This window comes from Parasteatoda tepidariorum, chromosome 5 (genome assembly GCF_982258835.1).
Source record: "Parasteatoda tepidariorum strain Cologne lab strain chromosome 5, Ptep-v5.0, whole genome shotgun sequence".
Classification (NCBI taxonomy): domain Eukaryota; kingdom Metazoa; phylum Arthropoda; class Arachnida; order Araneae; family Theridiidae; genus Parasteatoda; species Parasteatoda tepidariorum.
The window spans coordinates 50,941,175-51,013,263 of NC_141759.1; positions in this window are offsets into that span (position 1 = coordinate 50,941,175).

Below are 72,089 nucleotides of genomic sequence, written 5' to 3' on the forward strand. Positions count from 1 at the left end.
ATTTGTAATTTGTCTTTTCTTGATATTTTTTGCACTTATCAAAGTTTTGATGACTATTAAACATCAAAAACAGTATTATTACACAGCAAATCTTCCTTCAAAAATAGGTAGAAAATAAAGAAGTCGCTTTATTAGATTAAAGGTACATGGTGCTTGATAATTTTTAGAACCTCCATGAATTCTTCCTCAAAGCATTGGAACAATGAAATGATGCGATTGGTGGTTTTGAGTGAGAAATATAAAACTACACACGTTTCTGAACTTTAAGATTTTATAAAACCTATTATTACAGCTTAAACTGACAAAAACAGAGATGGATGACGCTGAAAAATTCTTTTTGAGTTAATTCGTATAAAAACAAATATAGTTATCAAAACTCTAAAAAACAGACAAGTGACTATTTAACTACCTATTGATTGCCGAATTGTATTGGCGTTGTTTTGTCAGAAAAGATATATCGAGAAAAGTAATTATATCTCAAATTGTGATAGAGTGGTGACCTTGAATTTTACATGCATCAAAAGATATTGCTAAATAGAGTAAATATCCAACGTTAGTTTATTCGTAAAAATTAAATAAAGAGATATGCTATTTAAAGCATATTTAGAATTTTTTCCTCCCCGTCTCCCCACCTCTAACAGCAGAGCTCGGTTGTAAGAGGAATTATTTAAGTAAAAAGAGAAAAAAAAGAATTTTGTTTATTTATTTTAGCAATATTTTTATGGATTAAAAAAAAATACGAATTTAGTAAATTTTTAAAAAAAAAATTAAAAAAAAAAAAAATCTTTACTTTTTTAACAGTACACTCCGAAAAATTGTTCCAACTTTAAACCATCATTTTGGCACCTTGCCCCGTAATATGGTGCAAATTTAGTGGACCCTTTAAATATTGTAAAATTGAACCAAAGTACATTTTATTTTTTATTTTATAACCGTAGTTGAACAGCCGACCAAATTCTTGGGTTAGCGAATACTAATGTTCAAAATTGCAAGGCAACTCCTTAGCCTTGTAATTTTGAACCCAATCCAGAAGACAATTGAACTCCTGGATCAAGTATTGAGAGAAATTTGCCTTCGTGGGGGACTTTTTGATGCAACTAACCCGCATTTGCGTTACTTGGTGAGAAAACCATGAAAAACTTCCACGGTTAGCCTGACGGCAAGGGAAATCTAACCCGTGATCCGTCCACCATTGGGGATATTTTACGTCAGCATTGTTGTCGGGTGCGGAAGTCGAATCCCAGCCATTACTGGGATCGAACCCGGGTCATCTCTCTGCGAGGTGAGCGCTCTATCCCCTGAGCCACCACTACTTGAACCAAAGTATAATCTAATCAAATTAGAAGTGCTATAATATGGTTCGAAATAGCTCCATATTAAGTTTGGACCAGATGTCAGTTATAAAATCGTTTAGCCCATCCCAAAAGTTTTATTATTGTACACTGGATAACGGAAATGTGGAGAAATAAACAGATTTAACGTTTGTAACATTTGCGATGGACAGTAATGTTATGAGCTTTTTTGCAACCATTTCTGGAACGTTAAAGTTGTGTAAAAATAACAAACTTAATTATACGCAAAATTATGTGTAAAATATATCATGAAACAATTTATAAATTGGCGTAAAAATTTATTAATTAGGCAGTGAGGAAAATAGAAAAATTGGACAAAAAATAATTGGGTATAGTTAGATTACAGTATTAGTCATACTTTTCCTTCCACAATAGATCACAACCTGGCACCCATTTTATTCGTTGAATAACTACTTGACTTTCTGATCATAAAAATTATTTGATTTTTAAATGATTTGAATAATTACTGATTTTCAAATGATTTAAACAATTACTGATTTTCAAATGGTTTGAATAATGACTGATTTTTAAATGATTTGAATATTTACATTTTTTCAAATTTTTAGAATAACTACTGATTTTAAATGATTAGAATAATTACTGATTTCTAAATTATTAGAATGATTACTAATTTTCTAATGATTAGAATAATTACTGATTTCTAAATGATTAGAATGATTAATAATTTTGAAATGATTAGAATAATTTCTGATTTCTAAATGATTAGAATGATTACTAATTTTGAAATGATTAGAATAACTACATGATTTTGAAACGGTTAGAATAACTATTTTTTTATTTTGAAATGATTAGAATAGTTACTTGATTTTGAAATGATTAGAATAACTACTTGATTTCGAAGTGATTCGAGCAACTACTCGATTTCCGAGTAATTCGATTAACTACTTGATTTTCAAATGATTTGGAACAACTATTTTATTTTGATTTGAAAAATTACTGATTTCCAAATGATTTGATTAATTTCCAAATGATTAAAACAACTACTTGATTTTCAAATTATTAACTATTTGATTTCTAAATTGTTGGAATAACTACTCGATTTCCGTATGAAAAGAATTGCTGTTTGATTTCAAACGATTTGAATATTTTCTTATATTCTAATAATTTTTAATTCACGCAATATTTCATGAAAGAATAGAAAAATACGTGATATCATTTAATGGAATTACATAGGACAGAATTCTTTTAATAAATTGTTACTGTCGGCATGTTATTTTGTATTTCTTTATTTCTTGTAAAAAATATGATAATTAAAATTAAAAATAAAGCTTATTTAAAGCAATATTTTGTTTTTTAAAGGCGCAAAGAAATTTTTTATAAGAACGAAAAACTCTTTTCTAATTTAGATAAAATACAAATAAAAAAATTCTTTCAATAACTTTAATTGAAATATAACACCATCAGTTCCGAAAAAGTAATTTTTTTTTGTGTGTGTGTGCGGTACCTTTACTTCAAATTTCGGAGGAAACAAAAACATACAAATCCTATTTTTCAAAATAAAAAAAAAACCTAAAATCAAATAATTCCTGGTTTCTTTTTTGAGGCTTCTTTTTTCCCCCCCTTCAACTAAACAAAACTTTTCTTTTCGAAAAAAATAATAAAATAAAAATTGCGCCAAACAGATAGGAGCGTGAAATTTCTTTGCTTGGCGGTGGTGTAATTGTAAGCTTAAATCTTCTCTAATTAAAATCGCCAATGGAATGGTGAAAAATCCGTAATTACAGGAAAAACAAACTATCCTTCCCGGTTATTTTCTTTCAAAAAATTATTCTAATTCTTGTGTTTCCTGTTCGTTTTTCTGTTAAGGAATTATTTTTTTCTCCTCGATTTAGACGACGCCGTTCGCAAAAATAATGCTATGTGAAAAATAGAAACTGTGGAATTATTTCCTTTCATTTTGCTGAAATAAAAAAAAAGGAAAAAGTTGATTTGTAATTTTGAGTTTCGGGTTTTTAATTCAAAGGAAATTCTTAGTAATGAAAGTGTTACAAATTGGTTTCTTCCTTTTTTTCAAAGGTTTTGTTGGTTTTTCTTTTCCTTTCCTTTTGCCAGTAGTTTATTTATGCTAGGAAATAAAAAATTATTTTGAGTAATCTTAAAGATTACTATTTTCAACAAAGTTAATGAAAATTTATTTTGTACAATTTGTCTAAGTATAAACTCTTTTTGTTTTACTTGTAGAATTTACGATTGAATATTACTTGACTAATAAAATTTTTTTAAGCTTGTCAAAAGTAAAATGAAAGTTTTCATGAGTTATGAAAAGTAATTAAATTTGTAAATATATTAATAGTTAATTTATTTCTTTGCTGAGCATTTTGTAATTTATGTAGATGTTACCGGCAAAGTATGAAACGCCGGCATTGTATAGACTGCCTAGGATGCTTTTAGGCAAAATATGAAATGTGAGAATTATTACATACTTTCCTTGGGCATTGTATATATATAATGCCTAGGCATTCCATAGAATGACAAATGCTATTTAGGCAAAGTATGAAATAAACGTCCTGATGAGGTTATTATGTAAATGATGTGCATGTTACTGTGAATGACCGAAATCGGTGGTTGGTGACTTTCACAGGTGAATGTTGACAATCACATAGTCGCTTTGGTGAATGTTCGAATATATACCTGGCAATGGCATTTAACTAGACCTAGTATGACTAGATCTTTGGTAAATGTCCGAAATATATACTAGGTCTAGTTAAGTGCCACTGCCCGGTATACCCTACACTGATGTTTTCTTAAGGTCAAGTGCCATTGCCCGGTATACTCTACACTGATGTTTCTTCTAATCTATCGTCAGTTAGCGTTAAAATATCGAATAAATGTAATTATATCCACGAATAAATTATTATCAAATCGGATGTAATAAATATTTCGGACATTCGCCAAAGCGACTATGTGATTGTCAACATTCACCGGTGAAAGTCAACAACCACCGATTTCGGTCATTCACAGTAACATGCACATCATATACATAACCTCATCAGGACGTTTTTTTCATACTTTGCCGGTTTCTCATTTGGCATTCTATAGAATGCCTAGGCAATGTGTGTATGGCAATATAAATCATTTCATACTTTGCCGGCTAATTTTAGGCATTCTATATAATACCAGATTTCATACTTTGCCGATAACATATACATAAAGTTCAATTTAAAAAAAAAATTATTTAAAAATTAAAGAGAAATTTTCTGTATAAATGCAGTATAAAATCAGTTTATTGAAATTTCTCAGTTCATTTAAATATGAATTAAAATATGATGTATTCTTTGTTGTTCATTAAATTAGTTGTTTAGTTTTTTTTCGTTAGTTTACATTTGCATATAGGAAATGCATAGTGAATTTCAGATAGTACGTGTGTTAAACTTGAACACTAAGGTTTCTGTTAATTTAAATAATACTGGTGTCTTTGGCGACTACTACATTTCACTAGTCACAAAAGAAGCTATCATTTTAATTTCAAATAACTCGTGAATAAAATTAAGTCTTCCTGTCTTTATAATTTGATCACAAAAAATAAACAAAAGCGGTGCAAACCGAAAGTAGAATTAGCATCCATGCCGGGTTTCGAACTTGGGTTACTTTATTAGGAGGCAATCACGCTCTACCGATTGAATATGAAGAAAAATTTTAAACGATTTTTCTCGTAAAAGTCTTACTTACTTACTGAAGTCACATGTAAGTTTAAAAATGTTTAAAACTACAGTGGGCCACAGTTATAAAAATGTCTCGCAATTTAACTTACAGAAAGAAAATTGATATCTAAAGACAGGTAATGACCAGGTGTCAGTTTAACAATAAAATCGAATCGCAATTTTATTTTGCAATAATTGCTGATGTGTGAAAGTAAGTGAAGAAAATAATCATTCAAATGGTTTGAAAAACAAAATAGTTATTTTATGGTAAGCAAAACTGCATGGCAAAAACTAGAATTGGAACTGACAGTTTTAATCCGCTTATAATTTGGGTGAAAAACAGAGAAAAACTGTTTTGTGAAAATCAGACTGTAATTTTTTGCAGTTCGCTGGTAAAGCTTGAAAACATTTTTAAAAAAAATCTGCATTTATCATCAAACAGTATTTTTTTTCCTGTGAAATTTCTTTTCTGTAGAATTTACAGTTACTTATAACAGTGCTTAAAAATACAAATATATTTTACTCCTCGTTTATTACAAAAATACTATATCAGGAATACAATTATTTTTTAAAATTTAGATACCTTTTAAAAACTTAGTTTTTAGCCAAATGAAATTTATATATATAAAAAAAAGAAAAATAGAAATAATACTCTTCAGAAAAATATTTTATATTTTACCAACACATTTTTAAATTTTTCTCATTGTAATATACACCGAAGAGCCATGACATTATGACCACCCTCCATCTATAACAATGTGCTCGCCCAGGTTTTCATGGTTTCTCGCCCAGGAACTATGTTTTTATAGGCCACATTAGGACCCATAATCCTCATAGAACAATCCCTGACTTCTGTAAGCTACTTGAACATAGTTGCAGACCAGGTTCACCCATTCATGGCAACGGTTTTTCCTGCGGGGGATGGTGTTTACTAACAGGAAAATGCACCATGGCATAAGGGTCGAATCGTCATGGATTGGTTCGAGTAACATTCCAGTGACTTTCAAGTCATGTCTTGGCCCCCAAATTCACCTGACCTTAATCCAATAGAGCATTTGTGGTCCTACTTGGAAAACCAAATTCGTGCTGCCACGCTACCCCCTCGCAATGTGAGGGAATGGCAGGACCAGTTGGTGAGCGCTTGATACCAGATACCTCAGACTATCTATCAGCACCTTGTGGAATCAATGCCACGGAGGGTGCTAGCAATTTTGAGGGCTAAAGGTGGTCCTACATGCTATTAGCAGGGTGGTCATAATGTAATGACTCTTCGGTGTATATACCATTAGATTGCCTTGCTTAAAAATAGGAATATATTTTACTCAGCGTTCATTACAAAAATACTATATCAGGAATACAATTATTTTTTGAAATTTAGATACTTTTTAAAAAACTTAGTTTTTAGCCAAAAGAAATTTATATATAAAAAAGAAAAATAGAAATAATACTCTTCTGAAAAATATTTTGTATTTTACCAACACATTTTCAAACTTTTCTCATTGTAATAAATATGCCATTAGATTGTCTTGCTTTGAAATACGAATATATTTTACTTAGCGTTCATTTCAAAAATACTGTATCAGGAATACAATTATTTTTTGAAATTTAGATACTTTTTAAAAACTTAGATTTTAGCCAAAAGAAATTTATATAAAGAAATGTTAAATATGAAAATAGAAATAATAATCTTCTGAAAAAAATATTTTGTATTTTACCAACACATTTTTAAACTTTTCTCATTGTAATAAATATGCCATTAGACCGAGCCTAGAAAAAAATGTATATTTCATACCTGATTATTTTATAATGACATTCAAGTTAGGCCATTTATTAAAAGCCAGTTCTTTTTGTCAACAATATATTTTTTATTTTTTTCCTGATTTCGAAAAGAACGCGAACTTATAAGGTCACTTACATTGATATGCGAAGTTTCTTGAGAACTATCCAATGGCAACGTCGTTAAAAGATCATTTGGGCCGGCACCTGACGATAAATTTCTTTTTATTTATTTTTTTCGAACTGATATTAAGAAAAAAGAAGTATACACTGCAATTTATTGTTTATCCGAAAGTTTTTATTTGGATTTATAAAAGCTTATAAGAATTACAAGAAAATCACGTCACAATTTCTGCTTTTTTTTTAGGTAGTTTAGACAGATTGAGAAAAAAATATGGTCAAAACAAAACTACTAGAAAATAATAAAATTTAGCGTTTTCCTTTTGTTAAAAATTTAACGTTTCGTTTTTCTAAATAGTAAATTTAGCGTTCCGCTTTTTTTTTTTTCTCTATGGGAACTCCAAAATTTTTACCGAAGCGATTTGGTAATGATTTTCGTAAAATTAACAATAAAATATGGTTTTATAATATGTTTCAAAATTTGATATGTGTGGCAAAATTTCATACTTTTATGATAACTTTGAGAATGGCGGCGTAAAAAACATTTATTCGGTTAAATTTACTTTTGAGTTTTGTATTTTTTTACTAAATGTGTAGTAATAAGAATTATAATTTTGTAAATCAGAATTTCCAGGTAAGCCGTAACCATAAGTACGGAAAATTTACCAAACATATGGTTTTATGTATTTTTATATATTTTATTTATATATTTTTGGCTATATATTTTGGTATATTTTTGGCTTTAATAACTAAAATTACGTTTTTTTTTACTGGAAATGTTCTTACTCTACAGTACGATGATTTAGCTAGAATTGTTTCTCCGTCTAGATTACGATAGATACAGATATATTGGACAATAGATACTCGTATAGATATATCGACACATGTACGTTCGTAGATAAATATGTATAGATAGATCGTTACAGATATAAATAGATGGAGGTATATTTAGATTTATATAGTTGCAGATAGATATAGGCTATTCTGCCATACTTTTGTTTTTATTTTTTGTATTTTAGTTTGATTTATATAGATACAGATCAATAGATATGACTAAATATATTGATATAGGTCTATAGATACAGGTAAATTATTTGGTAAATAAGCAGGTAGATAGATATAGGTAGATGAATTGTTAAATACAGATAATTGTAGATAGATACAGGTAAATATAGACAGACATAATAGATGCATATGTATATACAGATATAAATACTGTCGAGCAATTGATGAAACAACGTAATTGCAAAGTTTCGTGAAGTGCTTGCATTGTTTTTCCAATTGCTAGGCAAAATGGCCATAGTTAGATGCATATAGGTACATATATCTACATGCATAAGCTATATGCATGTGTACCTATATGCATAGATAAATAATAGATATATATATAGAGAAGCCGATAGGACAATCTAGGGGTCAGGAACTGGTATTGCATCAGAAAGGTTCTGAGTTCGAATCCCGGACAAGGCATGGATGTTCTTTCATTCTCTGTATTATATGTGCCCCTGAAAGAGCGGCCAACAAATCTACCCAACGCCTGAATTGACGAAGTGTCAACCCAGGTGGGGAAAAAAAGCATAGATACTGACAGATACAGATCAAAATAAGTCGAAGCATATGGATACAGATAATTAGATATAGATAACATTAGAGATAGAATTTTCGCCATTAATGGTCTTTGATGCCATATAATTTTGATATCAGAAATACGTAATAGAACACATAATATCTTACCTTGAGTCAAATAGCGTTTTGCTAGAGTAAATATTTGTCTTTACATTCCATTCAATTCTTTTAAAGTAATTATATGTTTAATTTTCGATCAGAAAAGATCAAAAACGAATTAATTAAGTATAATCTATTTTGTAAAAATGTCACACTTAATAAAAAAGATAAAAATTAAATTTAAGGGCTCAACCGAACAAATTGAAAATTAATTGAAGAATGATAGATTGAATAGCAAAGAAAGAAAAGTATATTGCACAAAAAATCGATTCTGCTAATTCTATAGAAGAGTAATTAAGATCGGGTTAAGATGTTGTATTCCATTAGTTAAATTCATTAATTTTCTATAACAAATGAATACTATTTAAGATATAACGAGACCGAATGTTAGAAGTACTGTATTAGTATATAAAAAAAGAGAAAACATTTAATTTTCGTGTGTAAACATTAAATCATAATTGTTGAATTTAAAGACATTTTGATAAATATTAATGTTGTTAAATTGTATTTTATTTTATTATTGAAAACAAGTGATTAGTTAAATTACTGTTAATGTTACAAAAATTTTTGAGTAATTATTTTTAAAAATTAAGTACGGGACAATTGATAATTAACATTGCATTTTTTAATTTTATTTTTTTGAAAAAGTAAAAACGTAAATTATTTTTTTTAAATCTCAGAAGTTTTCTTCTTGGCAAAAAACGGAGCATTTTTAATATTTTGATAAACTAAATTAATTATTGCTTTTGTTATAAATTTCATTGTCAAATTTTATTAATCTGATAAAACTACACAAAATCAATAAAGGAAATATTAATAAAATGTATCTAACATCGTTTTGTTACGATTTTTAAAGTAATCAGACTCAATTAGGGATTTAGAATGAACAAATTTAATAACTTTAACAAAATTTACTTGAAAAAACTTTGCTGAATTAATAAACTTAGGAGACGTCAGTAAACTATTGTCAAAACTAATAAACTTAATAAATGTTTGGTATTTATCATTTTTTTGTGTAAAAAATAAGGATGTGTTAAACCCAGTATGGTAAATTATCCGTTATGATAGTCCACTTGAAATAGTTACAATAGTTCATTGTAGTACTATATTGCGATTTAGGCAAATTTCATTAATAATTACCAATTCCGTCTTACAAGAATGAAACATCTATACTTTTAATGTCTAAAGCAAATGACAACTCGAATAAAGCTTAAATAAAGTACAGAAATGGACATACTATAGTTTCATACTCTAAACAAGAATCTTCCTCAAAGTCTAAATGCCAAATGACAGCAGAAAAGTAAAGAGATGTGCGAAGTGATTTAACCAATAGGAGCAGAGAAACAAGCTTGAACAAGATACCAAAAAGAAGGGTGATACGAAACAGGTGTTGGCCGAAGGGTTTGGCAGAAACCCTGGGGAGCAAAAGATTAAATTAGAATGTATTTATAAGCACTGAGAAATGGTGGGATACTAAATAGAAAGATTATCAGCAAAATTATTAAAAATTTACAAAAGCATGTAATGATTCGCAGAAGATGAAAAGCAGTGCTATATGATTTTAGCAGAACAAACTGAAACCTATGATTAGAATTACAGCTGCACTGGTGTAAGGAATTAAGAGAATTTGCAGACTTGGTCGATTATCTCTAGAGATACTGGACCGATTTTGATGAAATTTGATATGCACATACATTGATACAATACAAAACAAATAACCATTCGATAATTGTAATACACGTGCATGATCATGCGCAACACTTGTTGGAGTCGGAAGGTATGAACAGCGGTTGCAGAACAACTACACAAAAAATTGGTTAATAGGGGGTATGGTCCCCTGTTACAGACATACAAGCTTTGCAGCGTGATTTCATACTTGAAATAAGGCAGTTTATAATTTCCTGTGGGAATTGGCCTGAATTGTCCTTTGGCAATTTCGTATCTTCCGACTCCAAAAAGTGATACGCACGATCATGAATGAGTATTACAATTGTTGAATGGTTATTTGTTTTGTATTGTATCGATGTATGTGCATATCAAATTTCATCAAAATCGGTCCAGTATCTCTAGAGATAATCGACCAAGTCTGCAAATTCTCTTAATTTCTTACATCAGTGTATTTTGAACTGCTGTACGTCGCTTTTTGTTTTAGACCTTCTTTTTTTCTTTCCTCCAAGCCCTGGGCATGTACCTAGGTTATAAAAAAACCCTTAACCATATAGCCCAGGACTTGGCCATTAATCCAGCTCCATTCCAGCCTATATAACATGATATTTAAAAAGATTTTTTTTTTTACTGAAAGTGTGGAATTTAAGAAGAAATAAGATGATGACATCGTTGACAACATTTGCTGATGACATCGTACTTATTTCATCCAAATGTACAGACCTTCAACTTAAAACAGACAAATTCAACAAATATTCAAATAGTGTAGGTTTATTCATGAACAAGAAGAAAACTAAAGTAATGAGAATAAATCAAAAGAAAAATGACAAAATTAAAATCGAAAATCACGAAATAGATGACATAGAGTCATTTAGCTATTTAGGTTCTATTGTAGATAAAAAAGGTGGAAGTAGCGAAGATATTAGACAGAGAATAATCAAAGCAAGAACATGTTTTAAGGGATTACATAAATTTTGGAGAGAGTCAAATATTGAAATAAAGACAAAAATAGTTGTTTACAAAGCTATTGTTAGAGCAGTACTATTATATGGCGCAGAAACCTGGAAACAGACTAAGATCGAAATACAAAAATTAGAAACCTTTCAAAACAAATGTTTAAGATTTATTTTTAAAATTTTCTGGCCTTACAAAGTATCAAATCAAAATCTATTAAAGAAAGCTAAAATAAAAACAATCGAAGATGAAATTAAAAAACGAAGATGGAGCTGGCTCGGACATATCCTTAGAATGCCCAAAGAAAAAATTTCATCTGTTGCGCTTACATGGGCCCCTGATGGTAAGAGAACAAGAGGAAGACCCAGACTTACCATCCAGCGCATGTTTTTGGGCGAATTAAAAGAATGTGGAATATCTGGCTGGGAGGAAGCAAGATCTATTGCTAAAGACAGGAGGCGTTGGAGGGATATGCTAGAGGCCTTAAGTGCCCAAGGCACGTAGAGGATAAGTAAGTAAGTAAGTAAGACAAAAAAATATATATATACATGTGAAAGGGGAAATTATTAAAAAGAAATGAATAAAATAAATTAATAAGAAAGAAAGAGAAAAAAAATATAGCTTTAAAAAAAAAAACTAATAGAGATGAAAGTATTACTAGATATAGAGAAATCTTAATAAGTAAATATATATATGTCTTTTTAGTAGGGATGTTTATAGACTTGATTGGATTGACGTAACTCTTTTAGTTCGTGCAAGTAAGTTGGGCAGGAAGGTGGGCTCTGTGATTACAGTCCAGATTTAAATTGGAGTCTTGGTTGGATGAGTGACAGTTTATGCAGAATTCTTCTTTTTCTGTGCAATTTTCGATACTATGATCCTTGTATCCGCACTTCTCACAACAACAGTATGACTCAGTACATGTGTTTTGGTGATGACCTATTGTCTGGCATTTTCTGCACCTTAATGAACCAGTCTTTTTTTAATTGTGCAACGTTGTAGACCAGCGTAGAAATAATTAAGATTCAAAAGCTTGATGGAGAGTTTTCTGTTGTTTGTTTTAGACTGCGTAACATTAAGTGCATCATATCTTCCTTTTGGATCTATCACTTTGAAGTGATCTGATAATATTTAGATTACTCGCGATATTTGCCACCATGTGTTCAACTTCTTTTCATTGATTAAGGAGTCTTAGTTAGAATAACTAGTTAGAATAGTTAGTAAAAAGTAAAGAATATAGCTAAACCTTTTTATATATTTTCTCTTCAACCAAAAGTCGTGGACTAGCATTTACTAAATCTATTAATTTTAATTATCATCAGGGTTTGACGTTTGTTTTTCAAGCCTTTTTACTGGTAATCTCTAATGCTTCATTATTGATGGACGGGTGGCTGTCTGGTTTCTCACGTCTGAAACCTTTAAAGGTTACATTCTTTTCCTTTCGAGTTAAAGGTTTCATTTAAAAATGTCCGCGTTGCTATTATTTATTGATATTTTATGCTAATAAGAGATCCGACATGTCTCTTTAAACTTACAGGATTATTTTCAGAACAATTTTTGGATGTCAAAATATTCCGAGGCAATAGTTTGATCTCGGAGAATGATTTAGTTTGTTTTGAATTTATGTTTTTGGGTTAGTTAAAATGGATTATTTTATAGTTTTTAGTCCCCCATCAAAGTTAAAAGTTAAATTCTATTCGGTTCGAGAGAAGGAAGAATGAAACATTTTTCTTAGGGATCAGTCACTTTATTTTAAATTTCTATTTATAAGTTACCGTTAAAATGTATAAATTCAGTTATTTCATAGAATAATTAGATATTGTATGCAATAACTAGACAAGTCAGTTAAAGTATTAATAGATGAAATATTTCAGACTTTACCATAGTTATTCTATGGAATAACTAGTTATTCTATGAAATAATATTTCATAGAATAACTAGATATTTTATGCAATAACTAGACAAGTCAGTTAAAGTATATAATAGATGAAAGATGTCAGACTTTACCATAGTTATTCTATGGAGTAACTAGTTATTCTATGAAATAATATTTCATAGAATAACTAGATATTTTATGCAATAACTAGACAAGTCAAAGTATATAATAGATGAAAGATGTCAGACTTTACCATAGTTATTCCATGGAATAACTAGTTATTCTATGAAATAATACTTCATAGAATAACTAGATATTTTATGCAATAACTAGACAAGTCAAAGTATATAATAGATGAAAGATGTCAGACTTTACCATAGTTATTCTATGGAGTAACTAGTTATTCTATGAAATAATATTTCATAGAATAACTAGATATTTTCTGTAATAACTAGACAAGTCAGTTAAAGTATGTAATAGATTAAAGATTTCAGACTTTACCATAGTTATTCCATGAAATAACTAGTTATTCTATGAAATAACTAATGATAGATCGTTAAAGTGAAAAATAAACTATTTTAAAGTTATTTTATAAATTAACTGATCATAAATAGATAAAATTTCTCGAAAAATATATTTTATCCCTATTGTGGATGATTAATTGATAAATAATAAGGAAAAGCAGATATAATTTATTATTACTCATATTGCTAGCATTAGTTAAACAGAGAGGGAAAAAAAAGAATATGTTGAGGTTATGTTGAAAATATGTGTTGATATGTTGAGAATATGTGAATGACTGGCGGGGTAAAATCGGGTACGCATGAATGCTAGAATTTCCGTGAAAAAGTAGGAGACATTTGTATTTTATATGATAGTTTAAGAAAATTATGCGTGTAATTTAGATGTAATGTAGTCAAGGACATACTGAAGGGGAGGAATAGAAGAGAGGAACAATTGTCCCGAGGCATGGGACGACTGAGGGTACGACTAAAATTCTTTACAAAAATTATACTATAAATAATGTAATTTTATTAATATCTAATTTAAATAACATAATTTTAATTAGTTTTTCGAAGGAAAATGGCAGATAATTTCGTTATATCAATATAAAAACTACGATTTCGTATAAAAAAAAATCTTCAAACATTCTGCAAAATATGAAATTATGACTTTTTGTGTTTTAAGGGTGGGGTTCAGAATAAATTTTGTTCTATGACCCGTAAATTCTCTGTTCAGCCTTGGATGTAGTTATCTTCTTCCTCTGCTGCCCTGCAGCTTCCGTGGGCCAGGCATAGACGCACATCTAGGGAGAAGGGAGGAGCCTTACTGGAAACTACCCGGTTTTACCCCGCGAGTAGAGGTTATCGAAACGAAATAGGACTGTGCTACTTATCGGGCTAATTCTTTTTAGTTTGGTAGTGTATGAATCTTAAGTAAACTCAAATAAGCTGGATTAAAAATAATTTTTGTAACTGTAATGATCATTAAATAAGAATAGCTTAAGAACAAGAGAACATTAGAAGTAAAAAATCTAAATAATTTCTTTTAGTAACTAAAAATTAATGAATTTAGTTTCTTAATTAAATAGAAAAATGCTAAGTTTGTTAAATCAAAAATGCAATACAATAAGTTTTACTACATCTTAAAATATAAAATAAGTCTTTCGGAATGACCCAAAAAGTTGGTAGGTATGAATTGTAACAATTTTTTACAATAAATGAAATTAAAATATCGAATATATTAATTGGTTTCTTAACTAAGTATTATTATTATTACATTAAATGTTTAAAAAAAATCCTTTTAATTTTTAGGTCAAAAATATTGTTTATACGCATTGTTGTAGAAAAAGTTTTAAAACTGTTACAGAAATATTTTTCTTTAAAATTTAACTTCAAAACTTTATTATGAAAAAATAGTCATTTTAAAAAAAATTCAACAATATTTTTGTCTTTATGAAATAATTGTTTTTTGTGCTAACTTGAAAAATGTATAGCAAAGTTTAGTTTCTGATTCAAATATGTTCAGTTAAATAAAATAAGTTTTAAGAAAATAAATTAATGATTAAATAGGAAATAAGTTTTTAAAAAAAATGATACAAAAATATTTTTTTGTAAATATAATCTAGAAAATTTAATTTTGATAAATAAATAAATAATAAAAAATGCAACTATATCTTCCTTCATCATTCCTTATCATCAAAATTACACAGAAAATTATTTTTCTTTCTTAAATCACAAATAAACGACTTTTTGTATACGTTATCCCATTAAATAATTAACAAAGCATTTACTGCCCGAAATAATTAAAATTATAATTTGCCGATCGTCTTAAAACATTTTTGTAAACAATAAATCTCAAACTTTTTTTCTCGTTTCAAAAACTTTTTTCCCCTTTTTAAGTGATTAATCAATTCTTCCGCAAGCTTAACCATTTATTTACTATAGTAATCCTAAAATAAACATATTGTTGCCGAGGAATTAACGACCATATTATTTGTTTTGCATTATAAGCTAAAGAAGTTAATTACACCCACTAATGAATGTTTTGTGGGCGCTAATTTAAAGGTTTTGTGTTCAACCATTCACTATCATTTGTTTTAAATGATTTATGCGTAATTATACGCAACCTTTTAAGGTTTTTTTTTTACTCCGAAGTTAAGATTCCGTACTTCAGATTCTGTTGAAGATTCTACTAAATTAAATTATTTTAAATTACGTTAAACTTCGCCAAGATTGGCGACTTAATTTAAGGTTTAAATGAGAAGAAAAAAAATCTTGATAAATTGTGACCTCGGTTTTGGAGTTAGTATTATGCATTATTTTCTAAAAGATCATTGTGTATAACGAGAGATTAGAATGTTTAAATTTTAGAAAACAATGCATTTTGGGATTATAAAATAAAACAATGCATTTAAGATTTAAACAACAAAAAAAACATAATTTATATGATGTAAAAAGTTTTTATATATTGACTTCTCTTAAAACCGTTAAATGAGAACTTAAATGTCTTTAATAATTAGAATTATAAATTATTATTATGAAAGGGAATTTCTAAGACCACTTATTAAAAGAATTTAATTATAATGTATTTTATAAGGAATTAGAGAATAATGAGAGGTTGAGATGCTGAGAATTTTAACTAGATATTATATACTGTGAGATATAATTGGGAAATAATAAATTTAATATGAGATATAATTAAGACATTAAAACTTGATTACGATTGAGAAATTATGAACTTGATATGACATAATTGAGAAATTATAAATTTTATATATGAGTTACATGAGAATTTATAAGCTTCAATTGGAATTACAATACATTATTTTATAACGGATCATAAGTGCAGCGAGAGATTAGGATGCTTGATGAGAATTTAAATTATATATTATAAACTTGATATGAGACAAAATTGGGAAATAATGAATTAGGTTTGATATATAATTAAGACATTAAAAACTTGATTACGATTGAGAAATTATAAACTTGATATGACATAATTGAGAAATTATAGACTTGATATGACATAATTGAGAAATTATAAATTTTATATATGAGTTACATGAGAATTTATAAGCTCAATTAGAATTACAATACATTATTTTATAAGGGATCATAGTGCAGCGAGAGATTAGGATGCTTGATGAGAATTTAAATAAGATATTATAAACTTGATATGAGATATAATTGAGAAATTATAAATTTTATATATGAGTTACATGAAAATATATAAGCTTCAATTGGAATTACAATATTTTATTTCATAAGAGATCATAGTGTAGTGAGAGATTAGGATGCTTGATGAGAATTTAAGTTAGATATTATAAACTTGATATGAGACAAAATTGGGAAATAATGAATTAGATTTGAGATATAATTAAGACATTAAAAGCTGGATTACGATAGAGAAATTATAAACTTGATATGACATAATTGAGAAATTATAAATTTTAAATCTGAGTTATATGCGAATTTCTAAACTTCGAATTTAACTGCGATACATTATTTTCTAAGGGATCACTGTTTAGATAAAAATTAGAATAAATCTCGAATCGAAAGGTTAAATATCTATGGGTAAGGGTAATTAAAGTAGCTACTAGGTAAAAAGTTCTGTTCTTCATCTTGAAAGAATAAAATAAAGCCTATTACTCGAACAAATGTTTTTTGAACAAACCTAAAATCTTTTACAAAACCAGTTTTAAAAAGCTAATGCACATTAAGTAGTGAGAATTATTTAATTGCTTGCAAACGATTTTTTAAAAGTTATAATGAGATTATTATTTTTGGAATTTGAAACTCATTAAAACTTTAAGTTGAATGCTTGTTAAAAATTTCTTTATCCAATTGCTTGTCTAATGTTTTCTTTTAGACTTAATAAAAAGCTTTAGTAGAATTTAATAAAAGCTTATTTTTATTAAATTAAATTTATTTTGTCATAATAAGCTCCTGTAGTTTTTAAAACTTAAAATAACTTGCATCATTTCATTTCTAAACTAAACATTAATTTTATGGTAAGGAGACAAAAATAAAATTTGTTGTAGAAATATTTTTTATGGAAAAAGTGAAATAATTAGGGTTAAGTTAGTATTCTCGGAAGAGTTAAAAAAATTTCTGTTATAAATTCCAATTTAGATTTTAAAAATATAAATACTAAGTTAGTAAAAGGCCATTGACTCTAACTTTAAACATAGATCTAACGGAAAACATAGATTCGTTAGCTTAATTATAAAATTTAAAATAAATACTTACCTTTAAGAACTTTACACTAATTTTAGAAGGTTTTCAAAAAATAAATTTCCTTGCATGCTCATTGAAAAGAAGAAATGTTAAATATGTTTTTAATAATCTTTATTTAATTTTCACTGGAAAATGATGACTGATTTTTTTCTCTACTCAGTAATATTTTTAAAGCATATAAAATACGAAAACGTTGCTTAATTAGGATGAACGATTTAAGGACGGTGTTTATTTATTTATTTATTATTTTCTTTTTAGAATTTCTCCAAGTATTTTTTAACAAAAGGATATCAAAACCATTCATCAATCAGCATCAATATCATAAATTCACGATTGATATTACTATACTCAGCAATCTCTTTCAATACATATAAAATAGAAGAGCACGGCCCAATCAGAGTGGTAGAATATCAGCCGATAGTTCTTAAGATTTTCTTAGAGTATTTTCTGGTATAATGATGCCAATCTCCTCAGCAATATCTTTGCAAACGATGCAGCAATCAGCATAAATATCATAACTTCCCGACTGATAATATATTTCAAAACACGTGAAAGGAAAGATGCTGCTTTACTGGAGTGGGATACTTATAGTCGTCATAGTTTCAGAACTTCTCTGAGTATTTTTTTAACAAAAGGATGCCAAAACCATACCGTAATCAGCATAAATATCATAAATTCACGATTGATATTACTATAATTAGCAATATTTTTCAATTCATATAAAATAGTAGAGCACGGCCCAATCAGAGTGGTAGAATATCAGCCGATAGTTCTTAAGATTTTCTTAGAGTATTTTCTGGTATAATGATGCCAATCTCCTCAGCAATATCTTTGCAAACGATGCAGCAATCAGCATAAATATCATAACTTCCCGACTGATAATATATTTCAAAACACGTAAAAGGAAAGATGCTGCTTTACTGGAGTGGGATACTTATAGTCGTCATAGTTTCAGAACTTCTCTGAGCATTTTTTTAACAAAAGGATGCCAAAACCATACCGTAATCAGCATAAATATCATAAATTCACGATTGATATTACTATAATTAGCAATATTTTTCAATTCATATAAAATAGTAGAGCTTGGCCCAATCAGAATGGGTGAATGTCAGCCGATAGTTCTTAAGTGTATTTTCTGATATAATGATACCAATCTACTCATCAATATCTTTGCAAACGATTCAGCAATCAGCATAAATATCATAACTTCCCGATTGATAATATATTTCAAAACATGCTAATTGAGAGATAGGTGCTTTACTGGAGTATGATAGTTACAGTCGTCATAGTTTCAGAATTTCTCGGAGTATTTTCGAACAAAAGGATACAATACGATTCTGCGATCAGCATAAATGTCAATATAAAATGTTGGATAATAAAGTAATATCATACGACTAATTTATAATGTAATAAAAGAACAGCGTTTTTTGCTAAAACGTTATGACATAGAATAATATTTAGATAGAATGATATATTTAGATAGATAGATCTTCTTTGTACATTAAAGATCAGATCATGCGATTTTTGTATCTAATAATAAGTGTACAAAATATGAAATTACATTTATGTATTTAAAATATATATAAAGAAATATAGAATCACAACTTCGTCAGACGATACATAAAAGAAGGAAACCGAGGAATGGAGGATAAAATAGAAGAAGCAGTTTTTTTCAACGGTCGCTATTTGTAAATTTTAATTACAATTTGAAGTATGGTATGTTTTAGAATTCCGTTCAGAGAAGAGTGACGTACGTTCGATAATTTGTATACAGTTACTTAAGTTGAAATGCTTAAACTTATGGCATTTTCTCACCTAGTAGCACTGTTGTAATAAATTTTTCTTGTTATTTTAATTTTATTTTAATGAAGATTTTTCTATGTTTAATGGAAAAGACAGCAATACATCTCAGCGAACTATCTTTTTCGCTGTGTTTTTTGCACTCCTTTGCTATTTATTATTATTATTATTATTATTTTTGATATTCGTTGCTTGGAAATAAATGAGTGAGACGGAATGGTCTTTTTTTTTTTTTTTTTTTTTTTTTTAAATATTATGGCTTGGTAATTAGTTCTTTATGTTAAAAAATCGTTAATGACGTCACCGTTTTGTGTGCTCACCTTAACATTGCATTTTGTTTTACTGCGCAAGAACCATATTAACTTGAAATTACTGAGGTGTAAAGAAAAATGTACAGGGATTTAGATGAAATAAGAAAATGAACTTTGGATAATTTGTTTGATAATTATTAACCGTTAAAATTGTTGCAAAAAATATCATGTGGGTAGCTCTACAGGCCGCAAGAATGCAACAACATAGTTAACATATGGTTTGCTGAAAAGGTCGTATTATCTTATAAACTTAATAAAGCTTTATTTTTTTTCTAAATTTTGTTCGAAAGTTATTGCAATTTTTTAAGTGATTTATTTATTTGCGAATTTTTTTTCAATCAATTTTTCTGTACGTTATATTTTGCTTTGCCGGTCATAATCTATCACACTTAGAAATTTGAAATTACGAAGGTTTGTAGAAAATATAAAAGGAGTACAATGTAATAAGAAATACTATATTATTGTTTCGAGGATTATTAACTGTTAAACTTGTAGTTAAAAAAATTATTTACTGTCCTCTAATAATTATTTTTAATTAAAAAATATATTTACGGTCCTCTAATAATTATTTTTAATTAAAAAAATATTTACTGTCCTCTAATAATTATTTTTAATTAAAAAAAATTATTTACGGTCCTCTAATAATTTTTTTTAATTAAAAAAAATATTTACTGTCCTCTGAAATGAGTCAAGGAGTTGCTATTTCACATACTGTTAGAACCATATTTAATTATAACTTTAATGAGAGCTGTAAATTTTTTTAAAAATAATATTTATTTAACCATTGTTGACAAATAAATTTTTCTTTTGCACTTTTCATCCTGTAAGCTTTTGCTTGACTTGATTGGCTCAGTAACAAAAAAAAAAATTATAGCGTGGTTTGTTGCCAGATATAAATCTTAACATTTATATCGAAATTTTTAAAAATATGGAGATTAAAGAGAGATAAAAACTGTTTACAATGCGGAATCATTATATGATGAAAGGTTATCGTTTTATATAGTAGTAAATGTATGGTAGTATGGTGTAGCATATTCTGTATTCTGAAGTTTAATTGTTTTTTGCAAGTACGTTTGGTTCCTTTTCAAATCATTCATCGTTTAAAAAACCTTCAAACGTACCTTTTTCAAATAGATATCGTTTCATTTCATTACGATTAGCATATCAGTAAAATATGCTTACATTAAAACAATAATAATTATATATTTTCAAATCAAAATGATTTTTTATCGACTTTTAAGAAGAAAAAAAAACTTTTAAGAAGGTCAAGGTGATAAACGGTTTGTGACCATTAAAGCTGATTCATAGAAAAAACGAATTAGTGACAGGACACGAACTGTATCTCTACACCATGGTTCCTTTTCACTGAATAATAACTCTCGGAGAGAGGGTACTGATTTGCCAAAATTTAGTCAGCCGTAAAATGCAACAGAGTGAAATCCAATAGTAATTTTTGTTAAAAAAATAGACATAAACCGTTCTTCCCTTTTCTAGAGAGTGAGAAACAAGCACAATGGTTGGTGAGCCAAGTGAAGAGGGGGCAGAGCCATTTAGTTTATTCAGAAAAAGAAAAATTATTTTCTTAAGAAATGGAGTTTATATTTGAGAAGTGCAATAGAGTACAAAATCCTGACTCGAATATCAAAATGTTCTTGATGATATTTCTTTATTTATTATGTCATATTTCGTCCCAAACAATTTTTTGTTTGTTTATTTTTCGTTTCAAAAATAACTTATGAGCAAAACGGGATTTTAGTTACGTTTATTGTATTTTAATTTAAATATTTTAAACTTTTTTTCGATCTTTTTTTGTTGAGTTTTTTCAATTGGAACGAAACATTTATACTCATAGCAGCCCAGTGTGGGATTTTTATGTCCTATATTTTTAATCAGTGAAATGAAAAATATAAAATAAAAAAAAACTCTTTTTCAGACGATTTATTGCTTCTTCGTGATTTCCCGCTTCAGGATGTCGTTTTCCGATGTTTTTTCTTTATTAGCGGTGGCATCAGCTGTCGTACTAAAAGAACGCTGTTATTGTAGAATACCTCAATTTCAATTTCAAATATAAGCAGCACTAAAAGCAGAAATAGCGCTTCAGAGGCAGAGGATTAAAAAAAAAGTTCAAGGTCTCTAAACCTCTTTGAAGTGAAACGAAAATCGTTTGTAATAAAAATCCATCTGGCAGTATGATTCTTGTCACAATAACTCGTTTTATTCCAAGGAATAGAGCTAGCTTATTGGAGGATGATCATTGATAAGGCATTGTCTATTGGACCGATTGCTTCTGACGTGACACCGACCACGCCCCCAAGCAAGTAATAATTTTTCTTTTAACTGTCTAGCAGTTGAATAACAATGAGGAAAAACAAAACAATGGACAAAGATAAAAGGGTGTCATAAGGTCATTTGACCTTGCTCATATTAACGAATTGGGATAAAGGAGTTAAAAAAAATTTATGTACCGCCTTTTTATTATAAGTAATTTAGTTAAGGATATAATTCCAATAAATGTCTTACCTTAATTTTACAACAACAAACAGTAGCGTGCTTTGAGAAAGTAATAACTTCACACGCCATGTCTAAAACACGCGAATTAAAACCGAATTGTATCGTTTGCTCTGTTCGTTATTTGGAGTTTTATCGTCGTTCAATAAAGGGTTAATGAAATTACCTAAGCCTTAATACAATCCAAAAGTGAAGAATGTTATCATAAATCTTCGTTTGTTATTTTTTTCCAAGTAAACAACAATGTTTATTTGAAGGAACAGACTACCAGAAAAATGCGAACGTACAATTGTTTTTCGAATTATTTTATCTATCGTTCATAAAACGATAACAAACAAAAGAATACAATTTCCTGTAATGTTATGTGTTAGGGTTTAGAAAACTATTTTAATTGGGAATAAAAAATATCAAGAGTAATAGATTTTTATTATAAATCTTAATACCGAGAAAGTATTTAACCATTTTTCCCGGATGATTTGGTCTGCGATAATTAGATCATAGTATGATAAATAACTTAAATTGATCCTGTATAATATAGCTTTTGTTTATTTCAACAGACAAATTGGCCTGAAATGTCGCTCCGCTACTTTAGAACAGTAGACAAAATTCTTATGCGAAACTTGGTTATTTTCCTCTTTCACATTGTTCTGCTTTTTGTTATTGTTGCTCTTCAGCGTGTCCAAACTAAATAAAACCACTTGGAATTCTTGCTATGACTGGACGCAACGAAAATCCAACGTCTATATTGAGAAAGTCTATATCTAAACCCATATAAGGAAAGTCCTATATTTAAACATATATATATATATATAGGAAATTGGTGATTGGTCATACTGATTGAAGATTGCATCATCCAGAGGTTCCGTTATATCATCCGAAGATGAATTACATTATCCCGAATTAATTAGAGGAGCTGCAGTAAAATGTGAACTGAAACTTAAACTTATATTTCAGCTTTGAGCAATGACTAGATGCTAGTAGTTGATTTCCTGGTTGCACCTCGAGCAGGAGGTGGCAAATTACAACCCAACTTCTTTTCTTAAAATTACGTTTGTGATTTGTTCATAATTTTAGTGTGGTTATTTGAATATTGATTTAATCACGTCTCCTGCCCCTTTTGCATATATATATTAAGAAAGTCTATATCTAAATAGATATTTACAAGAAGTAAGTCGCTTCCTGCACCACCTAAATTGGAAAAAAGTATCAAATAAGTATAAAAAATGTCTCCCAATTGAACTAAAACCACTTCTCTAATTACATCTAATATATACGTCATGTTTATTTGTGGCTTGAAATATATGATGTTGTGTGCCAGTCAATAAATCCTGGAAACATTAGCATCAATATTATCCCGGGTTTGAATGATGGCAGTCATCAATTCTGTCACAAATTGAAACTACCACTTTTTTGGTATTTGGTCCTACAGAGGATAGCTCTCAAGTTTTCTTGGGGGTATTGGTCAGATAACAAGGCAGGCCATTCATGACATGTGCCTATTAATCCAAAATCCAACACTGAGAAGATGTGGCAACGTAGATGGAGGCATTGTCAAGGTCGAAAATCCGACTTGGGCCAACAATGTTCTCTGAAAACGACAATAAATAGATTTCTAGAATTATTTTTGAATATAGGCAGCCTCAAAACAGTCTGAGGGTGAGGCTAGGTTATGTTTACTACCACATCTGATGCATTCCCATAGACTTAATAGTCCTCCATCTTGCTGTATTATGGAGAAGAAATACTTTTTTCCCCATGCAAATGTAAAAACACACAAAACTAACTGGGCCATCGTCATTGTTTTCAAGAATCATTTTTGATTATAAGCAGCATCAAAACAGTCTGAGGGTGAGGCTAGGTTATGTTTACTACCATATCTGAAGCCTTCTCATAGACTTAATAGTCTTCCACCTTGCTGTATTATGAAGAAGAAATTCTTTTTTTCTTTTGCAATAGTAAAAGCACACAAAACTAAGGGGACCATCCTCATTGTTTTATTTTCTACTCTCAAACGCTTGTGCATAGCAACATGGGCTACTGTTAATTTTCTTTACATCGCAAATTTCTTGTAGGATATATAAAATGAAACAGTTGATGAAAAAAAAAAGATAAAATCTTCTCCAAATAAACAGCATTGTTGAGGCTCATAGATGCTGTGGTAAGGCTTTGGCTATGGTGGTAAACTTCACATGGTCTTTCTTTTAAGCCACGTGAAGGCCACCGAATGCCAAAAAAATCTAGAAGCTCATTTACTGGCATTTGAATAGTCGATCAAAGTCTGATTTTCCAGCAAGAGAATGCCGTCATCTAAGCTTCAAAATCTTCACAGTGAGGTCTTTTGAGAAATAAGGTGCATGTCAAGAGTGACCTGCCTTTTCTCGTGACCTAAATTCCCCTGAAAACGTGAAGGGTTATCCTCAGTAAAACTCTATATCTAGAAAAGAAGCATCTTCTGTCTGTTACTGAATTGAGGACTACCATAAAAACCTTCAAAAATTAATTATCTGTGCCAGGATATAATAATAAATATGTTTCTTATTACTGTTTTTTACCACTCTTACCATGCTTCTTACGGTTGATAAGGAAAGCATTGCATATTGAGAAGGCATTTATAATGATGGTGCATTATGTAACACCAAGAAAATTTCGAATGTCATTAGGAAAGTTAAACAAACATAATGCCGAACTGAATCTTTTTGTCCAAAACTTATGAGAAAGCTTAAGTCTAGTCTTGATTATTTATTTTTTTTATAACCGTCGTTGAACAGCTGACCCAATTTATCTGGTTTAAGACTACTAATGTTAAATTCCGTAGTCTTCTAATTTTGAACCCAATACAGAAGACAAGGGAACTCCTCGATCAAGTATTGGGAGAAATGTACCTTCGTGGAGTTCTTTTTTTAAAAGAACTAACCCGCATTTGCTTTACATGGAGAGGAAAACAACGGTTAACCTGACGGCAGGGCGACTCAAACTCATGATCCGTCTGTCACTGAGGATATTTCACGTCAGCACTGCGGTCCGTCCAAGCCGGATGCGGAATTCGTATCGACCAGCCATAGCCGGGATTCGAACCCGGTTCACCTCATTGGAAGATGAACACTCTATCCCCTGAGAAATCGTGGCTTTTTTTCTTTTTATAAAAAATGGTAGTTCTCTGGAAATCAGAAAAAACAGAACTTTTGAAATAAAGAAACGGTCTTGAAAGTATAAACATTTAAAAAGTCATTTGTAATAATAGAATATAACCCAGCATTTCCACCAGTAATACGAAGCAATTGCTTATGCCGAAAAGGAAATCAAGATATTAGAAAAACAACTAGAAAGCATTCTTAAAATTATAAAAAAGTACTCTTAAAATCTTGAAGTTTTCCTGGAAACAGGAAAAATAAGATCTCGCAATGCAATTAAAATCTGGAATATTACCCTTAAGATAAGAAAAATAAAAAATAATATATCAAAAAATTTTCTTGAAATTGGTAGAAAAACCAGAACGATCCGCTGAAATCAGTTTGAAAACATGAGATAATACTCTTCGAATTAAAATACGAAAAGAAAATCTTCGAATATACTTTTCAATCATTATTCAAAAAACCTCTTTTATTCCAAAACCTTAAATCTTCCTACAATAAATATAACCGCTTCAACCCCAACGTTAAGAATAATGCGATTATTTCATATCTCCCGGATTCCATAAAATATTCCACGATAAAACAACCCACCAGATTTCATAAAAAAAGAAATTTGGACGTAAAATTCTATTAACCAGAGAAGCAAAAGCAATACAAAGGGCATAAAAATGTCAAATTTATATCCACTTTCATCGGATATTATGTGAATATCTTTCACATAAAAGGAAGAGCCAAGAAAGCAAAAGTTAATAATGGGAAAATAACCCTGGTTATTCAAATGATATCGGGTTCCGAGAGTATAATAGAACAAGGGAAACTTTTGCTGGACATTTTATCGAGTGGATGAGGAATGAACTGTAAAAATCTCTTTTTCGATCCCCTGGAGTATGAAGAACTCGGCTATGGAATAGAATGATGAATGAAATCTTCACCAGTTGTGTTTGTTTGAAGAGAAGTGAAATGAGAGAAAAAGAAAACAGGAAAGTCTCGCCAAAATCCCTCAAGAGATTTTCATCTTTCTTTCCCTACGATTGATCGGCAATGGTTTTAAAAATAATTGTGATAAATGCTTTAGAAATGGCAGGAACTCTAGGAAGTATTCCGGTGTTTAATAGTGACGAGAATAATTCTTTTCACAAGACGATGTTTTTGTTTCGTTCCATCGTGCTCTACAGTGTTGCCATTAAAGTGGAATGTTAGATTTTTAATTCGACTTTAGACCGACCATTATTCACTATTGACTTGATTGAGAAATGTAGATTTATTTATGTGAGACTCATAACACTGGAATGCTCTATTAGTCGTATTTTTCTCAGTTTCTCCTAATTTTAAAGTATATTTTATTTCATAACCGTCGTTGAACAATCGACCCATTTTTTTAGGGTCGTCAACTCCGTAGCCTTGTAATTTTGAACTCAATTCAGAAGACAAGGAAGCTCAGGGATCAAGTATGGGGAGAAGTTTGCCTTCGTGGAGGACTTTTTGATGGAACTAACCAGCATTTGCTTTACATGAAGTAGGAAAACTATGAAAACCTTCTACGGATAGTTTGACTGCAAGGGGATTTTTCCTTTCTTTTCTCCAAGCTTTGGACTTGTGCCTAGGTCATTATGGACCCTTTACCCTCTAGCCCAAAGCTTGGCTACTGGTCCGGCTCCACCGCAGCCTAGCAACGAGCCCAGTCAGATAGAATTTATTGAGAATAACGGCAAGGGGACTCTAACCCATGATCCATCTACCACAGAGGATATTTTACGTCAGCACTGTGGTCGGTGTAAGCCGGGTGTGGAATTCGTATTGACCAGCCAAGGCTGGGATTCAAACCCGATTCACCTCATTGGAAGGCGATCTCTTTTCCCTGAGCTCTCACGGCTCAATTTTAAAGTACAGACAAATTTTTACATTTGAATATTCGGAAAGAAATAACAATATCAATGCAAAAGGTAGAAAAATTGTAGTCATCGACCAGCGTAGTATAAAATATTTATTACAAGTTTATAATATTTTTTTTAAATGAATTTTTTAACTAACTTCACACTTTCTCTAATTCTAATTTGGCGATGGGTTTATTTACTAATACGTCAATACATAGGTTTGTTTACTCATGCATACTAATATTTGAGAGTATTAATAAGCTGGCTTACTGATATATGACTCAAATATATCATGTATGTATTATACCTAGGGTTTACTATTCACCAGTTGACTGATCAGCTGTTCCACTAATATGCAGATTCACAAATTTGAAACGTCGATTCTACGTTTCACTTTCGTTAACTCATTAGATAAGGTGAGTGAAGTACCCTCAATATCTATTTTTTAAATACTTATCAAAAATGGAACCAAAAAAATAAACACATTGGAAATGGCAAATTAATATTTAAGCGAGGAAACGACAAAAAATTCTATCTGAATCTGGCAAATCACAGCACAGAAGAGAGGATTTTAATAAAAAAGAAGACAGGTTTGATCGTTTCAGGAAAAATGTCGGAGCTGAAATAAGATTATTAGAAACACTTCCAATTAAATCTGTTTCGATGTTTATTGCATCAGATTTCCAGACTGTAATTTGGCAGAATTCGATAAGCGTTTTGTTTTTCATCCATTAAATATTAATTGTAACCCCCAATGAGTCTATTTTTTGGGTTTTCAATTTTGAAAAAAGGTTCTGTCTTTACGGAACACCCTGCATACTAGCCTCCAAAAAATGAGGTACAATCTGTTTTCTGTATCTAATTTGAAAATGAGTAAACAAGAAATTTGATCCGAACTATTCTTTATTTAATGCAACACAGAAATTTACAGAAATTCAAACAAAAACATAACTTACAAAAAACAAAACAAAAGAGAAAACACACTTGACATATTTAAAGCAGCAACTTGTCCACAAAGATAATCTCTAATATTCGCTATCGGATTCAGATCTCAATTTCAGGCTTTCTCTCTCAGATTCATGCCTCGAGATCTGGCTTTCTCTATCGGATTCAGCTCTGTATTGTATTCGAATCTCGAGATCTAGCTTTTTCTATTGGGTTTCAGATCTCGAGATCTGGCTTTCTTTATCTGATTCAGATTTCGAGATCTGGCTTTCTTTATCTGATTCAGATTTCGAGATCTGGCTTTCTTTATCAGATTTAGATTTCGAGATCTGGCTTTCTTTATCGGATTCAGATTTCGAGATCTGGCTTTCTTTATCGGATTCAGATTTCGAGATCTGGCTACCAAATATTTCGAGTGAATAGCTTCACGTTCAAGAAAATTTGTCTTTATAATAAGGTCTAGACCACGCGCTGCTTCCTTTAAAATGAATTCAGACTTTAAATTTTAAAATAGCAATCGAGTTCAAACAGAATTTCTTTGAAAAGTTTTAAAAAGTTTTGAAAAGTTTCTTCAATGGCATTGCGTCTTCACATTTTCTCTACAGCTCAAGAAATTGGTAAATCGATTATTTAAAAGAAAGAAAAAAAGTTGAGTAATTTTTAAAAAAAAATGGTGTTGTGTAAAGACATTAATGTGTTGTAACAAGAAAATTTATTAAATAACTCTTGTGAAATTCAAAATTATCTTTCATTACTCTAAGACAGGTTTATTAACATTTTTATTGATTCACTAGTTAACTGATTTACTTATTCGGTGTTTCACTAATTTAAAAATTTGAATCCTTGATTTTCCGATTAACTAATACATTGATTGATTGGTTTTTTTTCTTCTCATTCCTTGTTCTTTTTTTTTTTCGTTATTCGTTAACTATATCAGAATTATTCATAACAATAGATTACTCTCTGCAATAAATCAATAGTAACATGAGTTTCAAATTAAAAACAATCTTAAAATTGTAACTACTTATGAAATAAACTAAATAAAAAAAACACCGAGTATCCTTTACGAATTTGTCTTAAAGTATATGTCCGATACCACTTTAATGATTTAAATTTTTCGTTCTTTCCTTTTAAAATGAATTCTATCATAGTAAAAGGAATTTATCTACAATCATTTTAATTTCAACTTTATAGAAAGGTACGCTGACTAAGAATCAAGATGGTTATGAATCAAGAATCAGTCATAACAGTTACCATAGTGATATGAATCTAAAATAGAGGATAATAAGGAATTTATCTACAATCATTTTAATTTCAACTTTATGGAAGGATACTCTGACTAAGAATCAAGATGGTTATGAATCAAGAATCAGTTATAACAGTTACCATAGCGATATGAATCTAAAATAGAGGATAATAAGGAATTTCTCTACAATCATTTTAATTTCAACTTTATAGAAGGATACTCTGACTAACAATCAAGATGGTTATGGATCAAGAATCAGTCATAACAGTTACCATAGCGATATGAATCTAAAATAGAGGATAATAAGGAATTTATCTACAATCATTTTAATTTCAACTTTATAGAAGGATACTCTGACTAAGAATCAAGATGGTTATGAATCAAGAATCAGTCATAACAGTTACCATAGCGATATGAGTCTAAAATAAAGGATAATAAGGAATTTATCTACAATCATTTTAATTTCAACTTTATAGAAGGATACTCTGACTAACAATCAAGATGGTTATGGATCAAGAATCAGTCATAGCAGTTACCATAGCGATATGAATCTAAAATAAGAAAACAATCCTAAAAATAACCACACATAAAATTAAGCAAACACGAGTTTTACGATTTTTTTATGCGTATCTAATGCTTTTTGAGTGATTTGAATCATTGTTTATTTCCTCGAAATCTATGATGGTAAAATGTATCACATGTACAGACATTTTAATTTGAATTTTATTACAGGAATCTAGCTGATATTTTAAATCGTTAAACAATTCACTTTCCACTCTAAAATCGTAATCGCTTTTAATCTCTGAAATTGGAGCATTCTTATATTCACATTTATGGGCATTACCCATACAAAATACCATTAGAGCTATACAATTTATATCATTGTTGCAAACTTGGAGATTTAGTATTCGCAGGCATACACTCTGCAATAGCAAAAATGTGGGAGGGGAACGATTTTAAAGATACAGGTCAGTTTGAAATAAGGCTATGTCCACCCAGTTGAACGCTTATCACTCAACCTCCAATGTCACGTCTTCGCTCAACTTCACTTCTCTTTTTTTCTTTTAAAAGAAGAAAAAGGTAACAATTTGGCGGAAAGGAATGATCTAAAGAATGTCCTCTACTTTCTTATCAGGAGACATTCATTTTCTAGTGGATGTCAACAGATGCCATGTTGCTAGTCGCCATTTTTTTTTTCTTCTACCATCAACAATCCGCCATCTTTTCAACGAAGATTGATTTCGAGGATTTTTATACGGCATCTTTTTTAATCTCGAACCAATCTCTATATAGCTCTAACTATCACTTAACGAAGCAAATGAAAGCTTGTACCAGGAATACAAATGCCAGTTAAATTCGAATCTTTTGGAGTTCCTTTTTTTTCGTTCTTGGTGGATCGTAAAAGTCGATTGCAGAATTAGATAATCATAGAGATTGGAGTAGGTATGAGAATTGATTTGAAAAAGAAATTCTATTTGATGTATGTGTTTGAAAAGTGAATTTGGAATGAAATGACTTCATATCGTTGAAAGGTTTATTATCAGTGTTGAATTAATGGACAATTGGAACTTTTGAGGGGTCGTATAAAAATTGAAGTTTTGTATTTTAGTTCGATTAGGGGAAGTAAAATATTCTAGAGAGCGAGAGTCTACTTTTTTAGATTTGCTGTTTACTTAACGGTGTTTATTAGTTCAGTAAAATTTGACTTTTAAATCGGAAGAAATAAAACCCAATTATTTTTTCCTTAGAAGTTTTTTTGTGTTATTTATAAATGATACCTGAAAATTCTCATGGAAAATTCCTAACAATCATGAGTAACTGCTGAAAACTCACAACAATTATGAAAATAGCATATTATTTGCAAAAACCATTATTTCATGTGATGACGGAGCCTTCTTAAGACAATCTTAACTGTCCCGAGTCCAGGGCTACTGAAAGTCCGATCAAAATTTACCCCCAAAAATATAGTTCTTATAAATAAGTTTTTTTTTTTTTAAAGAAAATTGCTGAGAATTTCATTTTATCTACATGAACATACGCTTTTGTATTTGTCAAGGGCCTTGAAAATAATGTTTTTTGTGCTTTAAAGAAAGGGTCCGTTATCAAAGTTGTCCGGGGTACCGAAAAATATTTGTCCAGCCTTGAATGTAGTTTTTATTTTATAACCGTCTTTGAACAACCGACCCAATTTTTTGGATTTACCACTACTAATGTTCAACTCCTTGGCCTTGTAATTTTGAACCCAATCCAGAAGACAAGGGAACTCCTGGATCAAGTATTGGGGGATCAAGTATTGGGAGAAATTTGCCTTCGTGGATGACTTTTTTGATGGAACTAACCCGCATTTGCGTCACATAGAGAGGAAAACCACGGAAACCTCCCATGGTTAGCCTAACAGCAAGGGGACTCTAACCCATGATTCATCTGCCACTGAGGATATTTTATTTCAGCACTGTGGTCGGTTCAAGCCGGATGTGGAATTCGAATCGACAAGGCCATCGTTGTGATTCGAACCCGGTTCACCTCATTGGAAGATGAACGCTCTATCCCCTGAGCCATCACGGCTTGCCTTGAATGTGGTTGTCTTCTTCTGTTGCGCTGAAGCTTTTGTGGGCCCAGCATAGGCACCCGGGTACGGGTAAGGTGGTACGAGGTCTTTCCCAAGAGCAGAGGTTATCGAACTGAAACGGAAGGGTGTTACTATTGGACGAAATTCTTATTGTTTGTTAGGGTATAAATCTACAGTCTACGTATTATAAACTGAATTAAAAATAATTTTTATTACAGTTATGACCAATAAATGAGGTAAGCTTAAAAGTAAGATAACATTAGGCTCAGTAAAACAAATTTATCTACACAGACGCCATGAATTATTCAACTACAACACGCCAATACGGTTGGTACATCTTCTCGACTAGTAAAGTATTATTCAGACTTAGTCCAATAGAAAACAGAATTAATTTCCACACAATCGAGGTAACATGTCTGTCTTTCCCCTCTCTTACCTAAATAATGTATAATAAAAGTTTAAATGGTAACTAGATTTATAAAAGTAAATCAGGTGCATAAAATCAGGATGAAAAAGTTTTGAATATGTAGAGCAGTGTTTCCTGAACTTTTTTTGTCCCGTAGACCCCTTGCCATGTTTTTCGGTTTTGGGTAGACCGCCTGCTTACCTGATATGGATTTTTTGTAAATTCATCAACTTCAAATGTATTTTTGACAGCTGGTATAGTGCTACTCACTGTGAAAGATTTAAATTTCTAACAGTAGTGAAGTGTAGTGTGAAAAACTTAAGAAAAAAACATGTTAATTTTATACATTTATTAAATTCAAACTAATTTAATTTAATTAATATGTAAATGAAATAAAATAGTGCACTATAAAACCTGTACTCCGCTACTAATATTGTAATTGCGGAAATAAGTTTATACACAAAACCGTAGTAGTGTATTGTCGGTCTGTTTATTACGTTTTCACGTAAAAACTAAGCAACAAATTTTCGTGATCTTGTGCGCAGATAAAGTTGAAGGTCTAGCTAACTAAAGAGTTGACACAGGCTAGGCTACAATTTACCGCGAAAAAATACTTTTTTGTTACAAAATAAAACTTACAGGCAGAGAAAGTAAAAACGCACGCAGCGGAGCTGCAGGCAACTGCTAGTTTATAACAATTCAATTTCATATATCAAAAAATAATCCTAATAACTTAAATTTTAATAAAATTTTTACTTCATTGCTACTTTTATAAAATATGTAGAATGTAGATAGATATATGTCTTTATAAGGTTAATGTAAGTAAATGGGTACTATCAGTGTATGTTGATTATTCCATTCATGAAATGCCAAAATTAAAAGTGACGACCTGCTTATATGAGATTCACTATCGTTGACCCCCATTTTCATTTCATGAACCCCAATTATTTTTTTACTTAACATGGATCCCTTGCTGGTTGTCATCGACCCCTGGGGGTCGATATAGACTACTTTGGGAATCACTGATGTAGAGTTTTGTATAAGGAATTGGACAGCTGTAAACAAATGTGCCGTTATTTTTGAAAGTTTAATAAATCCTTTTGGAAAGTGGTATAAGTGCGACGCTTTTAAGGGTTATTGTTAGAAAAAATTAAAAATATTGGCAGAGTTTAATAAATTAGGGTGAAGTTTCTGACACTGTTATTTGTTGACGCATCAAAATGCAGCAATGATTAAAATCGTAAATAAATAAACGATTTATTAGAGCCAGTTGGACTTATCCACTTTCAGAATTAAATAACGGCTAAAATGTTGATCCACATAGCGTTTTAAATTATTGATTGGTTATTAGAAATGGTATCTTTCGAAGGTCGTTTGTCACGATATTATCGTAAGCATCTATGAATATCGTGTGTACATTTAAAAATCTCTTCTCGTGAAAGAGAAAACTTTGGGAGTTAGAGGACGAGTTAGAATTTAGAATTAGAGGACGAGTTAGAATTTAGAATTAGAGGACGAGTTAGAATTTAGAATTAGAAAACGAGTTAGAATTTAGAATTAGAAAACGAGTTAGAATAAGAGGACGATTTAGAATTAGAGGACGATTTAGAATTAGAGGACAATTTAGAATTAGAGGACGATTTAGAATTAGAGGACGACTTAGAATTAGAGGACGATTTAGAATTAGAGGACGATTTAGAATTAGGGGACGATTTGGAATTAGAGGACGATTTAGAATTAGAGGACGAGTTAGAATTTAGAATTAGAGGGCGAGTTAGAATTTAGAATTAGAGGGCGAGGTAGAATTTAGAATTAGAGGGCGAGGTAGAATTCAGAATTAGAGGGCGAGTTAGAATATAGAATTAGAGGACGAGTTAGAATTTTTTAGTTAAGTTTTGAGAAGACTTAACTCCTGAAAAGGGCTGATTATGGCTGGGGATGATATTGTACTTACAAATACGATGCTTTGATTTTTATGTATAACAACTAATTGCTGTTATTTTTAAAGAGATAATTTAAGTAAAAAAGTATTAAAATTAGTATTACATTAAAATAGCTATTTAAGAAAAAAATAAATTTATTTCATTGTTTTTGTCCTCTATAAACCAGTTTTAATGAAAAAATAATGCCATATACTGTTAAATGTCGATATTTTTGACGTATTGAAGTTTCGATATCGCCTAGTATTGATAAATATATAAGTTTTTTTTTGTAGCAAACTTGGAATGTTCTTCTCCACAGCGGGATACTGTATATGAAATGGGAAATTTTATTTTATGGGAACTATTTTAAAACCTGATATTCGATATTTATGACGATAAATAGGTGTATATCGGCTTTTGATATAGCCGAGGCTTATTTTCTTCTACCAAACGTGGAATGCCTTTCTCTACAGCATAAAACGGTAAATGAAAATGGGACTTTTTTATTTGTGCAAACTACTTAAAATTTCAAAATTGATATTTTATATATATCGATGTACTGAAGTTTCCGATATCACATAGTACTGATAAATATATAAGTTTGTTTTTTAGTAACAAACTTGAAATTTCTTTCTCTTACAGCATGAAACTGTATGTTATACGGAAATAGGACTTTTTTATTTGTGCAAACTATTTAAAAATGCAAAAAAAAAAATATCGTTAAAAATTTTCAACTTTCGCCTAGCAGTTATGAAAAATAAGTAATAAACATTAAAGGGTAGTAATTAATTTAATGGCCAACTTGCATGTTCGCCTTTTATTTGATATATCGCTTTTAGTATATTTTTGCTAAAACTTTAAACTACTTTTTTATAGATATTCTACAGAAATATATCATTCACATCCCTTTTTTAACCCTGATATTTTGCATTTTCCCTATTCCCTTCAACTTTTAGTTTTAAATAAATCATCTTTAAAAATATTATTCTTACTTTTGCTCTAAAAATTGTTCCTTTTACGTCTTTATTCTTGTCGTTTGACATAAATTGGCTGGCTCTCATAAATTACTTCGCTTAAACTTTTTATCACATTTCCTGTAATGCTGTCACCTCTGAGGATTTATTAGATGTAAAGTGGACGCTAGGAGGGTGGTGCTACATTGGCGAAAAAAGAAGACTCATAAAATTTATGGGGGTTGTGTAAATGTTATGAAACCGCTTATGCTGCCTTTAAATTTATCGCCGATGATAGTTAGTTACCCCAAGAATAATTATAAAATGTTGGGTTTATTATTTTTTTTTTTTAATAATTATCCGAATTTTATAGTTCGTGGAAGATAAAAATCGTTATTTATCATTTGATTTGTATTTTTATAATCAGAATTTGGCGATTTACTTGTAAATAAAAGTTTTATTGTGATGAAGTCTAGAAAATTTATGGGTTTTCTTTTTAAACAAGTTCTGGCCTTGATTTTGAAAAAAAAAGTAAAATGAAAAAGGACTGTGAAATATTAACTGATAGATTTTCATGTAAAATACTAGCTGAATAACTCTTCTTCGTACCTGTAAAAAAAAAAAAAAAAGAAGATAAATCATAAATAATAAGATAAATGTGTATAAGTTATCACTACGCAATGGTGCTAAAAACTGTGAGGCACCATAAACGGAATCAATTTAAAATATATATATATAATATATATTTATTTATTTTTTACCAGATGGTTTTCTATATTAAGATTAAGAACAGAAATTCAACTCATCAAGATGAAGATTAAATCAGAATTATACGACTGATAGAACTATGCTATTGATTTTATTTTATAACCGTCGTTGAACAGCCGACCCAATTTTATGGATTTACGACTACTAATGTTCCACTCCGTAGCCTTGTAATTTTAAACACAATCCAGAAGACAAGGGAACTCCTGAATCGAGTATTGGGAGAAATTTGCCTTCGCGGAGGACTTTTTGATGGAGCTAACCCGCATTTGCGCTACATGGAGAGGAAGACCACGAGAACCTCCCACGATTAGCCTGACGGCAAGGGGACTCTAACCCATGATCCGTCTACCACTGAGGATATTTCACGTCAGCACTGTGCTGTGGTCGGTGCAAGCCGGATGCGGAATTCGTATCGACTGGGATTCAAACCCGGTTCGCCTCATAGGGCGAACGTTCTTTTGACTGATTGTAATACCCTGTTTAAAACAAGTTAAGAAAGCTAAAATGCTCAGAAAACTGGTTTAAGAACGCTTAAGAAAGCTTCCACTTGCTAAAGGAAATCGAGTTTAAAACACAGTTCCCAGTAGATTACCTAGGTCAAGCATTACTGCAGCGATCAGTGAGCGGTTAGGTGACTACTTTGATCAGCCTGCGAAGGAACAGAGGGTGGGTGGTACCAGTCCCTCGTTAAACTGTTTAATGGTAAAGTGCTCGAGTTCTTGTGCAGGTCGCCGGGCTACCAAAGCGAGAAGCAATCCACTTCGGATCAAAATTGTGACGGCATATCTTCGAATCATCCTCAGGGATGTTTCCAGCTGAAGATCATCGCTACTAGCCCATTCTGCAGCTCTATTGCGACGCCAATACAACTATAGTCTGTCTATGATAAAAACTCCCCTCGCCACCAAATCTTAGACCACCTGCTGCTATGGAAGTAAGAAATATCGCATATCAAAGAGGGGAGCTTCTGTCTCCCTTGATTTCCTTTCTTTCGTCGACCCCAAATAAAACCTCTCTTAAATATTGACCCAACACTCGTACTTGAAATAATTAAACCTCGTAACCATGATCACGGTCACTGCTCCAGATGAATGGCGAGAGTATTTCTTTCCATAGACAGACTAATCTGCTATTGATTATGCTATTGGCAACCACATGATAGTCTAGATTTATCACTATCAGGAAGCTTTTCTCAATGAATTTGCACTTATAAGCCATGAGACAGACGGTAAAACCTAGTGGTTCTTAAACGCACTAATAAACATAAAACTGTAAATATTTTTGATGAAATTTGCAATTTTTAGTTATTAAGTTTTAAATTATGTGTAAAATATCTCAGTTGCTAGAGTCACCAAACAAAATTTTCTTTATACTAACTTTTGATGCTTTGTCTCATTGTCTGATAAATACATAACTTTTTCTATATCAATTACTTGAACTTTTTTTTCTCAAGAATCAATATTTTTACCTAAGAAAAAACTTTAAAATAATATATCTTGAACAACTAATAAGCTAACTTCCTAAAATTTGGAATCAGTTTATTTTTATTTTAATTTGTTTTCGGAAATAAAGAATAATTATTTTTAAGGTAACTTTTCTGTCACGTTTTTCGGTTTTAATAGCCGAATACAGATCGAATTTTATAAGCTTGCTTATAGCTCACGAATCCAATTATAAAATTTTATTAAATTGTTAAATAAACTACTAATTTATTAAATAAAATAATAAATTTAATTAAAATAATATATGAACAATAAATAGACAATCATTTTTTATTTTATCAATGATTTAGACAGATACTTTCAAAATATCACGCATCATAGCTAGAAAGTTGAAAATGGCGAGTGATATATAGTCGCCATCTATTGATACTTAAAGTAACTACACAATTAAGTTAGATAGATCGCATACTGGAACGATACCGAAATACGGATGATTAAAAAAAAAGTGCGTACTTTATTAAGAGCTTTTAAAGACATATGGGTTCAGCATTGGACTGTTCCTAAAGTCACAGTTCCCAGTAGAACACCGAAGTCAAACATGACTAGCTGAGGTCAGTAAGCGGGTGAGTGACCACTTTGATCAGTCTGGACAGGGACAGAGGGTGCGCTGTATCGGTCCTCCTTAAACTGTTCTATCGTAAAGTGCTCGAGTTCACTCAGGTCGTCGGGCTACCAAAGAAGGGGAGCCATCCCCTCTGTAGAGGATCAAAATTGCGATGGGATGTCTTCGGATCATCCTCAGGGATGTTTTCCCGACCATCGCCAATGGCCCAATGAGCAGTTCTAGTGTGACGCAAATAAAGTACCTACATAAAGACAAATGCAACTGTTTTTCGCGTGGAGGGGGGGGGGGTTCTTGAGCAGTTAGTGGCTTTAATTTGACACGAGACTGGATAAATCAGACCCAGGCCCGACACTGACTATCTTAAGGTAATCTTCGGACTCATGATAAAGTAATTATAAAATTTCACACTACTTTCAAACCAAGCAAATACTCACAATTCAGTTATTAATTATATATATAAAAGTTATTAATTTCAAGAAGGTTAAGAAGCATTATACATCTTGGTCTGAAAATAAAATATTCTCAATAATATATTTTATTTGGTATTTTTCGTTACAATCCTTAGCTTAATTTCATTGCGAGTTTTACCTCAAACATCGGACTTGGGTGGGCTCGAACTTATAATCTTCTGGCTTGAGCGACCAAGTCTGCTGCTTCGGTTCACGATCTATGTGCAATTACAACAATAACCCTCTGCGCGGAAAACATAAATAATAATAAATTTCTAAATAAAACCCGAAAACAATAACAAGGCTTTATTCACATGAACGTACAATTTAATAATAAAAAACCACAAGGTTTGAAGCGTAACTTTAAACTGTCCTTTTTTTTCTGCCACCCAGCAAGAAACGAAAAAAAAAATCTAAAAAAAAATAATACACACTTCAACTTTTATTTCCAAAGATCTCCGCTGTAATAACAAACGTTCACTTTCAATAAAAGGGTTAGTGAAAGGTGTAAAGAAGGGAATTTCTTGGGTTGTTCCAATCTTCCTAGTATCCATCTCTTCTAATGATAGTCACAGTTGTAAAGAACAATAGAGTGTCAGTGGACCACACAGGGAGGTCTAAGCGCAGACGATAAGCAGTGTTTATTTTCGGGTTGTTCCAAACGATAAACAAGGCCTAGAGAGTGGACATTGTTTAGTTTAAGCTTGCATAATGAGTAAAGAATAGGGTCACGCAGGCCTTCTAGAATTGCCGGGTGGATTAATTTGAATGTCCTGAGCCAATTTAGACTGGCCAACAGATGGTAGTAGATTGCATTCAAATCTTGGCGAGTTGTGAGGTTTTGTTTGTGTCTGTAAACAAGATAGGCGAAGTTCTTTGTTAACTAGAACGTAAGATAATTAGTTGTGCAAATTTATTTTTGTTTCTAAAGTTTGTAAACAGACGAAGGAAATTTAAAAATAAATTTATAAATTACAAAGAATATTATTCAAAATCTTTTAAAGATCACTATCGTCTTAAACTAGATTTATTGTCACAGTGCTTTACTCATTAATATCTATTAAAGCGCATTCGTATAAAATTTATCAAGATTTTAAATTTACTCTTGCTCTCTTAAGAATGTTTTAAAAAGCTTTTGCGACAAAGAAAAAGAAAAAAAGGTAATTTTTGAGTGTGTTTTTTCTTAATTAGAAATAAATTGACAGTTTGAAACCGCTTCCATCAAAATATGTGCTATTTCGCTGGAAAAAAACATACAACTTTAAAACATGAAAATAGTTTAAATATTTTTAAAAAAATTAATGAATTTCTTTAAAACTTCACCAATTTGGCGATATTTTTTCACCTAAATAAAAATAATTAGAATCAATAAAAAGTCTCAAGTTTTGAATTGCTTTGAAACCCCAAACGCTTTTCATTTGTCGCAAAATTGTAACTCTTCTTCAGATTGAAATTTAACACCATTTTCATAATTACAGAACAGGACCCGTTATCCGGAAATCAGAAAGCCGGAAAACCAAAAAACCGGAACGAAAATCAATAAATTATCCCGCAATTTTTAAAACAATTTTTTTTTTTCCTCATAAGATTTTAGGATTTTTCCTTCTTTTTTGAAAGATGTTTACCTTACCATCATTTTGGAAATAATCATTAATGTTTTTAATATTCGTTTTTTCTTCTTTTTAAGATTATTTCCCAATTTTTTTTTTTTTTAGTTGGGTTTAACAATAAAAAAAAACAGCTTTTTGTAGCGATTCAGAAAACCGGAAAAATCAGTTATCCGGAATAGCGATGGTCCCGATCATTCCGGATAATCGGTTCCTTACTGTGTTTCGAAATTTGTTTTAAAATTTCAGGCAACAAACATAACATTTGTCACAGGATATTGAATATATTAAATTTAGCAGCTGTCTTAAATCTCTTAAAGTTGAGAAGATAGAAGAAAATTGTTTAAAAATTTGAATTCAGCAGTCTGCATGTAAACAAAATTGATTAAAAAATTACGAGCAACAAATTATATCTTGGCTTTGGGTGGTGGGCTTACTGTTTTGGACATAGCTCAAAATGCGTATTTAAAAAATGGACATTGTTCAAAATGCGTATTTAAAAAAACGGGCATAACTCAAAATGCGTGATTGAAAAAAAAGGCATAATTCAAAACGCGTAATCAAGAATATGAATGTAATAAATTGCGCGTTTAAAAAATGAATCTTATCGGAAAAACGCGCTTTTTCAGAAAATTAACTTCGCTTGATTTCACGTTTGAAAAAAGAAAAATAGTTAAAATATGTGCTTAAGAAAATGAACATCATTGGCAATGCGTATTTAAAAAAAATGGACATCGTTAGAAAAGCGTATTTTAAATAAAAATAAAAATTAGGCAGTATTATAAATGTATTTTTAAGAAATTTACGATAGCTTGAAATGAGCGTTTGAAAAAATTTACACGGCTCCAAATATGCGTTAAGATAGTTAAACACAGCACAAAACGCGCTTTTTCGATGTTACCCAACCAAAGTTTTTAAAGGGGCCAAAAAATAGAAAATTTAATTCTTTCTCTTTTTTAAAATAAAACACTATAAAGGATCATTGCACAATAGTTAGTTCTTTTTAATTGCGGTAGTCATTAAAAAAATTAAATGCTAAGTTAATTTTTTTAATCGTACATATTAAACTAAGTTCGTTTCACATTCAAGCTATATGCATTTTCTTAAACTCACAATTCAAGTGATGCCAAAAATAAGAAATTTGAAGACGTAATATCTTTGGCCACTAAAAATGTTTCTTTTCTCTTAGATCTTTTCAATCATTTGCAAATCGAAAAAAAATATTCGTTTACCAGTCGAAATTTGCTAGTTATTTTCTTGGGTGCAATTTGACTAAAAGACAGTAAAATAATAAGAAAATAATAATAATAAAAAAAAACTCTATAAATATCTCCCATTAAATCCATGGTGATATAGGTAATTTTTTTCACCGTTTTTTCTCTTCGTAATTATTTTCTTTCTTTCTTTCTTTTTTTTCTTCCTTATTATTATTTTTTAATTGTGTTAAGAACAGGAATCTGTTTTTTTCCCTTCAGGAAATTCCTATTATAACAGACGATTTTTAAATTTACATTTCTGCATATTTCAAAAGCAATAAAAAGATCTCAAAAATTATTTTCAAAATTTAGTAAATTAAGTTGCTTATTAAATAAATTAACTAACTCATTTCTTTAAGATAAAGTAGTAAAATTAATGTTTTATTCATAAAAGCATTTTTTTACTTCAGTTAAAAATAAAGTTCTATTCTACATGCGTTTATGGTCACTTTAGAAGGAATTGATTACTATGAATTCTAAATTTTGAAAGATTGACGGAGACTTTTCAAATTTGTATTGTTAAATGTAGGTATAATTTCATCACCTTTGTTTATTTTGAACTACTAAGCCTTAAAGTCTAATGAATATGTCGTTTTTATTATTTTGTTTGCTTTTTGGTGCTCTCTATTAGACATTGTTAAGGAAACTTTTTAAATATTAAAAAAAATGGATCAGAGACGCCTCTTATTTTTACAAAACTGTATCTGTTTTGATTTATTTATTTATTTTAATTTTTATATTTTAAAACTTACGTTAAACAATTTCGAATTTACGACTAACAAAGTTCAACTCTAGATACTGCAATTTTGAACCCACTCCAGAAAACGAAGGAACTCCTGGATCAAGCATTTGGACAAAATTGGAGGACTTTTTAGATGGAATTAACCCGCATTGGTGTTACGTGGTGAGGAAAACCTTCCATGGTTAGTCCGACAGCAAAGAGATTCAAACCAAAGATCCGCTTGCCATTAAAGATGCTTTAAGTCAGCACTGTAATTGGGCGCAGAATTCGTACCAGCCAGTCACCGCTGGGATTCGAACCTGGGACACCTAGTTGGGAGGCGAGTGCTCTATCCCCTGAGCCATCACGGCTCTTGGCTCTTCTTATTGACGATCTACGCCACTTTCAGAATTTCCATACACTGTAAAAAATTCCGGGTCAAATTACTGTAAAGAGTATTAGCACTCTGAGTAGCTGTATTTTATACTTTAAAATCCATTTTTAGCGTATAAGTTTAACGGAACACAAAATCTAAGATTATGCAATTTTTATACAGTAATATTTACTGTAAAATCACTAATTAAATAAATATTACTGTCAAAATTACGGTAAACTGGATATTATGGATGATAGCGTGATAATACTTTAAATTGATCCAGGAATGTTTTACAATTAAGAATGGGCTTCCTAAGGATATGTAAAACTCAGCGTAAAAAAATTGAAGGACTGTTAACAAATTAGTTGATAAAATGAGAGAAACTTGAATTTTACGAAAACCGTCAATGCGCACATCAACTAGGTAAATTGCGGAAAGTTATTGATTACGCATTTTAAAGGATTATCCTATTTAATCGGCAGACTAGCCAGGTAATGTGCATATTAAAGGATTTTGAGCTTTAGACTTTACATTAATACTGTAATTAAAAATGAAATTATTTCCACAATCATTTTAGAAATAATTCTCGAAAAACTGTAGCTGGAATTAATATTTAATTATATGCATTAAAGATGCAATATGTGAGGTAGTCTTTAGAGATTAGTGTCAATAAATTAATTTCAGAAATAAAATTTATTAAAAAAAAATTAAAATCTAAATAAAAAGAAATTAATTATTTCTACTTTATCCAAATGTATCGACTAATTATAATAAGCCTAGAGATTTGTAAACATTTAACAATTATAAAACACCAGCATTCCCTTTGACAATAATGTTTTTATTAATATTTATCGTTTTTATTAATAGTAGTTACGAGCAAACGATGCTTTTACAAACCTCAAGCGATTTCGTTAAAACATTCGCGTAAAAGAATGAAATAAAAACACTTTTAAATCTCCCTGAGGAGTTGAAAGAATAGTAACAAAAAATGGCTTTTGAAATTGCTATTTCTGCCCTTAAATGATACAAAACACTTAAAATACTCTTTTATTCATATCGAAATAATAAATTTTAAAAAAATGAGTTCTATACTGAAATACACTTATGTGTACACATACCCATAGGGACGGGTAAAACTCAATGAATATAAATAGGCTCTAAATATTTATTTTGTCGGGTATTATGCACATTTATGTGCATTTTAAACGGAATTAACTTCTACCTTTAGAAAGATTCCCATAGAATGCATTACTAGGATGTAGAAATAGAAAGGCATTTTTAATCTACGGTCTTGTGCCCCTTTTTACGGGAAAAAATGTCTTTGAATAGGCTCATTTGTGTTTGGGGAGTTTGACTCATTCGAAATTCATGTAATGAAATGTGGAATGTTTTTAAAAACATATACTATCATCTTTTGAGGAATTTCTATTACATGTTTTGTTGTCGGTTTGAAAAATGAAATGTTCGCCAGTTTTAATCATATTTACGAGCATGGAGTTGAATTTGAATGTTTATTTTTAAAAATTACATTTCCATTTAATATGTACAATTTTCCTGAATGATAAGTTAGTATATAACATAACTTATTTAGTAACTTTTCCCAGAGTGTTACTTGGTCCACATTCTATTGTTTGTTAATTTTTTCCTCATAAATTTATATACCAAAGTTTTAAAAATACGGCTAACGCTTGATAAGAAATATATTCTTATTCAGTATATGTAATTGGGTAAGTACATCTTACTCCAGGTATCCTAACTCATTATTCTCCACATTTGCTTTAACATTATTCACCACACGTACTTTAATTTTATTCACCACGTGCTCTGTCACTTTATTCTCCACATGTTTTATAACGTTATTCCCCACTTTCGCTTTATTATTTTTCCCCACCAGAGCTTTAATTTTACTTCCCATATGTGCTAGATCATTATCTACATGTGCTATAATGTTCTCTACATGTGCTTTATCGTGGTTCTCCACATGTTCTATAACGCAGTTCTCCACACGTGCTATACCCTGGTTCTCCAGACGTGATATATCCTGAGTCCTTACATGTGCTGTAACATTGCTTTCATCATGTGCTGTAACATTGCTTTCATCATGTGCTGTAACATTGCTTTCATCATGTGCTGTAACATTGTTTTCCACGTGTGCTCTAACATTGTTCTCCGTGTGTACTGTATTGCTCTGCACATGTGTTGCTACCTTCTTTTTAATATCCAGGGCTTGAGCCACGATGGCTCAGGGGATAGAGCGTTCGCCTTCCAATGAGGCGAACCGGGTTCGAATCCCAGTCTATACGAATTCCGCATCCGGCTTGCACCAACCACAGTACTGACAAGAAATATTCTCAGTGGTAGACGGATCATGGGTTAAAGTCCCCTTGCCGTCAGGCTAACCGTGGGAGGTTCTCGTGGTCTTCCTCCTCATGTGGCGCAAATGCGGGTTAACTCCATCAAAAAGTCCTCAACGAAGGCAAATTTCTCGCAATACTCGATCCCTTGTCTTCTGGATTGGATCCAAAATTACAATGCGAAGGAGTTGAACATTAGTAGTCGTAAACCCATAATATTGGGTCGGCTGTTTAACGGCGGATATAAAATAAAATAAAATATCCAGGGCTTACGGTAAAAATAAATATTTCAATTATGCTAAAATTAATTTTTAGCCGACACATTAAGAGTAAAGCGTCTAAAGAATATGATGATAAATTTTGTTTCATAATTTATCATATAAAAAGCAACAATATTTAAATTAGTTAAACTCTCAAAAACGTTTGAAATTAATTAATAAAAGCTTGATTTAAATTGTCTAAAGTTTAAAATGTGTAACATTAAATTGAAAACTATAATAACTGTATCATAAATTAACTGAATCTGATTTGAAAGTAGATTTTTTAAGAACATATTTCAGTTCTTATAACCTGATCGAATTATGCTTGAAAGGTGAAGAGCAATTTCTGAACAGAATTTCTGACAATTTGTTTATTAAAAAGCAATGTTAGAAAATAATTTGTAAAAATTTCTAAGTTGAATAGTAATGTTAGAATAGAATTTGTAGAATGGAATTTCTGTCAATTTGTTTATTAAAAAGCAATGTTAGAAAATAATTTGTAAAATTTTTTAAGTCGAATAGTAGCGTTAAAATAGAATTCGTAGAATAGAATTTCTGACAATTTGCTTATTAAAAAGCAATGTTAGAAAATAATTTGTAAAATTTTTTAAGTTGAATAGTAGCGTTAAAATAGAATTTGTAGAATAGAATTTCTGACAATTTGTTTATTAAAAAGCAATGTTAGAAAATAATTTGTAAAAATTTCTAAGTTGAATAGTAATGTTAGAACAGAATTTGTAGAATAGAATTTGTTAAATAGAATTTTTAGAATAGTATTTGTAAATTCTTTGTACAAATAATAAAAATTGGCTATTTTAAATATTAAACATACTTTTATTGAAAGTATTCAAATTCTATAAATTCAGATGTCACCCAATTTTATTTATTCTCTAAAAAACTTTTTTCTCTACGTGTACTCCTATTAGCTCTCGATTTTATTTTATTTTCACATGACTTACAACAGAAATTCAAAACAACATAAATTCAGAACAACAGAAATAGTAGTGTAAATTCTGTAGACAAATACTGAAAAGATTTTAAAATATGTAGTTTAACTTGACAACATACACAATTTATTTTATTTTACTCCAATTACATGATTTCATATGCCATCCAATTTAATTTAATCCATAAATTATTGCCTATTAACTCGCTTTTTGTACTCTCTTCACTTGATTTATAACATCATCAATTCAAAACGACAAATGTATAAGATAGAATATCGGTTTCTCTGTCCAAAAGAATTTTTTTTTATTTCATTCAGCCCTCTACAACTAAGTAGTGAAGGTCATACTAATAACCCGTTTAAAATATGAAAACATCCGCGCCTGAAAATTAATAAATACCCAGTAGTGACGATTTGACGATTTCGCGTTCGTTTGGCGATATATGTAATTGACCGTTGGACCGTAAATGGTATTCGGGCGACGAAATACGAACGTGCGACTTTGTATTTTATTTTTTATGATTTCACTATGATATCCATTATTGCTTTTTTTTTTTTTTTTGTTACCGTCGGCCATTTTTTTAAACCCATTTATGTAATGAAACATCTGCCGTGCCACTTCATTAATAATTCATCAAGTGCTCTTTCGATTTAGTAAGTTCGAAATCGTCTGCGTTATTATATCTTTTTTTTCTGCTTCGTATTTATGCAAATAAATTAATCGTCTGCCGATCGATTTTGGTACTTGATGATTTCCAGTCGCAGTTGTAAACCATTTCAAGTAATAACTGTCTTTAATTAGAGAAGATTAAAAAGGCATGAAATGTGTGTGTCTTTTAATTTGTATTATTTCGCGACATCGTATTTCATGCATCGTTTTTCTTAAATGAGTAATTTTAGAGAGTTTTTTTTTCTTCTTCTCAGAATCTAATAATGCATTTCCTTCAATATAAGAGTTATTAAAATATTCTTTCATTCCATTATCGTGTTAATCTATTTTAATTTGAGAATTTTGTGAAGGTCATAAGGCTTATTGTTTGTAGATTATTAGTTTTGTTGTTGAAGCTAATTTTTTAATTATTTTTTTATGATTTAATTCTTATTCAGGAACATTTGACAAACTCGACATTCTTGCTTCCTTATAATAGATTTCTAACCTTAAAGTAATAACCTTTATAACTTTATGTTTTCTGAAAATACAGCCTAATGTAACCTACAGTTCAAAATCTCTAGATTTGCTAGGGATAAAAATTTAGCTATCCATAACCTTATCAAAGCATAAGGATTTCACTTCTTAAAGGATAAAAGTTTCCTCTTTCGAGGGATAAAAATTTCTTTATCAGATGGATGAATATCTTTTGAAGGATAAAAAATTCAATATCAAGAGAAAGTTTCTTGTTTTTGAGAGGGAGAATTACTTTCTTTTCGTAGGGATAAAAATTTCCCTATCCAAAAACAAAAATTATTCTATTCGAGTACTATCAAGGATTCTTTATCAAAGGAAAACTTTTTTTTCAGAGGGTTAAAGCTTTCAGAGGGTTTTAAAATTATTATCAACAGAAATTTTTTTTTCTCTAAAAGAATGAAAATCTATTAATCCGAAGATAAAATAGTTACAAATATTTTATTACGCGACTAGGATTAGCAGCGATAATAAGGCTTCTATTAAAAAAAGCAGAGCTTGTTTTAAAATCTAGCGTGATATTGACTTTATTTTATTCACGTGAGTTTTTGTCTTATACAGGTCTATGGCAGAGTAAGATTATATTTACATAAAAATATTTAATATTTTAAAGCATTATTTTTAAATATATATACATTCTTTATTTATTTTTTATTTTTTTTTATTTTTTTGTTTTTAAGTTGGCGCATAAGATGTCTTTCTCTTTTAGTTTTACGCCAGACTAAGTTTTAAAATAATTTTTTTAAGTGCATGTTGTTTCAGTTGTGCACTATAGCAGTTTTTGAGCTGCGATGGCTCAGGGGATAGAGCGCTCGCCTTCCAATGAGGCGAACCGGGTTCGAATCCCAGTCAATACGAGTTCCGCATCCGGCTTACACCGACCACAGTGCTGACGTGAAATATCCTCAGTGGTAGACGGATCATGAGTTAGAGTCGCCTTGCCATCAGGCTAACAGTGGGAGGTTTTCGTGGTCTTCCTCTCTATGTAACTCAAATGTGAGTTAGCTCCATCAAAAAATCCTCCACAAAGGCAAATTTCTCCCAATACTCGATCCAGGAGTTCCCTTGTCTTCTGGATTGTGTTCAAAATTACAAGGCTACGTAGTTGAACATTAGTAGTCGTAAACCAATAAAACTGGGTCGGCTGTTCAACGACGGTTATAAAATAATCTATAGCAGCTTTTGGCTCCTGCGTAATCCAATTCTATAATCCAATTCTTAGACTTAAAATAATAATTATGATTAAAATTATACCTGTTTGATCATATATTTATGAGAATTTCTGATTGAATACGAGGATGGATTAAAATTATCTAAGAATGAAAGGATAATTTATTAGAAAAGCTGTCGATTCTTAGTTTTTTAAAAAAAGTTATATGTGAATTGATATAAAGTAGTAAATCTAATTAGAGAAACTGGGATTAATAGTTTAAAAAATAGAATGTAACTAGATTCTTACGAGAAAGTGTAAATCAATATGAAAATCCTCACTCTATAATTTTAAGAAAGGAGCGTCAATTAAAACTAAACATATATAACATTGCAAGTATAATTTATAATTGTATGTTATTCCTAGTCATAAATGAATGATTCAATTTTTTTTTGATGTTGTAGTTTTGTATCAACTTCATATGGAATTGAAGTATAAAATTTTTAACAATATTTAAAAATTATACACACACATGAAATGAATATCACTTTAATGTAAAGAAAAAAAATTAAATGCTTGTAAACTAAGTTATTACCTTAACAATAAAAAAAAATAAATACATTGAGATATTATATTCTTAGGGATAAATAATTCTGAATAGCAAAAACATATAAATAAATAAAGAGTTTACAGAATGAATAATTTATTTCAGGCTACACTAAAGAATGCGAGTTTATTTTTAAAAAAATATATAATTAATCAAGATTTCATAGAACAAACAATTTCTTCCAAGGTGAACTGAAATGCAGAAAAAATATGCACGTAAGACAATTCTATGGCATAAATAATTAAGCAAAAAAATATGATTGAAAAATTTAAAGTAAGCATTGTTGCACATACTAAGCAAATAAAATAAATATTTAATATATTTTAAAATATGTCATACATTTGGAATCTTTAAAATAAATCACTACAACTGTAACTACACAAAATTATTTTGATTTTTTTAAAATTAAATTAAAAATTATTTTTTAAAATAAACTATTAGATCTCATTGTTATTATATATCAACCCAAAAATATAAAGAAATATTTAAATTTATTAATTGAAGCATTATTTTAATTTTTTTTAATTTGAAGTACAGTTTTCCCAAAAATATAGTTTTCTCAAAAGTCAAACGATTTTTGAATTTTAGGGTTTCATCTGAATTACTAAAATTATTTATATACTATACATAATATATACTTTTTTTTAACTAAATTGCTCACGAAGTAAATAAATTTTTGTCATAAGTCAAATTTATTTTGATTGTTTTTCTGAGATCAAGTTCTTTTCAAAAACTTCCTGGCAGCTGCCGATATTTCAAAAAACATTTTATTCGACGCAATTTTTCTAGACTCTATCGACTTTCCCGTTGGCCTTCCTGACATATCATATCACTGAACTGAAAGAAGAAAAACGAAGAAAAATCATAAGTAAAGTTAACTCGATCCATAGTCTTATCGTTTGCATTTTAAAAAATTCGCAAACGATAAATAAAAAAGTGATAAAAATTTTGAATTGATTATTAGATTTGCTTCATTAGCTACCGGAAAACGAACAAATTTAATTCCGATCTTAATTAATGTGTATTCTTCTTAAACTTCAATTTAATGGCCTGCAATCTCAGAATTTTTAGTTAAAAATGTGGAGAGATTTTATTTAAATTACACTTATTTTTAACAGAGTTGAATATGTTAACTTAATTAATTCTTTTGGAATTCCTGTTACTGTTTGCTTTCTTTCCACCCCAGTTTTTGAAGCGAAGAATAATGATTTATTTCCAGAAAATTGAATACGATAATACTCGAATTAATTACAGTTCGCCATTTTTAAATCTCGATTTAGAACAAAACGAGAATGAGTAATTAGAATTCTTGAATAATAGAAACGTTTTTTTTTCTCTTTGATTTCTCCTTTTTTTTTAATTTATACGGTTTAGTATTCTCGTTAAAAATACATTTTGATAAAAATATTGGAAGTGCCTTTTTTTAAGATAAATTTAATCGATTTTTTAATTGCTTTCATTTTTTCCCGCCATTTCATTACTAAGCGTTGCGTCTGGGGGGTTACACTAGCACAAAAGAAATTCGTCGCTCAATTTATGACAGTTTCGGTTGAAAATTGGAAAATTCGATTAGTTTGGATTCTTTTTGCAGGAGTCAAGTTAATTAGTTTCCGATTGATTTAATTTTAGAAAATATCAGAGCGTATAAATAAAATCCTTAAATAATAATGGAATATTATCAAAAAAGGAAAAGTGTTTCATGCTGATATAAAATTATGAATATTAAAAGAAAATAAATTAATTAATCAATTCTATTAAGATTTTTGAAATATTTAATAACATAAGAAATAAATGTAAAAATTTTGAAAAGCTCAGAAGAAATATTTTTGCTACTCTAAATTATTAGGTATCCGACGATTTCTGATATTTATAGTTAAAATTTTATACACGGCTTCTAATATATTGAGAAAAGTTATTTTCTGCTTCGTATAAACATAAAATTTTCTCATTGCTTATGGAAAAAAAATAAACATTATTTTATGTAAACAAATTTCGTCAGTAAATTTGACAATTAGTTGTATCAATATAGTTATACTATCATAGAGGTCGAAAATATTCTACAATTTGGAAAAATTTTTTACCTTTGTCTTTTAAAAAAAAATAAATACAATATTTAGCGTTTTCGTTTAAACCACATTCTAATTGTTTCCTGAAATCTAATTGTACACTAATCTAATTGTTTCCTGAAAATTACGCAATAAATCATAAGGCTCGGGTCAGGGAGAGAGCTTTCTTTAAATGCGTTATTTCTTACTTTCAGAGCAGCAGATTGCTATAGACTTAGCGGCGAGAAAAGTTCTTTTTATAGACAAACTATACAACCGCTAAGCTGAAAACTTAATCGTTTTCTATGTATTTTTATTTATGAATTTTTCTCTCTTGGATTACTACTATGTACTCATTGAGCTAGTGGCATTTTTACTAGACACTGTATTTGTGGTACTAGTTGTCCTTTTTTTAACCTTTCTCTTCATAAAATAATTTGGCGAAATTTTTTTTTTTCGTTTTAGATCTTTGTTTTAAAAAAAAATATTAAAGTCATTTTAATTGCATGAATTCTCCTTTTATTCCATTATTTCTGATTTAATTTTCTATTAAATTTATTTTCCCTGTTTCTAGAAATAAATGAACGAAAAATGATGAACTATCAAAGTCTCCGTCCTCAGCACAAAGGTAAGATTTTTATGTTTAAATAAAATAAAAGTTCTGTTAACGCTACTAAATAACCTTTAAACGACAAATTTAAAAAAATGGTTTGGTTATTGTCAAATGAACATGACAACCAAATGGGAAAAGGTAGTTAACAGAAAAGCAGCGTTGTCACTTGTCATACAATAATAATAATACAAAGCTGCAACAAAACCTAACAAAAACGGGAATTTTGGTGAATTCATCAGGTGTTTATAGGCAACAATAAATGATTAAATTCTCTCAGTTGATTAAATATTCACTCATCGTGTTTTTACTTAAAAGTTAATAAAAAACTTCTTCACCTTTGTGAAATTTAAATGACAACATTTTTTCATTATCGCTTACATCTACATAGTTAAACTAGTCGACTGACTCAGAGGCCATTAATATTTTTCTTCAACCCCATTCTCAACACCTGTAGGTATAAATAAAATACACCAATATTTCAACAGCCCACTGTTCGTCTAAGATAATCATCTGTGGTCTTAAGTAGGCAGAAATAGTCAGATAACAACGATAGGAAATAGATTAAAGTAACAAGGTAACTTTTCAATATTATGTATGGAATGACGCTTCGCTTTTAGTAATGTGCCGTCAATTATTTTTTTTTCTTTTAACCGACATTTAGGACCGAAGGTTTTGGTCACGTACTCGCTGTCAGTAAATGATTGTTTTCTCTTAAAATTTGCATTTTTTTTATTGCAGTAGAAAGAGTTTTCTGCAGAAAAAGATGGCATCGGTGAAAGATAGGATTTATAAAAATTCTTTTTTTTTTTGTTGAAAACATTAACGTGGAATTTACGGTAGAATATCCCACTGCGACACATTATAAGTTTAGAATTGATGATAGATTATCATTCGCAGCACAATTTAAGATAATACATCTTTCTATCCTTAATTTCATAATGCCTTTTCTACCTTATTTTGAGCTGTAGAATGGTATTCATACCTCAATTCCGCAATTCTTATCTTATATTGCCTTGTGGAATGATATTCTATCATTAATTCCACAATCCTCACCTTATATCACGCTGTATTAAGTCATTAATTCCTATCTTAAATTATGCTGTTAGAAAGATATTCCATCATTAATTCCTTTCTCATCTTATATTATGCTGTAGAATGAAGTTCTACTATTAATTCCTATCTTATATTTTGCAGTCCAATGATATTCTAATAACAATTTCTAGCTTATATTATTCTGTAGAATGATATTATATCATCAATTCCTATTGTATATTATGCTGTAGAATGATATTCTACCATTAATTCCAATCTTATATTATGCTGTAGAATGATATTTTATCATTGTATCCTATCTTATGTTATGCTGTAGAATGATATTTTATCATTAATTCCTACCTTATATTATGCAGTTTAATAATATTTTATCATTAATTCCTATCTTATATTATGCTGTAGAACGATATTTTATCATTATATCCTATTATCTTATATTATGCTGTAGAATGATATTTTATCATTACTTCTCACCTAATATTGTTATTATCGATATAATAACTATATGATATTCGTTATTTCTATGTTATATTCTTCGTAGAATGATATTTCATAATTTATTCTCACCTAATATTGTGCTGTTGAATATTATATCATTCATTCCTATCCTATATTTTGCTGTAAAATGATTATCATTAATACCTATATTATATTTTAAAGATTGATAATGTATGATTAGTTTTTATCTTATGTCTTAGAGGAATTACGTATTATGTCGTTATTATCGAGATTACGTATTATACCGTAGATCAGTGATTCCCAAAGTAGTCTTTATCGACCCCCAGGGGTCGACGACAACCTGCAAGGGATCCATGTCAAGTGAAAAGAAAATTGGGGGTCCATAAAATGAAAATAAGGGTCAACGATAGTGGATTTCGTATAAGCAGATCGTGACTTTTAATTTTGGCATTTCATGAATGGAATAATCACCATACACTGATAGTACCTATTTATGTACATTATACTGCCTTATAATATAAAGATAGATACCTATCTACATTCTATATAATTTATAAAAGTAGCTATGAAGTAAAAATTTTAATAAAATTTAAATGATTAGGATTATTTTTTGATATACGATAACTGAATTATTATTAACTAGCAGTTGCAAGCAGCTTCGCCCGCTTACTTTTTTATTTTCTCTGCGTGTAAGGTTTTATTTTGTAACAAAAAAGTATTTTTCCGCTGTAAATTGTAGCCTAGCTTGTGTCAACTATTTAGTTAGCTAGACCTTCAACGTTATCTGCGCACAAGATCACGGAGATTTGTTGCTCAGTTTTTATGCGAGAACGTGATAAACAGACCGACAATACACTGCGACGGTTTTGTATGCAAACTTATTTCCGCAATTATAATATTAGTAGAGGGGCACGGATCTTATAGTTCACTATTTTATTCCATTCACATATTAATTTAATTAAATTAATAATTAAATTAGTTTGAATTTAATTAATAAATGTATGAAATTAACATGTTTTTTTTCTTAAGTTTTTCGCACGAAACTTTACATTTCGTTTCGCACTTTAACTCCGACCGCACTTTAACTCCTTTCGCACTTTAACTTACATTTCGTTTCGCACTTTCGTTCGAAACTTTACAAATCGTTTCGCACGAAACGATTTAAATTTCTAACTACAGTTAGAAATTTAAATCTTTCACAGTGAGCAGCACTATACCATCAGTCAAAAATACATTTGAAGTTGATGAATTTACAGAAAATCAATATCAGGTAAGTAGGGGGTCTACCCAAAACCAAAAAACATGGCAAGGGGTCTACGAGACAAAAAAGTTCAAGAACCACTGCCGTAGATGAATATTCTATCAATAAATATCTTATATTATACAGTAGAAGGATATTCTATCAATTCTTATCTTTTATAATACTATAGACTGATATTCTTTTTTCGATTTCTATCTTGCATTGCGCTGTGGAATCATAAAAAGTTTATACAAAAAATTAAAGAAGCAAAACAAAAATTAATCTTAAAAAAATATGGCGCGGGTAGAAGATTTTTTTTTAATAAATTCTTTTATAGCGTTTTGATTGTCCTTCTAACGAAAATACTTCTGTGTTTTTCCAACGATGTGTTTGGCTAAGCAAAATTATTTACATCTGATTTCCCAAGCGCGAATTTTCGATTCAACTAATTCTATATATGTTTATCTTAGAACTTGGTTTGTTTTACATTTCATGGTTCGCATGGCTTATAGCAAAATATATCTCCTCGTGTATCCATATTCTATTTGTGAGTTTTTGTTGTAACACAGCAGTGGGTAAAAAAAAAGTTTCTTTCATTCTTTTGTGTTTTAAAAGATTTATTTAAAACAACTCTTGACTTTTTGGTATAAAAATAATATTTGCGGAGTTAAGAAAACTGACTTCAATTTCGCTTGTTAATTGACCGAAAACAATTGGTAAAAAGTTCTTAACTGTAAATATTAACGTTACAAACTGTGGATATTGATTGCCAAAGTGTAAATATTGGTTATCAAATGCAAACTAGTTTTTTCTCTTTTTTTTTAGTGCGATTCAGTGCGATGTTATAATACGTAACATAATAGCATAAAAAAACGATTCTGTGGGATTCTAATACATAACATTATAACATAAAAAGTGCGATTCAGTGTGATTTTAATACATTACATAATAGCATGAAAAGTGCGATTTAGTTCGATTCTAATACATAACATAATAGCATAAAAAGTGCGATTCTAATACATAATATAATAGCATAAAAAGTGCGATTCGGTGCTATTTTAATACATAACATAATAGTAATAAAAAGTGCGATTCAGTGCGATTCTAATATATAACATTATAGCATAAAAAGTGCGATTCAGTGTGATTCTAATACATAGCACAATAGCATGAAAAGTGCGATTCAGAGTGATTCTAATACATAACATAATAGCATAAAAAGTGCGATTCGGTGCTATTCTAATACATAACATAATAGTAATAAAAAGTGCGAATCAGTGCGATTCTAATATATAACATAATAGCATGAAAAGTGCGATTCAGTGTGATTCTAATACATAACAAAGTAGCATAAAAAGTGCGATTCAGTGTGATTCTAATACATAACATAATAGCATGAAAAGTGCGATTCAGTGAGATTCTAATACATAACATAGTAGCATAAAAAGTGCGATTCAGTGTGATTCTAATACATAACATAATAGCATGAAAAGTGCGATTCAGTGTGATTCTAATACATAACATAATAGCATAAAAAGTGCGATTCAGTGTGATTCTAATACGTAACATAATAGCATGAAAAGTAAAAGAGGTCAACTTAAAGGGGTTGGCCAACTTTTTAGGTTTTACGGAATTAGAAATATACAACTTATACGTTTCTGATAAAGTATTTTGAACTTTTTATGTCATTTGAAAACAAGTGATGTTATTTTAATTTATTTAGTTAAATATTAAATTGCTTTGACGCGAACTGGTTTCAGCAAACAGGATAAAATCGGTTCTCTGTAAAAGTGATCAACTTACATGGGATGTCAACTTTTTAGGTTTCGCCGCATTAGGAAACTACTAGGCATATAGTTCAGATCAAGCAATTTTGAACTTTTTATATTAGGAACTAATCATGTATTTCGATTTATTTTTAAATATGTAACTGTTTGACCAGAATGCTTTCTTTTAGCAAATAAGATAAATTTAGTTTTCAGTAACAGAGACCAACTTACAAGGGCAAGGCTAACAACTTTTTAGGCTTTTTGGGAAAAATTTCTTCTAATGATAACTATGTTTACGTTTTATGTATGATTCTTTGTTTTGTAAATCTTATAAATGTGATTATTTTCCACAACACTACGATGCTTCAAAAATTCACATGAAATGCTTTTTGTTTCAACTCCCTCGTGGTAAAGGCTTTTAAAATGTCGTTTAAATGCAAATCATGTAACTGTGATTATTTTCCACAACACTACGATGCTTCAAAAATTCACATGAAATGCTTTTTGTTTCAACTCCCTCGTGGTAAAGGCTTTTAAAATGTCGTTTAAATGCAAATCATATAACTGTGATTATTTTCCGCAACACTACGATGCTTCAAAAAATCATGTGAAATGCTTTTTGTTTCAACTCCCTCGTGGTAAAAGCTTTTAAAATGTCGTTTAAATGCAAATCATGTAACTGTGATTATTTTCCACAACACTACGATGCTTCAAAAATTCACATGTGATGCTTTTTGTTTCAACTCCCTCGTGGTAAAGGCTTTTAAAATGTCGTTTAAATGCAAATCATATAACTGTGATTATTTTCCACAACACTACGATGCTTCAAAAATTCATGTGAAATGCTTTTTGTTTCAACTCCCTCGTGGTAAGGTTTTTAAGATGTCGTCAAAATGACCAAAAATTCTGAAAGCTATAGTTATTAATTGTTTACCACCCTATAAAATATTTTGCAGAAAGCATAGTTGGCAGATCTGCTAGGGTGGTCAACTTTAGAGGTTTCGAGATAATAGGAATTTAAGAGGCAAATGATTTGGAAGAAAAAAATCAAAAACATTTTGAACTTTTTAAGTCATTAGAGAACTAACGATGTATTTCAATTTATTTTTAGTTAAATACCAAACAAGTCTTGACGTGAATGACCAGTCGATTACTTGGTTTGATTTGGTTGATCTCTGAAGTGTTGAATGTTTGGGTTGTTTCAAAGTTGTTTTAAAGGTGAAAAAAAAAATCTTCTTTTCCAATCACTTTGAGGAATTTTGCATCTCCTGAGTTGTTTTTCGTCGAAGAGTTCGAAGAAAGTCGATTCACTCTTTTCGCTTGGCTTTTGATGTGGAACTTTATTTTCTGCGCAACTAAGTGTTGGAAGAGAGATTAAAAAAAAGGTAACTTTAAATCAATAAAGGTTTTTTATTTTCAGTAAGGAGTTGGTGGGAATTTAATGTATTGACACAAAAGATTAGGAATTACTGTTCTAAGTGGAATTTTTTTCTTCTTTTTTTGTCGGATGATGGACATAAATAACGTTTTTCTTAAATTATAGCAAAATAAAAATAAACAATGTCCTGCCAAAAGGCTACTATGCACAGAGGGCAAAACCAAAAGTATATTGCCTCAAAATCTTTTTTCTTATAATGGAATGTCCCGCAGTGGACTGATCGTTAAGACACGATTCCCAGCAGATCATCGAAGTCAAGCATCACTGGCTGCGATCAGCGTGCGGATGGGGTGACCACTTGGATCAGTCTGCTTAGGGACCGAGGGTGTGCGATATTGGTCCTCGTTAAACTGTTCTACTGTAAAGTGCTCGACTTCGCTTGAAGGTCATCGGGCTACCGAGGCGGGGGTACCATTCCTTCTGCAGAGGATCAAAATTGTGATGGCTTGTCTTCGGATCATCCTCAGGGATATTTCCCAGACCGAAGTCAATAGCCCATTGTGCAGCTCTAGCGACGTAAATGAACTACTCTTATAATCGGATTGTCACAAACTATGCGAAAGTTTTAATGGTTCCAAATGCTAATCTCAACTATGCGAGTTAATTAACGTTAATTAAAGTTGCAGAAACGGTCACAAGAACGTACTTTCTCTGAATAAACACGCAATTTTTTAACAACGGATGTGAGTTTTTGAGTATTAAAATACAATAGTCTGGATGAATAATAATAAGTGAGAGCCACTCTGTGTTAATTTCACTTTCTGTTTATTTAACCATATCTCAGGGAAGTTTCAAAGTGAATGAAATTTTTTTCGCACAATTATAAAATTCGTTTATTCAACGATAATTAATAATTCCATGAAACATTTATCTTAAATAATTTCTTATTTTTTACTATTTTATTTAATACAGTTTAAAGGAATTTTATTTAATATGATTATAATTTAATTTTATTTAATTAAAGTGTAAGGTATAGAGTTTTTACGCAATTTTTTAATTTTTGTAATTTTAAATTATAAAATACAAAATATTTGTGAAATCGGAAGAATAATTTCCGAGTTATAAAATTAAAAAAGAGACCTTACTTTTAAAATTTTTTTTCTTCAAGGATTTAGAAAAAATTTAATAGAATTTCTTAGAACACTTAAATTTTTCGGAAAAGGTGGACATACATTTATAGACGCATCAGTTGCTATATTGATTATTCTAAGGGTGATTTCTTTAAAACAGCATTTCTCAAACTGGGGCAGGCGACCCTCTGGAGTGGAGACAAGGGCATCTTGTTTCGTATCGTCTTATAAAATTAATTTTTGAAGTTTGCTAATTTTATAATTAAAGACTATTTCTAGGATTTTGATTATCTCACTGAGAGACATTGTAAACTTGCACATCCCTTTAGTTTCATGATTTTGCAACATTCTAGAATAAAATTTAAAATCAGATTTACAATTCATAACACAGTAAAGCTATTAAACTTATGGTAAAAAAGCAAAACAAATATAAAGTTTAAAATGTTTCATCTTAAAAATCAGTTTATAATGATCAGAGAACTAAATCCATGAGAACAAATCTCCAGGCGATAGATTATTTGATTCCAGAAAAAATGAAACTTTAGAAAAGGTTTCGTCATGGTATTATGGCATCCAATTACCAATTTTCATTCAAATTGACTTAAGGAATTTTGTCTACGGATTAGATTGTGTTTAACAAATAAGTTAAAGAACCTTCTAATCCCGAACTTTGTTAGGTCCTCTATCCCTTGTCTCTTCCAAATGCGAAAATATTTCATTCCTCATCGAATAAATCCCTTGATTATTCTAGAGCAGCCAATTTATTCTTGTATACTCAATAGTTCTTCAAAGAGTGCAGTAGAAATTCGATTGAAATTAACAAACATTCTTAAGCGAACTTTGCTAGATCCCCTATCCTTTGTCTTTCCCAAATGCGAAAATAATACATTCCTTATAAAATAATTCTCTCGATTATTCTAGAACTGCCAATTTATTCTTGTAGATTGCATTCTCAATAGTTCTCTAAAGAGTGCAGTAGAAATTAACAAACATTCTTATGGGAACTTAGCTAGGTCCCCTATCCTTTGTCATTCCCAAATGCGAAAATAATTCATTCCTTAACGAATAATTCTCTCAATTATTCTAGAACTGCCAATTTATTCTTGTAGATTGCGCTCTCAATAGTTCTCCAAAGAGTGCAGTAGAAATTAACAAACATTCTTATGGGAACTTAGCTAGGTCCCCTATCCTTTGTCATTCCCAAATGCGAAAATAATTCATTCCTTAACGAATAATTCTCTCAATTATTCTAGAACTGCCAATTTATTCTTGTAGATTGCGCTCTCAATAGTTCTCCAAAGAGTGCAGTAGAAATTAACAAACATTCTTATGGGAACTTAGCTAGGTCCCCTATCCTTTGTCATTCCCAAATGCGAAAATAATTCATTCCTTAACGAATAATTCTTTCAATTATTCTAGAACTGCCAATTTACTCTTGTAGATTGCATTCTCAATAGTTCTCCAAAGAGTGCAGTAGAAATTAACAAGCATTCTTATGGGAACTTACCTAGGTCCCCTATCCTTTGTCATTCCCAAATGCGAAAATAATTCATTCCTTAACGAATAATTCTCTCAATTATTCTAGAACTGCCAATTTATTCTTGTAGATTGCGCTCTCAATAGTTCTCCAAAGAGTGCAGTAGAAATTAGATTGAAATTAACAAACATTCTTATGCGAACTTTGCTAGGTCCCCTATCCTTTGTCCTTCCCAAATGCGAAAATAATACATTCCTTATAGAATAATTCTCTCGATTATTCTAGAACTGCCAATTTATTCTTGTAGATTGCATTCTCAATAGTTCTCCAAAGAGTGCAATAAGAATTAGATAGAAATTAAAAAACTTTCTAATGCAAACAATATATTGACCAATATAAGTAAAATTTTCAAAATTCCAAAATTTTCTTTTATTTTATAAAAATAGTTAATTACGAGGAGCAAAACTAATATTGTTGTATGCAATTTAGTCATTTCTCATTTTAATTATTTTTAGTATTTTAAATTTTCTTTCTGATTTTTTTGGATCAAAAATGCCGGCAAAGTTTTTTTTTTATTCTAATGTTTTGTACTCTGATTATCCATAGCATTTTTTTAATAAATAAAACTCATTTTTTTAATTTTAAAATTTTTTAATTTTACTCTGTAGTAAATAATTTAATAGCCTAAATTTATTTTATAATTTTTACTAGCATTTCATGTACAGTGTGGGTAAGAAAACAATCAATGAATAAAATTATCTACAAATTTTTTTTATACTTTATGCCTTATTTACAAAAAGTTTAGTGTTTGTTAGACAACCTATTTGACAACCTTTTAAAATTGACCAAAAAATAATTTTGTTTCAATTTTTTATTTTTAAGAATGTAAAACAATTTATTTCCCAAAATATCCAATTGATGCAGCGTTTCTGTAAAACTGTGTGTATTGGCTAGACACAGAATTTGTGGCCCTTTTTTTCAATACATAAAAACATCTAATTTTCATATATTGTAAGCTTTCTGAAAAACTTTTTTCCAAACGGTGATTTATGAGTCGTGGTCGCTCAAGGAATAGAGTGCTCGCCTGCTAATGAGGTCATCCGGGTTCAAACCCCAGAGATGGCTGGTCTATGCGAATTCCGCACCCAGCACACACCGACAGTGATAACGTAAAATATCCTCAGGGGTAGACTGATAATGGATTAGAATCTTTTTGCTGTTGGGTTTACCATGGGAAGTTTTTGTAGTATTTCTCTCCATGTAATGCAAATGCGGGTTAGTTCCGTTAAAAAAGTCTCCACGACGGCTAGTTTGATCCAAGAGCTCCATTGCCCTTTGGATTGGTTTCAAAAATACCAGGCAATGGAGTTGAAGATTGGTAGTCGTAAACTCGAAATTTATCCAGCTGTTCAACGACAGTTACAAAAACGGTTGTTCTCAAAATATCAATTTTTATTAACTTCGAATTGTTTTCAATTATTATTTTTGTATTATTGTAAACAACCAATAATGAAAACATTTCTTACTGAAATTGTGAAACAGTACAAGCAGTGTATAGTTTTAAGAGAAATTCCTGGCATGTTTTAAAAAATTAAAAATCATATTGATTTCTGTTAGGAGCTTTATCAGGGTTCTCATGTCCCGATGCCAGGGACATTTGTAACCATCTTTTTTCCCGCTGTGTGAGGCTTTATCACGGTAGTTATGGGGATTCGCCTCCTAAGGCTGGTTGATACAATTTCTGCATCTGGCTCGCACCGATCACAGCGCTGACGTAAAATATTCTCAGTGGTAGACGGATTATGGGTTAGAATCCCCTTGTCGTCGGACTAATAATTTTATTATTTTCTACTCCATTTATCGCAAATGCGGGTTAGTTCTATCAAAAAAGTCTTCCTCTTAGGCTAGTTTTTCACAATGCTTGATCCAAAGGGCCGAGATAGCCTAGTTGGTAGAGCACTGAGCGCATATCGAAAAGGTCGTGGGTTTGATTCCCACAGGCTGAAGACTATCCATATAGTAAATGGTGACTTATGCACGTCAAATCTGTGCAGTCACAAAGTCCTCCATATTCCCAAAACAAATCAAAACCTCTGGGGATACTGATCTAGGAGTTTCCATGTCTTCTGGATTGGGTTCAAAATTACAAGGCTACGTAGTTGAACTTTAGCAGTCGAAACTCAAAATTGGGTCGGCTGTTCAACGACGGTTATGAAATGTTTGATTAAGAAGCTCCCCTGTCTTTTGGGTTGGATTCAAAATGACAAGGCTGAGGAGTAAAATATTTCTAGATGTAAACTCCGAAATGAGTCAGAAGCTCAACGCCAGTTATAGAATGAAATGAAATTATAAAAGATTTAACAGAATTATGCATAGTTTTAACAATAGTACATTTATTCCACAAAAATTTTGAAAAAAATTGTATTGGAAAATATTTATTTTTATCAATTATCAACTTTTTGTTAGTTTATCTTTGCAAAATTTATTACCATATATCGTAACTCGCCCAGATGTAATAAGCCGTAAGCTAGTCCTATATGAATTTTCACTAATTTCCAAATAGTTTATTAAATGTCTGTGAAATACGATTTATCCATATTTCGTTACTCCATATATGATGAGCTGCAAATCATAACAGAATGTTATATTACAGAAAAATATATTTAATAGTAATAGCAAAGAATGGTGTTAGCGTTATAGTGTCTGCATATAATCTGAATATTAATTAATAACACATCACTGCGCATAGCGCCATCTGCGAGAAATCTGATTAACTAAGTCTTTACTGCTTACTTATTTTAATGTTGTCAGATTTGTAATTTAGAATCTAATATTTATCTTGAATTTCAAACCAATATATTCCAAAATTATGTGTTCGCAATCACAAATACTCATTCTTCAAAACTTTTCCATGCATTATATGTCACTCACTTTCAATTGACAATTTCGTACTTTCGGATGGCAAAATTTCAGTTTTACTGCTATCTAAGCCAATTACAACCTAGCAAACGACATTTAAAAGCAACCAATTAAAGTTACTGATGTGAATTTGATGAGTTCGCATGGCAACAGCCATTCGATTTCCAGCAGAATGTTTTAATTGCAAACATCCAGACATGTTATGGCTGCTATGTAGATACAAATATTATCAGAAAAGCCCATTTAAAGTTCTTAGATGGGAGTTTTATGACCTTATTAGGAAGAGAAAATTACCATTTTGAAATCCTCTTCTGATCCTAATAAAAGTAGAGCACGTGACACTGGAAATGTCCTATAGATGTCCATTAGTAAAAATGTCCATTAGTAAATAACGACACATCAATGCAAATCTCAGAACGTAAGAAGGTTACAAGTGAAATATCAGACTACATTTGAATAGTTATACTAATGAAGATCCATTAAAAATAATTAGTTTAATTGATAGTTTTAGCATATAAATTTTTCGAAGTTGTTATCAATGTTACATCTTTCCTCCCCTCTGAACTCAACTGCCAATTTTTATTTTTTATGGGTTACTCTTTCCTCGTTAGTTTTGTTTTTGTTGATTATTAGCTGAATTTCTAACTAATAGATTCAAAGTTGTAATTTACAAGTAATTTTGGGTAAATTTTCATCAAGGAAATTTTTTGTCATTATCCAAATTTAATATGAGAGAATATTTAATTATGCTCAATACTTCATAAATAAATAAATGAAATATCACTCAGTCGGATTTGAAAAATATATTTTTATTTTCTATTTGTATATACGCAACTAACAGATTTTTATACTCCAATTAAAAAAAATTTTCTAAATATACCTGGATATAAGGCATAAAATGATACCTTATATCTAAGTATATAAGACATTAAATGATACCTTATATCCAGATTATAAAGTACCAAATGATACCTTATATTCAGGCATATTAGGTATCATTTGGTACCTTATATCCAGAATACAAGGAATCAAATGCTGCCTTATATCCCGTTATATAAGGTATCAAATGATACCTTATATTCAAGTATACCAGATACATTATTTTCAAGTGTGAATTTTTAAGTGTCCAAATATTAAAACCATATTATAATTAGCCGAATGTTAATAACTATAATGAGTTCAAGCATTTTCAATTAAAAAAAAAAGTCATGAAAAATAAATTCTTCTGTCTATCTGTTGCATACTAGCTTATGTTGGAAAATAAAAAAAAAATACTTGCGTTTCCAATACGCTTTTATATTATTTATTCTTATTTTTCTTTTACAATTTTGCCTTTTTAGTATATTTTTGTTTATAACTCAGCGTTTTTCATTATATTTTTACTTAATTTGCGTTTTGTTTACTGTCGTAGGTACTTACTATTACAGTAAACAAAATTATTATTAACTACTACTTTTTTCAAAAAAATAGTGTCAGGATAATTTTCAACCTAACTTGTGCATCTTAGCATCGTTATATTTTGTAAAAATCAAGATAGAGTTCCATATTTATACTTTATAAAAAAAACGGATTGAACTGTAAAAATTGCCCCTATTTTTTTATTTTACAAGAAGTTTAAAAACGTAAAAATATGGCTCGTCCTCGTTTCCTTTAGCTCTTTTGAATAAAAAGATCATTCCACTACCAAGGACATGATTAATAATTAAATGCTCTTATTAGTATAAAGCTGAAGATCCGAATGAAGCTTTAGATCCTTTTAGAAAGAGGGGTGCATTGTGTTGGTTTTGCTCTAATACCCCGCACACCCAGTAAAATGTACGTGATGAGAAATTAAACATTCTTTCAATGTTTTCTGTTTATGTGTATCAAGGATTATGAATAACCTTAACATCTCCTCTTTTGCATAAAATCACCGCTTAGCGATTTAAAAAGCATTCTGAAGTTCAGTGGTTTATAGAGCAAAACTTAAAATGGCTTTGCTTGCTTTTGGGCAAAAGGAATAATAGCTCTTTTTACGGCAATTATACTATTATTTAAAAAAAATCTTTTTTATTCAAGTATCACTCAATTATTTTCTTCGATAATCCTAATCTTAAGGACTGAATTTATATTTCTGGTGCAATTTTTACTCTAAAAATAATCTGAAGATTTTCTGGAGGTATTCTCAGCCTACTTTGGTGCTCAACATTTCAAGGTATATGGCCCACTTTTTGAACCTTTTAGCTATTTACGGATTTTTTTAAAAATATTAATAAACGTCATTTTGTAGAGGAAATTCGTTTGAAATCTTCATCATAAATTCATCAACCGTGGTGGCTTATGATGAGATAGAGCCCTCGCCTCACATGGAGATGACCCGGGTTCGAATCCCCGCGATGGCTGGTCGACACGAATTTGCAACCGGCTCACACCAACCACAGTGTTGACATAAAGTATCCTCAGTTTTAGATGGATCATGGGCTAGAGTCTCCTTGCCGCTGAGCTGACCGTGGGATGTAATTTTATGAAATTGCTGAAAGTTTTACTACATCGAAAATTATCATAATTTTATTTATTTACGAAGGTCTTAAGATAGCACATGCATTTCTAAATAAAAATAAGTTTTTCTCTTAAATGGCATAAATAAAATTATTCAATTTTCCAACCATTGAAAAAAATTGCATAAATTATAATGAAAAATATGTTTTACTAATATGGGTTTAGGAAAATATATTATGTGTAATGTATTAAGTGTATTATGCTGGAATATCAAACTGGAGTTTTAGAAGCTTGCCAACTTTTCAACAAATGAATATTTTTTTTATTCGAATAACTTAAATAGAATTTTAAAATCTGCAAATTTCATAAGCAAAAAATATAACACACGAAATATAAAACATCTGCATGAAAACGAGTTTTTCTTTTGAATGAAGTATTTAAAACTATTTAAATTTTTCGCAATTATAAATAATTACATAAATTATAATAATATACCATACATACATGGCTTGATGAAAAAAATACACAAGTTAAAGTTGGAGTTTAAAATGCTTACAAACTTGTCAACAAATAAATATTTTTTTTTATCTTTCTTATAACTTTAAGTAGAATTTTATGATGTTGCTGAAAGTTTTACGAGCAAAAAACACTGCACATACATTTCTAAATAAAAATAAGTTTTTCTCTTAAATGACATAAATAAAACTGTTTGATTTTTCGACCCTTATAACAAACTGCATAAATTATAATGAAAATATGTAATACAATTATGGCTTGGCGAAAAGTTAGTTTCCTATTTTCGCCAAGTGTAAAAATATCTAATTATATGTGTATGATCATAAATAATACGAAGTCTTTTTAGTGAAGGAAATCTTTTCGAAAGTTTATGATGCTAAGAGAACAAAAATAAAAGAATTTTATGCCCGTCTACTTTGGGTTTTATGATGCACCTCATCAATAATATATTAAGCTTTACCCTTATTTACTTTCTTTTCTCGAGAATAAAAAAAAATTTCGTAGAAGTTACTTAAAAAAAATCTTAAAAAATATCAACAACTTTTTCTTTGTAACTTAAAAATAAGACAATGTAAAGCAATTATGAAAGTGCCGAAATATAATTTTATTTTATAATAAAGAAAATGGAAGCACAGTGCTGACAGCCGATCTTATGTGGTTCGCTTTATAGCGTTCAGAAATATAAGCTTTAATCGTATTAGTTTTGACGATGTTTAAATAAATTGTTTTGATTGTATATTTTAGACTTAAAATTTGAGAGGAAATATAGAAAATGTGGAATAAAATTTTTAGTTTGCAATGTCTTTAAGATAGTGATGTAATTAAGAATTCCAGAGTATTATAGAAGATTTGAGCATCATTTTTTAAAAGGGCTAGCACTTTTTTAAATGCTCTTTTTTTGAGAAAAAAAATTGTAGCTTAAAAGGAAGGTAAAGTATACTCTGGACTACGTAGACTGAAGCGAAAAAAAAATTAAATAAATAAATAAATAAATAACGTAAATAGAGCACAAATAAAGTACAAAAATGGACATTGTTTTGGTGTTTAAACACTGAGGAAGCTTTTTTTCTCTTCCAAAGGCGGGCACTACCCTCTTATCGTTGCCCAATGGGCACTTGAGACTAGCTCACGTCATGGAGTCACAAACCCATTTATAGGGCGGTTTACATTAAAGGAATCACACAGAAGAAAGGACATAAAACACAAAGAGAAAGTTACATCCATGCCTACGATGGGATTCAAACCCACAACCACTGCTCCCGTAGTCCAGTATAGTAATCACCGACCAGTGATAGGCTCACTGAGAAAGGTTCTTGTTTAGAAAATCGAAACTACAGTATGTCTATTTCAGAACTTTATTTGTGGTTTGTTCACGTTGTTTTTTTCTTCAAAACTTGTAGTATTACAGTTTAGTATACCATTGTAATGGTTAAGCGTTAAATATTTCAACAGTATAATATTTCTAGTCTTTCTGTTTTATGCTATGGTCTACGTTAAAACATTATCTTATTCAAATTTATAAAAGTTTTGTCATTGGTCTGTAGATCAGAGACTAAAGGATATTACTAAGTCCTTGCATATTTTCACTGGTCTGTAGACCAGAGACTAAATGATCTATCAAGTCATTTTACATTTTCGGTTGTCTGTAGACCAGAAACTAAATGATATTACTAGTCATTGCACATTTTCACCGGTCTGTAGACTAGTGAAATGCGAAATGTTCTCTTTGCTTCAAAACTTGCAGTATTACAGTTTAGTTTACCATTGTAATGGTTAAGCTTTGAATATTTTAACAGTATAGTATTTCTAGTCTTTCTGTTTTATGCTATGGTCTACGTTAAAACATTATTTTGTTCAAATGTATAAATTAAGAAAGTTTTGTCATTGGTCTGTAGATCAGAGACTAAATGATATTCCTAGTCCTTGCACATTTTCACTGATCTGTAGCTAAATGATATTACTAGTCTTGCACATTTTCACTGGTCTGTAGACCAGAGACTAAATGATATATCTAGTCATTTTACATTTTCACTTGCCTGTAGACCAGAGACTAAATGCTATTACTAGTCCTTGCACATTTTCACTGATCTGTAGCTAAATGATATTACTAGTCCTTGCACATTTTTACTGATCTGTAGCTAAATGATATTACTAGTTCTTGCACATTTTCACTGGTCTATAGAGCAGAGACTAAATGATATATCTAGTCATTTTACATTTTCACTTGCCTGTAGACCAGAGACTAAATGATATTATTAGTCCTTACGCATTTTTATTGATCTGTAGCTAAATGATATTATTTGTCCTTGCACATTTTCACTGATCTGTAGCTAAATGATATTACTAGTCCTTGCACATTGTCACTGGTCTGTAGACCAGAGACTAAATGATATATCTAGTCATTTTACATTTTCAGTTGTCTGTAGACCAGAGACTAAATGATATTGCTAGTCCTTGCACATTTTTGCTAATCATTTTACATGTCTCTGTTGGTTTTTATTTTATTTATTTACTTATTGCTTGTTTGTTCAAAATAGTTAATAAATTGAATTTAAATGTAACACTGCAATACAAAGAACATCTATTTTTCACAGTTTAGATGGAATATGCTATCATGGGACGATTAAGTAGACCACAAAACAAAGCTAAAAGTAAAAAAAAACGAGCATATCATTCCTTTATATCAATTGCTGGCTCAAGAGACCGTTGATATTTATTTTTTGGTGGGACCGAGTCAAATAGTTTATAAGGTATTAATGGAACGAGTTTGAAAAATATGGTTGTTAGGACATTTTTTGTTGCCCAAAAATCAAACATTCATTTTTAGACATAATGGCTTACGCATAATAAGTATTTTAATAAAGGAGAAAAAAAACACGTCAAATTTTAAAACTTACAGAAATTTGCAAATTACATCATTTTAAAGATTAAATTAAATTAACCTTTATTGTCATGTTTCGTTAGCAAAAAAACCCCCAAAAAAGCACTTTTCCTAATTTGCGTATCCCAAATTTAAAGATAAAAAAATAAACAGTATTATTATGTAAAACCCAAAATCTAATTATGTATCATAAGAAAGATAAATATTAGTTTTTTTTTATAAAATTGTTACGAAATTGAATTTATTTTTCAATTTGAAAGTTAATATACATAAAATATTTGTGATAGTGTTAGTCTAGTTTGTTGTATTTTAATATTTTGTAGCTAATAAAGTTTAAACAAGACATAAAGTAGTTTTTAAAGGAAATTGAAATTTTGAAATAAATATTGTTGCTATGTAAAAAGCAGCATAAACCAATTCAAAGACTGAGTAGTTTCTTTTCCATTAAAACTCAACTTTCTACTTTGTTTTAAATTGAGAAATTATGTAAAAATAAAATGAAAGCTATTAAGGAATTTTTTACTAATAAAAGTTAAGACAAATAAGAAAGCTTAAGTGAATAGATGCCTTCGATTGAATTTAATGCTTGTTGAATAAATAATAAATGTTAAAATCTTAGCAACCGAGTTAAAAATATGTGAATTTTTTTTAGGAATTGTTTTAGGGAGATAAAAATAGAATTTTTATTGTACAATCTAAAATTGTAGCATTTAATAAGTAATAATAATATAACCTTGTATACGTATCCAGGAACTAATCAACCATAAAACAGGAGATACCTAAAAAAATACTGAATATCTTTTTATGTAATGATCAGAATTTCACGTACTAAATTTCAATTTTAAATGTTTCAGGGGTATACCTTAACATTTTGTGCATAGAAGCAATATTAGTCAGAATAGAAAAGTGATTTAAATGCTAACATTCGAAAGTTATTCTTAATAAATGGTCTTGAAGTTAGTCTCAGGCAATTATAACGTTTCAAAAGATTAATTTAGTTTGTAGTGTAATTTTGCTACATTTCGGAATTTTTTACATGACACCCTGTGTACAAAAGTAATATGAATCAGAACTAGAATTTGATTTTAATGGTAATATTCGTAGATGAACTCATTTAAAATATATTTGTAGCGTATCTACCACTACAAAATTACAACTACAATTCACTAGTATATAAGACATGTTAACTCGACTCTATGTCGGGGTACCTTTTCATAGATGAAGGTTGACATGGTCTGTAACTACTCTCCCCACATTGGTGACCCGGACGTGATGTGAACACACCTACCTCGGCAGTAACGCCCACTTCGATATTAACACGCCTACCTACAGTAACGCCTACTTCGTTGGATGGTCCACATTTAACAGTTGACTTGCTACTTGTGACTGCGTCATTATCCACCTCCTCACGCAGTTGCTACTCAGTCTCATCTCGATCACACACAACGTCGGCTTGCATACTTGTGATTACTCGACTACTAACGGCAACAGAGGAGCGACTAAGACCGTGAAGTTAATACACCTCTCACATTCAGCACTCAAAAAATACGGTGATCTTAATACAGCTCTCCCGGTTTCGCACAAAACAGCAATGAATCAACTAGTGGCATCCATTCATCGAATTCTATCATAGCTATAATTCTGGTGGGGGAGTACTGTAGCGTATCTACCACTACAAAATTACAACTACAATTCACTAGTATATAAGACATGTTAACTCGACTCTATGTCGGGGTACCTTTTCATAGATGACGGTTGACATGGTCTGTAACCACTCTCCCCACATATTTTAACGTTTTGCTCAAAACCAATCCCAGTCAATGAATAACATATCAAAAAATAAACTTAGTTTGCAAAGCAATTAATGACTTAGTTGAAAAGTAAAGTAATTTGGTTTCATTTCGTTTTTTTTATACAATACCCTGACATGATATTAGTCAAAACACAAAAATGTTTTAATGGTATCATTCGAAAACAAAGTAAACGTATTTAAAATATGTTCTAACTTCGCTTTAAGTCAATCTTAGTCAGTGAATAACGTTCTAAAAGATAAATTTAGCTTGTCTCGAGCTAGTTTATCGTTCACGTTTTGAAACATTGACGATTAATTAAGAGGCCTCTAGTCATTTTTAATGTAAAATTGACATTCTAATTTCTAAAAACCCACTTTGCTTAACGAAAAGACTTTAAAGCGAAAACTTTAACAACTTGATATCGAAGACCGTTTAAGCAACATTTTAAAAGAACTTTTTAACAAACTCCCATTCACAGATGCAACTTTTTTTTCTTCTTCCGTTGAACTAACTTTAGAGCAGCGGTTTCTGTTTCACGAATATGCCCATAACACATTTGTATGTCGATAAAATTGATTTTACATTATGGCATACGAACTACATCATTTTGAATGGTTAATGAAGCGTTGCCACACATTTATCTGGGAAGAAATTCTGGGAGAAAGAAATAGGGCTAAGGCCTCTGTGCGATTTAACCACCCAGAATTCTTGCTCAGATAGAAAGAGGTTTGAGTGTTTCTGAAGTTTAATGTAGGAGATGGAAAAAGTTAATTAACTTACGAAGGCAATAATAATCAATGATAGGAAAAGGTCGTTAATGTTTTATTGTTATTACGCTCCAATTTTATTGGTAAAGTTCTTTGTTTATAACGGTTATTAAAAGCGATTTCTCTTATCTCAGGGAATTTATAACTGGGAAATATGTTGTCGAAAATAACTTGAACTCGTAAGAAATAAATGCCCCAATCTGAACCTTTCAAATTTAGAAATATGATTTGCTGGAAGAAAGAAGCGTATGTTATAATCAAGTTAACGACTTATTTATTTTGATTTTCTATAG